This window comes from Polyodon spathula, chromosome 14, assembly GCF_017654505.1.
Source record: "Polyodon spathula isolate WHYD16114869_AA chromosome 14, ASM1765450v1, whole genome shotgun sequence".
Lineage (NCBI taxonomy): Eukaryota > Metazoa > Chordata > Actinopteri > Acipenseriformes > Polyodontidae > Polyodon > Polyodon spathula.
This window is the reverse complement of record NC_054547.1, coordinates 13,627,610-13,699,698: the sequence shown is the minus strand read 5'-3', so window position 1 is coordinate 13,699,698 and position 72,089 is coordinate 13,627,610. Positions and strand designations below refer to the sequence as shown.

At 36.8% G+C, this 72,089-nt stretch overlaps 5 protein-coding genes across 7 annotated transcripts in view; 3 read left to right on the top strand and 2 right to left on the bottom strand.

The window, feature by feature from the left end:
* The first annotated feature begins 2,741 nt into the window (after positions 1 to 2,741).
* LOC121327367 (regulator of G-protein signaling 21-like) lies at positions 2,742 to 6,930 on the top strand. Of its 2 annotated transcripts, XM_041271346.1 has the most exons (6): positions 2,742 to 2,958; positions 3,529 to 3,606; positions 3,755 to 3,816; positions 4,169 to 4,332; positions 4,889 to 5,082; positions 6,745 to 6,930. In XM_041271346.1, the coding sequence occupies exons 1-5, from the start codon at positions 2,861 to 2,863 to the stop codon at positions 5,075 to 5,077; spliced, it is 591 nt and encodes a 196-aa protein (XP_041127280.1). In that variant the 5' UTR covers positions 2,742 to 2,860; the 3' UTR covers positions 5,078 to 5,082; positions 6,745 to 6,930. The 2 variants fall into 2 exon arrangements, with proteins under 2 accessions (XP_041127280.1, XP_041127279.1); XM_041271345.1 differs by lacking the exon at positions 6,745 to 6,930 and having other exon boundaries at positions 4,889 to 5,801.
* A 7,915-nt stretch (positions 6,931 to 14,845) lies between these two features.
* On the top strand, positions 14,846 to 18,582 carry LOC121326358 (regulator of G-protein signaling 2-like). Its single transcript, XM_041269604.1, has 5 exons — positions 14,846 to 15,007; positions 15,874 to 15,972; positions 16,206 to 16,267; positions 16,538 to 16,704; positions 17,415 to 18,582. Exons 1-5 carry the CDS (start codon positions 14,898 to 14,900, stop codon positions 17,607 to 17,609), a joined length of 633 nt encoding a protein of 210 aa, XP_041125538.1. The 5' UTR covers positions 14,846 to 14,897; the 3' UTR covers positions 17,610 to 18,582.
* Positions 18,583 to 31,401: 12,819 nt separating this feature from the next.
* On the bottom strand, positions 31,402 to 39,004 carry LOC121327236 (ubiquitin carboxyl-terminal hydrolase isozyme L5-like). The gene is made up of 11 exons (XM_041271150.1): positions 38,851 to 39,004; positions 38,373 to 38,436; positions 37,932 to 38,037; positions 37,449 to 37,574; positions 36,907 to 36,968; positions 36,428 to 36,558; positions 36,266 to 36,329; positions 32,663 to 32,765; positions 32,368 to 32,481; positions 32,001 to 32,099; positions 31,402 to 31,648 (listed from the first exon to the last, which is right to left on the bottom strand). The coding sequence occupies exons 1-11, from the start codon at positions 38,924 to 38,926 to the stop codon at positions 31,604 to 31,606; spliced, it is 990 nt and encodes a 329-aa protein (XP_041127084.1). The 5' UTR covers positions 38,927 to 39,004; the 3' UTR covers positions 31,402 to 31,603.
* A 7,465-nt stretch (positions 39,005 to 46,469) lies between these two features.
* On the bottom strand, positions 46,470 to 49,999 carry glrx2 (glutaredoxin 2). 2 transcript variants are annotated; one of them, XM_041269749.1, is made up of 4 exons: positions 49,939 to 49,999; positions 48,813 to 48,876; positions 48,114 to 48,290; positions 46,470 to 47,641 (listed from the first exon to the last, which is right to left on the bottom strand). In XM_041269749.1, the coding sequence occupies exons 2-4, from the start codon at positions 48,873 to 48,875 to the stop codon at positions 47,474 to 47,476; spliced, it is 408 nt and encodes a 135-aa protein (XP_041125683.1). In that variant the 5' UTR covers position 48,876; positions 49,939 to 49,999; the 3' UTR covers positions 46,470 to 47,473. The 2 variants fall into 2 exon arrangements, with proteins under 2 accessions (XP_041125683.1, XP_041125681.1); XM_041269747.1 differs by lacking the exon at positions 49,939 to 49,999 and adding an exon at positions 49,824 to 49,930.
* Positions 50,000 to 50,640: 641 nt separating this feature from the next.
* LOC121326461 (parafibromin) overlaps positions 50,641 to 72,089 on the top strand; it is a 117,544-nt gene continuing 96,095 nt past the window's right edge. Inside the window, exons 1-7 of the mRNA XM_041269735.1 lie at positions 50,641 to 50,801; positions 51,445 to 51,550; positions 51,642 to 51,711; positions 52,019 to 52,081; positions 64,410 to 64,462; positions 66,510 to 66,598; positions 68,179 to 68,395. Coding sequence (XP_041125669.1) covers positions 50,671 to 50,801; positions 51,445 to 51,550; positions 51,642 to 51,711; positions 52,019 to 52,081; positions 64,410 to 64,462; positions 66,510 to 66,598; positions 68,179 to 68,395 — 729 coding nt within the window. The 5' untranslated portion in view covers positions 50,641 to 50,670. The remainder of the gene's footprint in view (positions 50,802 to 51,444; positions 51,551 to 51,641; positions 51,712 to 52,018; positions 52,082 to 64,409; positions 64,463 to 66,509; positions 66,599 to 68,178; positions 68,396 to 72,089) is intronic.

The window sequence follows — 72,089 nt, the reverse complement described above, 5'->3', positions numbered from 1 at the left end:
TCGTGACTTATGTCCATATTCTGCGATCACTAAATACTTCAATGCCTCTATTCATCTTGTATAACCAAGCACCAGTCACTCGTCAGTGGTTTTCTGCCCACCTGTCAAACCTACTGTCAAGAGCTCACTTGCCAGGTTCTCAGTACTGCAAAAGTTAACATTAACCAACATCTGATCAAAAAGCTTCAAAGATGGGCATTGTCTGTAGTAGAACTATACATCAGGACTTCAGTTTCAGACCTCAAAAATGCTCAAATATAGATGTCCATTATTTAAAGTATTTTTTTTTTATCAGAATCCACTTTTGGGGGGGCCGATGTTCCATCACCTAGCCTTGGTCCAGAATATGAGTTCCTCAGGTAATTAAAAAAAATACAAATTAGATATATATTATTGTGGGCTGCTATAATAGACATTAGAATCAATGGAGGCCGACATATTAGAATTGTCTATGGAAATTGAAAGCTTTCAAAGAAGTAAAATTAAAATAGAACATTGTAGTACATATTGTGTCTTTCAAGGTGAACTCTAATCGAAACCAGGCCACAAAAGAGGTTTATATTGTGTGTGGAGGTGTTGGTATCCAAAGTAATAGTTATTAATTTAATATAGCATTAACTCTAACTAGAATGTGCTTGCTTTTTAAATTGGGGTCTTACAATTTGAAAAAGTATATTTCATGAACTCAGCTACCATAAAGTTATCTTCTCATACTTTAAACCTTTAGACAAATAGTTAAATATCTTGTAACTCGATGCCTGTGTTCTCCACCCAATGCCTCTAGGTGCCAAATCCTAACCTTTAAAAATCCACTTCCCTTAATCTCACTGCACTGAACTCACTCTGGACTCTGTAACCTCTCAACAGATAGAGTTGCTGTTTATTGGGGTTTTTTTTATTTGTTTTTTTAAGCAGATCTTTTTTTTTCCACATTAAGAAATGCACAACTACATTTTTTAATTGATCTCCCTAAAAGATACAAAAACATACAAGTTAAAAAAAAAATAAGTTCATGAAATTCTTACAGTTTTTGCAACATGAAAAGGAGAGGAAATTATTATAGCATAATGAAGTTGTATTCAAAAAGAAAACCAGATATTGAAAAATAACCATAGTATAATTTTTATACTATACTTATATTTTCATTGTCTATACTTTTTTGGCTTTTTTTTCAGTATATGCAGTCAAGACCAAGCAGTGGCATTAAAAAAAAATGTAAAAAGTTCATTATAATTAAAAAATAAACTTCTGTGCTCGGATAACCAATCAGGATGTAAACATAGTTTATGGCTGTAATGCACATTTAAGTGAGAGATAATAACGTCACAACAAGTGTGCTATGAAATAAAAGGAAACAAGATGAAAACAGAAATGTAGTATAATCAGTGTTGTTAACTTTTTGCACACCCCTTAAAGCATGTTTTTTTAAAGATACCGGTAGGACAAATTACAAGATATAGTCTTATCATTTAGTCACTAAATTTCCTTTTGGAGATTGTGTTTAAACTGTTATTCCCTTAAGGTAATTGTCAGGATGGATTCAAATTTACATAACTTCCAAACACATCAGTGCATTTCCAAAAGTGCCACAGCAATATAAAACTATGCAATGAAAATTCATCAGCCCTTTGAAAAGGTTTATTTAATGTTACTATAGAACTGGGAAATATTGTGATTGTTGTCTTTTTTATTGAATCCACTTGCTGTTGTGGTATTGGTTAAAACTGAATTTTTACTGGCTAAAACAGGAAAACACATTGTTTAAAACCTAAATTGTGCATAAAGTCTCTTGCTCTCATTTGACGTTAGTGTTTGTGGTCTTAGGACTGTTCCGAATATACAGGGACTCTCTTGTTTTCTAACATTTGCATTTTTTAGTTGATGTGTTCCTTTTTAGTGAGGTTGTGTTGTGAAACCCACACACTTTAAAAACAACATATCATGTGATATTCAACTCAGAGACAAATTACAAGGAGCACTCGTGATCTCTTCCCATTTTTTATTGCAAATCTACAGTTCCATTGCACTTTGGCCATTGTATGTTGCTGCTTTCTATTCCATAACCAAACCTTATGAAAGCGTGGTCAGGCTCTAGAAATGACTACTACCTGTCCTGAATAAGTCCAGATAGGTAACATCACAGTTACTTTTTATCCTGGAAGAAATGCCACTATTTCCAGCACCTGGTCTAGCCTGTCTGAGCTGGTACTTTGTTTTTCAGCTTGCCGAGAGACTTAATGCTGGCTGAAGAGCTGGTTAAGATTGTTCAAAAGAAAGAAAAAAAAAAAAAGCCAGTTTAAAATAATTTGTCTGTATATTTCAAAAGCCAATCAATTATTTTCTACAACTAATTGCTGTAAATCTTTTTTTATATATCTGCTGGGTATTGAAATCAGAAAATGTTTGTTCTAATTAATGTTCCTGGCCAACACAGTTTACTGTTTTCAGTAGGGTGATGTTTCAACAATATTTCAAAATGTTTCCATTCGAATGATTTAGCACACTAGTGTGTCACACAAGATTTTTAAGTCTATGTTAAAAGCCACTACAAATGGGAAAGGTCACTATTTGCTTATCCTTTTTTTTATTATTTGGATGCTTTTGCACGAGTTTGCATGGTTTGCATGCCTCAATCATCATTGACGGTTTTGAATGTAAGCATATGTTCCAACGTCACCATCACCACAACAAAATAGAACACTTCCTCTTTTTTGTGGTATCTAGAGCTGGTCATGTCTCATACGAGTCATTGCAGGGTTGGTGTGTACATAAAAGGAAGCTTGATGATCGAGGTGTGTGATAGTTTTAATATGAAAAGCAGCCTGTGCTGACGCTCTGGATTAAAACCAGTATACCCAAGATGCCAGGATTAATGTTTCCTCAGACAGCACCAGCACCACTGAAGGAATCAGACTCTAACAACATGCAAATGGGGGACAAAAGAAAACCAAAGAATGTGTAAGTTTATATTAGATTAGAGGATGAATTATAAACTCTGTAGGATTCTTTTTTCCTACTGTACCAAGGCAGAATGTTAAAACGGTAAGAAACTAAATACACAGCATAAGCCAAATACTGAGTTGTATCATTGCTGGCAGATAATGACTTTTAGTTTAAGTAAACATACTAAAAAGGGATGATTTAATCCCCTTCCAGCTCCAATGTACAGCACACTCTCTCAATGCATTCATATGTATACATTTTGTCTAGTCATATGGTTATTTGGTGTACAGCATCATCTAAATTTACTAATGCAATTGATCACCATCCATTTAAATTGTATGCATTGCCTTTGTAATGACTCTTATCCCATTAAAATACCTGCATACCCATTTATCCAAGAGTTATACTCAGATTAAAGTCAGTATAAAATAAAGCAATTTTACATTTGTAATGCTACTGTACTTTATATAGTTATTTTCTTTACAGAATCATCAGGCCTAGTACATAGTAGATGTTGTATCTTTTTGGGGCATTTCATGATTGGATCCAGTATCTCATAATTGTATCTATATTTTTTTTCTTTAGGGGTAAAAATCTTATGTGCCGCCTTCAGTCCATACTTCCAAGCTCCAGTTCCAATGCTGAAGCTTCAAAACCCTCAAAGTAAGTATTTTCTATAGATGTACACAGTATGGCATATTTAGTATATGTTGTTAATATACTTGAAAAAAAAATTGCCAGTGTATATTTTGCTATTTCTTTAACTAATGGAATTTAACTTTTTTTTTTTGTTTGTTTGTTTTTTTGACAGACTTACTACAGAGGAAGCCTTGCTTTGGTCTCAGTCATTGGAAAAACTGCTAGAATGTAAATGTAAGCATTGTTTGAATGCTATCCTAATTGTAAAACATTCCTTGTTCATATAAATAATCAATATACACCAAAAATGTACAAGAATAAGAAAGAATAATTCATAAAGCATGCAAAAATATAGTAAATGGGAAGTTGTTTCTTTTAATGAAATGTATACATTGTAAATGTGTATTAAAAAACCTAATTAAAATGACTAATGTTGGTTTAACAATGATGAAGAACTTGCTATAAAATGTATATAAATATTTTTTGAGTTCCAAAATATAGGTAGATAGATAGATTGATTGATTGATTGATTGATTATTGCAAAGCACAACCTTGACCATTTTTGTATTTTTTTTATTTTTTGTAGATGGCATGGCTACATTTCGAGCTTTTCTCAGATCTGAGTTCAGTGATGAGAACATTGAATTCTGGCTGACTTGCGAGGACTTTAAGAAAGTAAAGTCTTCTCGGCTGTCTAGCAAGGCTAAGAAGATTTATGAGCATTACATACGGGCTGAGGCACCCAAGGAGGTATGTTTACACTCATTCATCAAAAGGATATGATAATACTGTTATCTGTTAAAAAAAGCTAATTTTCTGTAATGCTGGTTAATTACTAACTGTAATAATGTTCCTCTTATTGAACAATGTTAATTACAGGGTAACAGGAAGTTCAGAGTAGATCAGACAGTGCAGGAAAAATGAAACTCTAGTCATGCTTTAAATGACTTGTGAATATTTATAATCAGTGTTTGCATTAGTAATGAATACTGAAAAATGTTAAAGGACTGGCAGGTTTTAATTATTCTTAATATGTAGGAATTTAAAAGAAAAGATGAATGTTATCACCCTGTAAACTTAATTTGGTAGCACTTAGTATGACAGGGCAGGACTGTATGGCACAAGTCATTTCCATGTAAAAGCACACTTATTCCGTAGTAGTTACCATTTAGATACCCAGTTGTTACCATGTTATTAAATACTTTCAAATCTAAAATGCTTCCCCTAACTGATGCTGTTTACATCCTATAGCACATACTGGTAATACACTGTTTACAACCCTAACTTTTGTATTATTATTTTACAGATTAACATTGACCATCATACAAGAGAAACAATCAAATCCAATGTTCAAAACCCAACCATACATTGCTTTGATGAGGCCCAGAAAATAGTTTACGGGCTCATGGAAAGAGACTCTTACCCCAGGTTTCTGAGATCGGACATTTACCAAACCCTTTCAGGCAAATTGCAGTCTGGTTCAGTAAATGGCTGAAGAAGGTTAGCAGGAATGTAAATTTAACAGTATGTTTACTGACTAGAATCTAGAGATTGGGTCCCAAGAAGTCCTTTGTGCCATAACGTGCTGGAGCTTGCAAAATGGTTCTGAAGAGTTGCAGAATGCATTCGGCTGAATCATAGATAATTGGACCCTTCCTAGATCAGAGCAGGTGGATTACATGAGCAGTTATGAAGGACTTTTGCATTACATGAATTGCTCTAGAAATCTATTCAAGAGCAATGTCATAGCAGAGTTGCCACAGACAAGATGTGGACAACATACTGTTTAGGTAACATTCTTGTGAGATGTTGACATCAGAGTTAATGCAGCACTGTTTTTATTGGGGTATAACGGTAGGATTTGCTGCAAGTAATCTTGCGATCTTTTCCTTTCAGTGCTGGCTAGCTGTGCTACAGTATGTGTTCCACCTGATGTTGTTTATACCTGAATTAAATACTCACAAGTGTGGCTGGTATCAGAATCTGCTTCAGATGCATCAAAAATAAGAAACATTGGCCTATACCAAAATGTTTTACTATGTGTTAGTGAAATCTGTATGATTTTTAAAAAGAAAACCCAGTTACAAAACATGAAGGTCATTTTCAAGAGACCTTAGCTGTTATTGGTCCTTCTCACAAAAATGGTGCATATTCCATTGAATGATAATAGGGGTTCTTCATGTCCTAACATGAAAGGTGTGTAAATATGTTATTTAAGGTCCACGCACAATACATAATATATTCTATAGACACATTGTGTGTGATATATATATATATATATATATAATAATATATATATATCTATATATATATATTATATATATATATATACTATATATATATATATATAGTATTCATTGTCAGACTCAGAATGATGTTACAATAAAATTACAATTCAGTATAACTTTTCAAATATATATTTAAAAAAAACATCATTTAAATAGGTGCCCTCTTTGTTAGAAAATACTAGAATACTAGAAAAATGGGTTGAAACAAAATGGGAATGCCAGGTCTTAACAAGTCAAAGCATTTGTATCCCAATGCAACTGAAACTGCAAAATCAAAATCAAGGACCAAAAGGGATGAGCAACAATACTAAACAACTAAAGCCAACACATCCGGTGAGCAAGCTCAACAAGACGGGTGTACAAAGAGTTCTGCAGGCCAGTTTACATAAAATCACAAAATGCCTTGACTTTAAAACAGCATAGAACTGTTGACATTTTTGCTTTTTACTGTGCTTTCTTCTGCTGTAGTCTCCCTGATTGTCTAAGTAATGCAATGTTTTTTTTTAACTTAACAACAGAAATAAAAATCTGTAGCGTATTGTGATATCGCTTATGGCGACGGAGCAATCTGATTGGTTGTAAATGCCTTTAAGGTATACCTTATTAATGCTTAATTACAGAAGAATGGCAGCTAAAATGTAGTTTCTGTATTAAAATGTGTTTAGTTAATGGTCATTTTGTTTATTAGAATTTGCAATGTTTACCCTTTCCTACACTATATTTAAAAAATGGTTGCTTAATTAAAAATAAATAAATAAATAAATAAATAAATAAACAAACATTGTGTTGTTGCATATCAATACATTAAGCAAAAACTAAAGGGCACATCGAGTGTAAATTACAGTCATGTTTTTTTTGTTTTTTTTACTAACAGAGGAGACACTTGCCCTGTACTTTGCTGTGGATGGGAACTGCTGTGACATCTGGCTAATGAATTCCTCACAAAAATGTTCTGATTTAAATAAAATATCACCTTGCAAGTGTTTGAACTTTTTTGGCAGGAACTGTAAAGCGGGGAAGAGAGTCACAGGATCACTGGAAAAGTGAAACAACATGACCTGACCTTTAAATTTCATGAGCCACTTCCCTATTTTACATTAGCATGATTTCAAATATTTCTACAGATAACATCTGCGTCAGGTGATCACTATTAGGAATAATGCATTATTATAAAATGTATAACATGAATTATGTCAGTCGAGCTACACAGATCTTTATACTGGTGTGATATTCAGTCTATACACATTTGACGCAAAAGCAATATTACATGTATCTGCTCAACATCAGTATGTGTGTCCTGAGGGTCGGCTTTGTAAATGAGGTGTTACATCACTACAACCCTATCCCACTTACCAAACCTAAAAAATAAACAATATGCCACCCTGAGGAAGTCGTTATAGTCTGTAGTCAGTTTGTAACAAACAGCTTAAGTTTTTCTTGGTGTGTTAAATTTGTTTAGAGATGAGGAGGGTGTGGGCAAGTTGGTCCTGGGGGCTAATTTACTAGCCTCTGAAGCCATTTGAATCTGGAGGCCTGATCCCCCTGGACAATTGAGGGCAAATTTGAATTTGACATACAAATCATCAAAAAAGATTTAATAAAAGATTTAATAAAAACTAAACCAATGAAAAGTCTCATAGGTTTAATACAGTGTGAAATGCAGAAAATTATATCCAATTAAAGATGTTTTGCAGATAAAATTAAGTGATAGGGGCTTTTTCCACAGTAAAAATGACTAGTTCTAGGGTTCCCGAGTTGTGCATCCGGTAAAGGCGCTCTGCTTGGAGTACAGGATGCGCTCTATATCCTAGAGATCGCCAGTTTGAGTCCAGGTTATTCCACTGCCAACCGTGGATGGGAGTTCCCAGGGGGTGGCGCACAGTTGGCCGAGTGCTACCCAGTGGGTGGAGGCCTTAGGTCGGCCAGGTTGTCCTCGACTCACCACACACCAGCGACCCCTGTAGACTGGCCAGATGCCTGTGGGCTTGCCTGTAAGCTGCCCAGAGCTGTGTTGTACTATGACGCTGCATGGCTGGCTTGCAGAGTGAAAAGTAGCGGTCAGCTGACGGCACACATTTTGGAGGACAGCGTGTGTTCTTCTTCATCACTCCCGAGTCAGCGCGGGGGTGGTAGCGGTGAGCTGAACCTAAAATACAATTGGCTATTTCAAATTGGGAGAATTTTTTTTTTTTTTAAGAAAAAAATGAGTGTTGTTTTAGATTTTTCATTTTTATAATTAAAATTTAAAGAAATCTAAAACAAACAAATGGTTTATTATGCAGGTAAATATAGCAGAAATGAATTGGTGCCCTTTTCATTCATCTTCCTACTGTTTTGTAGTAGACTGTTCACTCAAACCTCATAATCTGACACATTTAAAATGAAATACCTGAAAAATGTCACAATAAAATAGATTTATTCATTCTCGTTAAATTCACAAGCATTGTATAAGTCATAATTTTATAGCATACTCTTGTAGTACAAAAATATTTTGGTGCTCTAAATTAATTGATGCAATAATGGATTAGTAACCAACAAGAGAATTGCACAGAATGTAACACCAAGACATCCTTTTTAGGAGATAGCACTCTATTTTTATTTAATAACTGTGCATAGGTTGAGGTTACATGAGGTTAAAACAGTATGTTGTAAAAAATTGGAAATCATGCCATTTACGATAAAGGCTCTTTCATCTTAAATATGCATATTCAGTCATGTTAATAAATGCTAATTCTGAGATTTAAGAGAAAAAAACAGAGCGCTAAAAACCTTTAATTTCCTGATAAACAGCTGTGGGGTTTTCTACAGGATGCAGCAGGGTGCTACAGGAAACTATAAGGTTTCCGTTTTCTTACAACACTGGTGATTGTGATGTAAGAAAAAAAGGCTGCCATCAATAAAGGTTTCTGCCAGGTGGCAATCCAGGTGGCTTTTGAACTCTTGTTAATGGTGTTTCTTAGGGATTTCACTAATACAAGTCCTTTAAATAGTTGAATACTGGTTTAAAGAAATACTCAAATTGTATTCAAGGAAATGACATTGCATAACTGATACTACCATACGTTACCTTCAGCAGTTGTTTTTATTTGTTACATTTGGTCAATAGTATATGATTGCATGATCCTCAAGTCTCAGAAAATTAAACTGTGTAATTCCCCATACACTAAACCCTAATGATCTCTTGGTGAAAACATCAGCTCTGCTTTTTCGAGCCTGAAGATAAAAATGCACCATTTGGCTCACAAAGTGAAATAGTGAGAAGCAGGTCCTCACTAGAAGTTTGTGCCCTTAGAGCTAAAAGCACTATATGGAAAGTAAACAGGTGTGCTTTGTAATAAATGTTTTGTTATTTTCATTATCTTGAACATAAATGTGGGACAGTGGTGACAGTCATCCTTCTGCCTTTAGTTAGCTTTGCCTGTCACTAATCACATTCTGTCCATATCTAGTCCCATCTTTGCTTCTCAGAATGTATATTCTATGTATGCACTTGTAATAAATCTCCGCCTCGCAGCTGATCAGTTAATAATACTGACATCAGCATGAGACCCTCATTTACCTCACAAATACAGATCTTGCGGTTTAGTTGAATGGTAAGATGTTTGCCTTTGAAATATATGGTGTGTGGTTCATATCCAGCTCTTACCTTTCTATTTCAGTGTAATGATGTCATACAGATTTACATATATACAGTGTGTAATGAATTCATTACACACTGTATATCTGTAAGTTTGTATGACATTATTCAATCAGTATAATATTTTGATGATATGCATGCATACAAGCTAACCTATTATGGATGCACTTCAAAATACAGGTGCAGAAACTACAGTTTGTTTTATTATTTAATACCTGTGTCTACAGCGAAATTATATGATTGGAAACATTATTTTGGCAAATCCGTACAATCACAGAATTGTGTGCAACTGTGAAAACTACATGCTATTAATGGACGTGTATTTTGAAATGTTTCCTGTAATGTCTTGACCTTTTAAGGTAAAGTAACAATCTGACTTGGATACATATTGCTTTAGCTTTATTATGACATTAGATGTCATAATACTTTCTACCTCATCAATGTAATGAAAACTCAACATTTTTTAACACATGAACACTATTGCAAGGACTTCAAAATTGCAGATGTCAAGAAAAACTTAATTTAAAAGAATTAACATTACACACTACTGTGACACTGCTGTGACTTTTTAAATGCTGACCTCATTTTGTCCAGGTCTAGTGTGGGATGAATAGGAAGTCTGTGTACTAAAATACATGGTTTTGTCTGCTCTGCCCACGGGGGTATATTAAACCACCCACACCAAGGTTTTGTCTTATCTACTGTCTAAAAAATTGTCTGTCTAATCTAATCCTTTTGCATTATCTGTTGCTTGATCTTCCAACTGTGGAATATTTACAGCTATACAACTGTTGACTGATAAACTAGACTGAGACCAATGATATACTGTCAGAAAACATTATTTGTCCTGATGACCTTTCAGTCTGCATTGCTTGCCTTTCTAAGGCGTTACATAAGCTGGAGGTTTTGTAAGCCAGATGGACACTTAGAAAAGGGAGCATGTTTGAACATCTGCTTTGGAATCTAATTATCTTATGCATATCTTAAATAATCATATTTAATTCAATATGATTATCCTTTCACATGTATGCCAGAGCACTCTGGCATTACAATAATGAACTCAATTAAAGGATATAAGTAGTCAGCAACATGTAGTGTACAAAGGCTAAATGATTACAAAGATTTCAAAATAGAAACAAATAAATTATCTTATTGCAGGACTCAGTGAAGAGCCTGTCTCTGTCGGGGTTCTTCTCATGACTGGTTGTGGCAAGGTGCTCACCCTTTTTATTATTGTTATTATTATTATTATTATTATTATTATTATTATTATTGTATTTGTGTGCGGATGGACAAAAGCCGTCCGACATTATTGTTTATTATTTGTGGCCTGCGATAAGCCGGCATTATTGTTATTATTTGGCCCCATCCTTAAATAAACACGGGGGAATGTGGCTGGAGCCTTTATAAGTTAATTGTTTGATCAATGGATAGTTAAGGCTCCAGCCACAGGATTTAAAAGAGACCATCTTGGCTCATTCCTGGGGAGGGTGTTAGAAGAATTAAGGAGAATAAGAGTGAATGCTACCAGCCAAAGAACAAGGTACTCGTGTGCTTAAAATAAGTAGAGTTGTTAGTGCTTGTTTTACTTTGGCCAGAGTGCCCTTTTCTTCGTTTTGTGTGTGTTTTTTTTTTGTTTGTTTTATTTTATTTATTTTTTTTGTTTAAACTGTTTGTTTTTGTTATTTATTAGATACGAGCGCAGCTGATGTCTAAAAATGTTAATTCTTATCAAAACCTATTTCTATGAAAACATGAGGAATGATGTGAACATAAAAGAAAAAGAATCATGGACTTACATAACCTGACATGTTAAATGATGTATCTGTGATTTTAATCTATGCAACTTGAAGATTACAGTAATAGAGTACACAGTGACCATTTTTGGAAGAAAGCTATTGCTGACATCAAGGCTTGTAAAAGTGGTAGACTTCCTGAGAAGCTGTGCAGCTGTGTTTGTGTGTGTGCCGCACCATAGGATCCTATTATTCCTGTTTATACTGTATTTGAATGTGTTGTGATAATAACAGAAACATTTATAAACTAATTTCAAACAGGCCAAATCTAAATAACTATTTGAAAATGTGTTACAGACAAATGCTTGCGAAAGTTGTAAGATCTTCAGGACATTAATTGAAGGTGTCTGTCTGTTTTTACTGTTATGATATTCAAACAATATTTGAAATCTGAGTAGAAAATCAATTGAACAAAAACAAGATGTAATAACAAAGCTTTTAAAATGTGTTATGACCTCCACTGAGCCTCATGCCCAATGCCTTTGTTGCATATATCAAGTAGGTAGATTTCTAATACCTGCTGCACAAGAAGTGAACTTTTTGTAGCTCAAACATGAAATTTGTTGTGATTTCAACTTTTAAGAAACTAGAAAATATATCTACAGTGAAATTACGCTGGACTTTCAATGAAATGTAAACTCTACAGTCAACAAATTAATAATACAGAATATTCTTTGTTCAAAAGAAGACAATACCAGCTGTGTTCTTATAACTAAGTGCTGTGATATGTCACATTCAAAATATACAAATACTGCACTTTAAGAAATGCTCTTATTAAAAATTAGTGTGGAATGCATCATGCATTAATGACAACTACTTACAGTATGTTTGAATTAAAATGTATCTCAATAAGAAATCTGTCTCAACATTAAGAAACAGTGAGTAGCTTCATTTTAAAAAGCAGAAATACACAATATGCCAAAATATACAGTAGAGGCAATGGTTGGAGCTTGTGCTGTCTGTTGGGTTTTGCAAATATAGTTTATAATAAACCTCTTTCAGGGCCATATTTAAATATTCCTTGTTGGTTTCATCTATACAGCATTCAGCATTCAAATGAACTGATACTGTACCCCAAATTAGAGGCTGAGATCTGCCTGTACATGTTTATTTATTCAAAACACCTTACAATAAGAGAACAGAGATGTATTGTAAAAGACAATAACTGACGGCTGTGTAAGTGGGCAAGGTGGTGAGAATACCACAGTAGCAAATGTGCAACAGTAGTTTCTGCCCCCCCCCCCCCCCCCCCCCCCCCCCAGGAAAAATATAGAAATGGATTGATGGAATGATATTTATTAACATAATTGGATATTTAACAACAAAAATGAAATATTATGAACATTTTGATGTAAAAATGATCGTCCCCATTTGGACGAATTGTTTGATTGTCAGTATCTTGCTAAAAATGTGAAATTGAAAATTGGATTTCACTTCCTTATTACACATCTAGCACTATTAATTCTATCTCTTGTTTTTTTTTTTTTTCTTATTAAGCAAACAATAGCCCAACATCTCACATTTTTTTACTTGACAACTGGTACTGGTATCCCTTGGTTTTCCTGATGTTTACAGACCCAATTAGAGCTAATCTTGTACTACCACAGAAAAGACAGCCCACTATTAGTGTTCAGGGTATGTGAAACCACTCCATAAATCATATTTGTAACTTGTATTCAAACAGTCTTTTTTTTTTTACCTCTACAGAATACCGTAATTATTTTCATATAATGATTTCAGAATAATCCTGTCTAAAAACCTAAAATAGTCAAACCTATTACCTATATACAATACAATATTTTATGGATGGTGAAAGGGAGTTAATCATTAGCAAGGTAATGGTCTCTTTGGTCTTGCTAGATATGCAACCTTACCTGTACTTGTATCACAAGCTCGGCTTGCTGAAATGCTGTACATTATGTCCTAAAAGGAACACTTTTAGAAATGGCTTAACAAAACTGAGGCTGAAACTATTAGCTTTGTGAAGCATATATCTATGTAGCACCTGAATATAAATAGTCTTTATTTTTAAATGGGTGTGACCATGTTGGGGGGGTAGTCCATTCTTTGTGTTGGTTTTTATTGGTGCAGCTGTGGCGTTTAGATGGAAAGTAACAGGAAAGCGAAATAGGCCTGTAAATGGACTTTCCTGCAAATATCAATCAATCAATCTTTATTTTATATAGCGCCTTTCATAGTGGAACACCGTCACAAAGCGCTTTACAAGATGCAATAAACACAAGAAAATCCATAATACTTCAAACAGAGAAATGCATAATACATGATATACAGTGGAAAGTACATAATACAGGTACGTGATAGTTACATAATACATTGTACACTGAATACAGTGGAAAGTGCATAATACATGAAATAGTACACTAAATACAGTGCATAGTGCATAATACATGAAATAGTACACTAAATACAGTGCATAGTGCATAATACATGAAATACAGTGGAAAGTGCAGAATACATAAAATAGTACACTAAATACAGTGGAAGTATATGGCTGCTGTATGCCGGTTTGAATAATGAATGGGAGAGAATTCATATTTTGTTCAGTGTCTCATTGCACTGATCTGCCATAGTCTGGCTACATATTAAAAATAACCCTTGGTGTCTTAAATTTTAAACTCATTTTATACTCTCCCATTCTGGGGGGTTGTTACATGTACAAACTTAGTTTTTTTATCCTACTAATAGTATTAAAAATGTATTGTATAATATCTTGATCACAATAGGGAGTGATACAGAACCCAAATTAATCATTAATCAGGCAAGACATTGAATAATACATACTCTTCTAACATACATAATCTCTAATCTCTAATCTCTAAATCAAAGACAGTATGTAAATGTGTAATATGCGAGGAGGAGTAACACTGAGGGTGCCGTGCCATCGTTTGATACCCTGCTGTAATTTTTATGATACCTTTGTGACGTGTACACATTGGTTGACTATCAAAGTCCAATATGCAGAACAGTGTTAAAGATTAGTTTGGCCAGAAAGAACATCCACATCTCTAAATGAGAAAGATTAAACCAGCACAGTGCATTTTTAATTCAGTTAGCAACAAATCTGTCCTAAACAGTTAGACATAAGAAGCATGTGTGCCTTTGTAGATAATAGGTTATACACTGTATTCTTTGAAACTGAATAATGTCTAATTGGTAATTCTTTCTCATATGGCAGGTAACTCAAGATAGTTTGGAATACAAATGTTCATTGGTTTGAGACTTCGCTAGTTGAGAACCAGTGCTGCCAAGTGGAATAAACACTGGCAACCTCCATGTTCAGCTGATAATATACAGTGTTTATCTTTTTGCATCCCTGTTCGTAAGCAATGGTTACGCCTGTTCCTTGCCTAAGGCTGCACTTTGTGTATGTACTGCAACGTCAGAGCTGTACCCAAGTCAGAAATGTTCTTACTCACGTAGCAGATTTGAACAGCTTGTCATCAAAGAGCAAATGATCTTTCAAAACAGGTAGGAGCAGGACCCGCCTCCTATAGAACTTTAAAAGAAACACAAAGCTCCAGACAGTGAGGAGAAAGATTATGATCTTTTGCTGGAAGCAGACAAGAGACCAAGATGCAGAGTACATTTTTTCTGGCTCTTCGGCACAACTCATCTCAGATGGAAATTGCTTGCTTTAGCTGTTTGGACACTGGCAAAACACCAGTAAAAAATAAGAAAAGCAGGTACATTTTTAAATAATAATAATAAATAATAATAATAATAATAATAATAATGATAATAATAATAATAATAATAATAATAATAATAATAATACCTTATTTGACTATCAGTTTCACATTGCAGTATTATTAGTTTTTGTTTATCACCATGCATATGTATGTATGCTGGGTTCAAGGTGTTCAGCATACAATATATTGATGGGTCATATTAACACTCGTTCTCAAGCAAAAGGAATGTTTTGACAGTGATTTGGAGCACAATAAACCTTTAGTTTTAGAAAACTGTAGTCTTTGAGCAATGAAAATGAGCTGTTGGAAGAGAATGTTGTGCAGAGTTTATTGAGAGATGTAGATCAGAAATTATGTTTTGACAACATGAAATGCTGGCACATGCACAGTACTAAACACTTGCAGTATTTATATCTAAGCCTGGGAAGATTCTCATGAAATGACTTGTGGAAATAATATATACTGCATCACACCAATAACACATTACAACATAAAAGGAAACATTAACAGATACAAAGTTTTTAGGGGTAAAATAATTTCTTGACACCTTCCTCAGTGTTTTATAAAACACTTATTTCTGTGTTGTCGGTTGCAATTAAACACATATACAGAACATCAAATGTCATCCTTAACAAATGTCATAGGTGTTGACTTTAACATTAAAAGCACCATTGTTCTTTACTGCATATGCAAATACAAAATACAGCAGTTGAAACAAACACTTGTGTGTAAAATGTACTGTACTAATCTAAAGCAGAGTGATATGAAAATGGTGTTCTTGGTAGAAAAATGGATGTATTGATTGTTTAACTAGTTTTCACCGTGTCATTTGTTTAACTATATAATATTTCCATTCACAGGCATAAAGACTGGAGAGCATTGTTTAACAATATTTTGCAATGTACTCCCTCACCTCACACTGCTACTGAGACCGATCCCTTAACAAACAAAGCCTACAGGTAAGCACTGATTCACCTCTTTTAGTCGTGCAAGTAACAAGACATCGAAAACTATACTCAAACTGTAACATCAATGTTGTCAGAGGTTTAGTTAGTCATATGGCTGTTGCAACAGATTGTCATTTTCTTTATCTAAATGTATTTACTCAGTGTGCAATATGCAATGGATACATTCGTCAATTGTTAGTTTGTACATTTATAAAACTCTTTAAAGAAATGTGTCTTTATTACAGACCTACTTCTGATGAGGTGAACCAATGGGCCCAGTCCTTTGATAAACTGCTTGTCCACAAATGTAAGAACTTTTACACATAACCTCACTGTCAATAAGAAATTGCATGTGGCTGTACTAAGTGATTAGCATATTCACTTGTAATAGGCTTCCCACAAGCTTACTATTTTCCAAAACCCTTTTCCTGAATTTCTACATTTTCTTTCTGTGAATATCATTATATTTCTGCATGGCTAGGAATCTGAATGTGTTAATTAGATATTATTTCTACAAGACCAAACACAAAACTCATTCTCTCAAGTAAGCAATTTTCTTTCTTTTTTTTTCTTGCAGATGGGCAAGCTGCATTCAGAATCTTCCTTAAATCTGAGTATTGTGAAGAGAACATCGAGTTCTGGCTTGCCTGTGAGGAATTCAAGAAGATCAAGTCACCTGCGAAACTAGCCTCCAAGGCAAAAAAGATCCACAAAGAATTCATCTGGAATGAGGCCCCGAAAGAGGTGAATATGAATTTTCTTTTTAAATGTGCATACAAGAAAGCGATAAGATTTTAATTCATATAAAAGCGATTTCATTTATATATATATATATATATATATATATATATATATATATATATATATATATATATCAGCGGTGAGTTTACGGCTGCTGGTTCGTTTTTGGTCAGTTTACAAATATAATATATAATATTATATATATTTATATATATGTTTGGACGACTCAGGTTCGGTAACCTGCTGAGTCCAAGCAAAACCGGGACGACTCAGGTTCGTTTTGGCCTTTTAAAATACAGTCCAAACACAGCAAAGTGATTTCAGAGCACTGACGTGCTAATTTTAATAAACAAGGAATCAAAACAGAAATAAACAAAACAAACCCCTAGCTCTACTCGAGCACTAACTACACACAAACGGGCTCAATAAACTAATACCGGACAGATAGGCTGTTTACCGGCTAACACAACACAACACAGTTTAGCACAGAACACAAAGGCTTTAGACACTACCTTTAACTATTACGACACACAGTCGGGCTCTTCACACAGCAGCCCCGAGTAGACCGACAACAATTCAACAATTAACCCAAAACGTGGATACGCACATCACTTTGGCAGGGAGGATTTTAACTCCCTCCCTGCCTGGTTACTATATATATATATATAGTAAACTGCAGTAAATCTCATTGAATTAATTTAATTTATTTTCAGATTAATTTAGATTACCACACAAAAGAAGACATCACACAGAATCTTCAGCACCCAACGGCTACCTGCTTCAGCGCTGCCCAGAAAAAGGTCTACAGCCTGATGGAGAATAACGCTTACCCACGATTCCTGCTGTCTGAAATCTACCAGGAACTATGCACTGTATCACAAGGGAAGAGCAAATATCTGAAAACATGAACTTCTAACATGAACTTCCTGGTATCCAAGGAAGTTCTGAAGGACTGCAAAACAGGGACCCTGAGAGGCTCCACTATCCAATATGTTATAGCTCCTGTTGTAAAGATCAGATGGGAGCTAGAGAACACAATGAACTGGCAAATGTGAAGAGTTGGTCAAGGAAATGTCTCTCATATGGATATTAATAACTTTCGCCATAAGAGGTGGACACAGATGTGAAAACAAAATGTTTTACTGTATGTAAAATACACAGGATAGGGTTTATTTTGAGACTAGCTATGGGGCCAAGACAATTTGATATATATATATATATATATATATATATATATATATATATATATATATATATATATATATATATATATATATACACACAGCCTTCAGTCAAGGCTTGTTTGCGCCCTTTAAAATAGGTGACCCAGACACACAACTACAAGTTGCACACTTTTATTAACATAAATAAACAAAAACTCACAAAACAAATCCAACTGCCATTGGAGTGCGAACTAAACTTTATTCACTCTTGAGTAACCCACTGGATGGCAAAGTCGTTTACCAGTTAAAAAATACTAATCTCATTAGTTTACGAATTCGCAAGGTTCACACGGTACCTTTTCTTGTCGACCAGGTTTTCCCAATCCTGGTCCTGGGGAACTACTGTGTCTGCTGGTTTTCATTTCAAATGTGTGTTTCAATTACTTAATGAAACCTTTAATTGAACTAATTTTAATTTAACCTTTAATTGAACTAATAATGTGTTTAATTAGACTTTTTTAAATTGTTCTCAGCTCCTAGAAATTTCAAGTTACTTATAACATTGTATAGTAAACTTGAAATCACCAACTGTCTGAATGAAAACCAGCAGACACAGGGGATCCTCAGGGCCAGGATTGGGAAACCCTGTTTTAGACCACACAGGTTTGCTCTGCCCATGGCTTTTCCTCCTTCAGCCCCATCTACAGGGTTTCCCCCTGGCTTACTTTAATATCATATATATATATATATATATATATATATATATATATATATAATATATATATATATATATATATATATATATATATTTTTTTTTTTTTTTTTTTTTTTTTTTTTAAATGTGCTGTTGGTGCTGGTCATCTTTTTAAGCAGCTGCTACTGCCACTGTAGAATGCACAGGCCAAGCATTGGAAAGAAGTGAAATAGTACAGAATAACACAAAAACTCATTCTAGGTGGCCATATGCACAAGTCTTATCCTCATGGGCAACCTATGATGAATAACATTTTTGTAATAACAGGGTATTTTTTTATTATTATTCTTTCAGAATAAAGAACATCAAGAGCATCAGTTATTCTGTTGAAGCTACTGTATTTTCTATAACATGTGTATGCATTGTTTTTATTGTATTGTGACAAATATAAAATTAATCTCAGAAACAATTAATGGTTCTTAAGAAATACCATACATATTGTTCATTTTTTAAACATATTTTTTTCTGACTACCATTCTGAGAATATAAGTTATGTCTCTTTAGTTTGTTATCATGTAATTGTATTACTTCTTGTGATGCTTGACTCTCTGTGCTACTGAAGGTTATATCTTTTTCCACAAAATGTTGGTGACACTAAAAAATACTTCAAGTCAAAACATTTATTATGATGTTATTGGATTTATTTTAGCATTTTACATTTAGCACTATTACATATTCAATAGTTGTGATGTTCTTGAACATTACTACATATCGTGAATGTACAGCTAGTCACACTCTCATGCTACTGACACATTGTCTGAGCTACTGAGAAGTCTGAGGTCAGCTTCTCCTCAACTCTTTCTCTTGAAAGAGTAATCCATATTAAGCAATAATCATCATAGTGGACTAATCACTGTAATATATTTATCCACACCTCCCTCTTACTTAAATAGTGACAAAAAAGAGCAAAACAGATTGACAAATTTACAGATAACATTGCGTGCAGTCATGTATCAGGGTGTCTCTGAAGATTTACAGAAGTATAGATAGTAACTAGTCTCGTATCTTGTAAAGCGCTTTGTGATGGTGGTCCACTATGAAAGGCGCTATATAACAATAAAGATAATTATTATTATTATTATTATTATTATTATTATTATTATTATTATTATTATTATTATTTTATTATTATTATTATTATTAAAGACAATATGGCTTCCTGGTGATAAACAACATGTTGGAGTTTTCATTAATAACAGCATCAAATATTTTTTTTCCTTGCCATTCGCCCCCCCTAAAAACTTTCTGTATCATGAGTTTTTAATTTTAACTGTCTGTGAGGCCTTATTGAAAATGAAACAGTTTATTTAATAACCCAGGCCCAGAATGATTTGTTTACCTACAAAAAAAGGCACATACACTGTAAACTTTTGTAAGGCTATACAAAATAAAAATAAAATTCTCTTACAGAGACACATTTAAAAAATAAATAAATAAACAGTAAAGGGGCTCTAACATTTTCTTCCCAAACTTGAATTTGTTCTTTCCAAGCGGAAAACCTGTCACATACAATATTTACAAATTGAACAAATGCTATTAGAAAAGTAATTGATGTTTGGCTAGGTTAAAGGTTGAACGTTTACCATTTTCAAGCATTGTATGAAAATACGCAAAGGCACCAGACTTGAAGTCCAATCCCCTTTTTTTCTAATTTATACTGTATATTATCTAAAGGTATGTGCTAATTCACAAGAAAAGAAGAAAGAAAAAGATGGACAATTGTGGCACAGATAACACTGTTTCTACTGTTCCAAACTGTTTGGGACTCTTTTTCCACAAATAGGCACCTGCCTTAAAAGTAAACATACACCACCTCTTCTCAGTGTGCTCAGCTGGTGTGAAACAGGTGGTTTCTTGCAAGATTTGCCTTCTAGAATGACAATCATGGGGTTTCCATGCAGGTCAATTGACACGTGAAATGGAAATGCAAAGGTTTGTGGCCAAAAAAAACGGCCAAAGCGAGGGATAGTGTAAATCTCATTTACTTGTGTAAATTACAAAACACATAGGAAAATCCAAGTCCAGTTTCGCATGGAAACCCGGTTTTCATGTGTAAATGTTAATGAGCGTGTTTACCCTTAACTATAAATATTGCAAGGGAGCAGGATATTAATTACTGTGGATTCCAAAACAGTGGAAAGTAATGGTTGAAGGGCGATTTTATGTTTAGCAGTGGTTTAGTTCACCTTAATGATAATGTGGGCAGCTTTTTTTATTATTGTTTTGCTGTTTCTGGACTGTCATGTTGTATATCTATTGTGGGTTAACAGTTCTGTATAAAACGTTAATTTACCTAACGTAAACCTGGTTCCCTGAAAGAGAAGATAGCCACCAAAACACCGTTTATGGGATATATGCCTGCCTATTGGTAGGTGTCACTGAGCAATTACTATCAAAGCTGCCAATAGGCCCCCCTTCCCTCGATGACCTCCTCTGTCCCGCCTAGGCGGGGAATAAAATCATCACGTGGGGAAGGATCTACTTCTTTCAGGGAACCAGGTTTACGGTAAGTAAACTAACATTCTCTTTCAATTCGAAGATGGCCACCAAAACATTGTTTATGGGAAAAAGAATACCAGAGCCGTCATGAGGGAGGGAAGAATGGCAGCACACGGGGGACGCCTTAGCTCTGCCTGACCAAATGTCAGCAGTGCGAGCGTGCAACCTCAAGGACCCTTGTGCCCATTGAAGGCAATGAGGGATCTATCACGTTAAGGTGATAGAACCTGGAAAAAGTATGCGGAGTAGCCCAGCTAGCCACATCACAAATCTCAGCCATGGAGGCACCTCTAAAGAGGGCCCATGACATAGCCACACCTTTCATGGAATGTGTGTCCGCAATCCAATGCGACAGTCGCTGCTTCGAAAGGGGCTGTCCCAGGATCCGTGTCCCATGGCAGACAAAGAACTGGTCAGAATGACGCAGCACACTTGTTCTATCCATGTAGCATCTCAATGCCCGGACCGGGCAGAGGAAATTCAACTTCCTATCCTCCTCCAAAGTAAACGGTGGTGGATGAAAGGACTCTAGTTCCACAGACTGATTCATGTGAAGGCTACCATCATCCCAAATATACATGCAGGAGCTATGCACAGACAGCACCTGCAGCGCACTAACCCGCTTTGTGGAGGTGATAGCCAAGAGGAAGGCTGTCTTCATAGACAGATACTTCAACTCAATGGAGTATATAGGCTCAAACGAGACCTGCATAAGAGCCTCCAGTACAACCTCAAGGCTCCATTCGGGGAGTGTAGCCCTCCTAGGAGAAACTGGGTAGCCAAAAAATGCACACTGGGACACGAGTCCATAGGGGCATGGCAAGCAGAAATCGCCGCTAGATATACCTTCAGTGTGGAAGGTGATCCACCAGCCTCAAGCAGATCTTCCAGAAGCTGCAAGATGACAGGCATGGGACAAGAAATTGGGTCATGACTGTTAGTACGGCACCAATCCTGGAAATATTTCCACTTATAGGCATGCAGTGACCTAGTGGAATGCGCCCTTGCATTCTGCAAGGTACCTACAACCACGTCCGACAGCCCTAAGGCTGATCACCGGTCCCTTTCAGGGGCCAGACCCATAGCTGAAGCCTGCCCAGCTCCGGGTGCCAAAGTGTGCCTCTCGTCTGACTGAGGAGATCCAGGTGAAGCGGGATCTGCTAGGGAGGGCCATTCAATAGCTGGCACAGGGTCGAGAACCAGATTCTCCTGGGCCATCTGGGAGCCACCAGGAGAAGCGTTCTGGGCCATACGTCGACTATGCGCAACGCCGAGTGGACCACCTAAGCTGTGGAGGGAGTACCACAGGGAGCGATGTGTCGTCTTCGCCGAGGTGAAGAGATCGACCTGAGTCTTCCCAAACCATTCCCAAATGCGCTCCACCACCTAAGGGTGGAGCCACCACTCCGACGGGTGCGGACCCTCCCTCGAGAGGAGCTCCGTCGATAGATTGTCCTCGCCCGGGACATGTGTCGCCCGGTTCCTTTGGGCGCAAGTCAAAAGCCTGAAGGCGAGGCGATGCAACCTCGGGGACTGAAGGCCACCCTAGTGGTTGACATAAGCCACCACTGATGTGTTGTCTATGTGGATCAACACATGCTTGTTGCGCACCACAGGTAGGAAGCGCTGGAGGGCAAGGAAAACAGCATGCAGCTCCAGCATATTGCTATGCAGGGATGTCCAGCGGCCCGATCAGGACCCGCTGACTTCTCTGCCTTCACAGACTGTGCCCCAACCTGAGTTGGAAGTGTCCGTCGTCACTACCTGGTGGTTGGAAACTACTCCCATTCGGACTCCTTGGCAGGGCTGTGGGAACTGGCACCGTCCTGGTGAACATCCATGTTGGAGGTGTGTTCCATCGACTCGACCTACCCCGTGCCAGAATGGAGGGAGTAAGCAACGCGGCCACCTGCCTAGATGCCTCGCGTTCTCGGAAAGACTGCTGCAGGATCTCCTCCACTGCTGGACCAAAGGTATGGCCTTGTGATATAGGCACGTCCAAAAGCGCAGCCTTATCAGCATCAGGCACCTGTGTCTGCGACAGCCACAGCTGTCTGCGCACAACCATTAGGCCAGCCAGACTCCGGCCCAGGGCCTGTCCTTGCCTGCCAGAGATCTGTAGCAACATGTGCGATAATAATCGCAACTCTGAGGCCACCGGCTCTAGGAGCGGGGTGTCATGCAAAATGCCATCCATGTGAGTGATCGTGGAGGTGTTTGTCAGACAGGTACTCTGAGCCCCCGCCACATACCCCCTATGGACATGTGTCTCTGTAACCCTGCATTGCAGGTCGGGCACATAGGGTCCTTGGGCAGACCTCCCACTGGTGGAGCCTTCACTAAGACTGCAATAGTGGAGTCTACAGGGGGAAACCCCGCCAGGCACAGCTTCTCCACCCCTTCCAGTGAAGCCAGTTGAGAACCATGCCTCAACTGAGTAGGCGCTGTGGCTGGGCGGTCTCAAGAGGAACGCACTTCCTTAATAAAATCAGAGAAAGAGGGGAAGGGCTGGGGCTGAGGAACCACATCATGCGGCCAAAAGACGGAGCAATGTGGCTCTGCCACTGTTGCCCAGGGGACCTGCAGGTACGTCGCAGCGCACCCCATGAGTGCAGACATTGACGCTGACAGCGGTGGCACACTAGTAACCGAAGACACCTCGGAGCTAGGGACAGCGTCGGTCGGGAACTCCACTGGAAAGGTGGACTCCCCCGACGAGGCCACAATGGAAAGCTCGTCCTCGTCCGAACATAATGCCTGGTCTACTTGCTCGCCCTGTTCTCCCACGGGGAGATCAGGGGGCGGTGCAGCTACTCTCAGTGGCACTGGGGGTGAGGGAGGAGACTTCTTCACCCGTTTCGCCGTAAGCGATGGGGTGCTACCATGCAGCACCGAGTACCGTGCGCACCGGGTGCACGAAGCACGGGGTAACAGGTACCATGCACAATGCGTGCACTGAGCACCGTGTGCACAGTGCTGTGCAGCACCAGGTACAATGCACACCGGGCGTATCGCTGCACCGAGTACCGTGTGCACACCTGCACCGAGTACCGTGCAGCATCGACGCACTGCCTGTATCGGGTACTGTCAATGTGTCAATGAGCACCATGCACACCGTGGTACCGAAGTAGCATGGACCGAGCATGCACCGCTGTATTAGAAAACACCGAGGGCAGCTATGCAACAGTGCTTACCCTAACCATGTGGTCACACACCTGGGCAGCGCTAGTAGCGTACAACAGGGGGACACAAGCCGCGGCGGGCGATTGACAGCTATACAGCAATACACAATAATACAGTACAATAATATAGCAGTACAGATGGGGGAGAGCACACTGTCTGTTCAATTATAAGGCCCAACACACATGGTGGTGGGCCAACACAGCTGGCAAGATATATCTCAACTCAACAATGGGGCTGGCCCCGGTGAGGAATACATGGTTGGTTCAGCTGTAAGCAGCCGCGCTGCAGCTAGTCCTCTGCGCAAGCACAGGGACGCGCAGCACAATCAAAACAACAAGGCCCCGATCGGCGGCCCGAAGGTGGTGGTGGACTAACTCGACAATGGGGACAAGGCAGTCCTAGCCCTGGTGGAGTAACAGCGCTCTCCCAAGTAAAAAAGGGTGAAAAACACACACTCAGTCTTTTAATTAATGCTGCACAGACAGTCAACTCACAGACGACAGTCAGAAAGACAAGCAGCCTGCCATGCGTAGCGAGCAGGTGCTGATGACAGTACAAGTAAGAGAAAAAAGGCTACAATTTAGGAGCTAGTGATTCCGTGAAAAGCGGCAAGCCAGCTTTCAGCACGAAGTGCAGGGGAACTAGCAGCAAGCTCAACGCAGTGCTTTTTAAGTAATAAAAAGGGCTCAATGCAACACAGATGGCTTGAGAAGCGAAAAGAGGTAGATCCTTCCGTGTGATGATTTTATTCCCTCAGTAGACGGCAGCTATTGGCAACTTTGATAGTAAGAGCTCAGTGACACCTACCAATAGGTCATCTTTGAATTGAAAGGGAACCACTTACCCTGAACTGCGTTATGCCCTTGTTATAGTATTAAAGCAGCTGTTGAGAATACACTTGCTGTAAAAACTATGGTAAAGTTAAACATGAAGAGCAAGTGAGCTGCTTAAATGTAGCTGAAATAATTCCCGTTGGCCCAAAACAGTGCAAGAAACATCCCACAAGTTGTTGATGCAATCTCAGAACTGACCAAATAAAACTGCAAATGAACGTATTGATTGTGTTTTATTTGTTTGCATCATTAACATGTAACACAATGGTAAATCCAACACAAATTAAAAGAAAGGAGAGAATCTATATATATATATATATATATATATATATATATATATATATATATATATATATATATATAAAGAATACATTTCAAATTGCTGGTGAGCCAGCTTTAATTTACTTGCTTCACCTGAGCACAGTAAGAAAGTATAACATTTCAGTTTGGCATTTTGGGGTATATTGTGCATACACTGTTCTTTACTACCAATTTTACAATGCTAGAATCAAACTTGAATGTTCCCTGAAGAAATCACTGTTATCATTTTTAAAAAATGTTATGAAAACAGTGGAGTAAAACTTTACAAAATAAAGCCAGAAGATAAATATAAGGAGTCAACCCTGTACTTTGGTTGTCTGTAACATTTCATTTTATTTTCCTTGCAGCAAACGTATTTTTAAAAAGACTATGCATTACAGGCAATAGATATACAGAACAGCACTGCCAGGGAGAATGGAAAAGCACAGGGCAGAATTGTTTTATTATTAACCAAGGATCAGTTGGTCACTGTATCCATAAGGGATAAATGAATCAAATGCTGACGTAGGTAATGTGCTTATTCATAGGGGTGAAGTGATAAACAAAAAAAAAAAAAAAAAACAGTTTTAATGCTGGTTAGGTGTCATAGTACTGTTCATCCAGTGAAACTGGTCTGGATAATACAGTACATTCTGGCAAAGTACATACAATTGACACGTACTTGTTTCATTATACAAACCTTCAGGAAATGACAAAAGAGTATTCCAAATGCTCCTGTTGGCACAGGGACTGAGTATGGACTATGTTAACTATGCTGCTACATTTCATAATACAGTGTCTACTTTTAGATAATAAGACTTTGGATCCAGGTTAATGGCTGTAAACAAAAGGTGTGGATTTCCTTTCACTTGTCATGTTTTTGAAAATGTCATCTTGAATAAGCAAAAATGTTCAAAAGAGATATATTGCTTTCAATGCCACAAGCACCTTTTTTTCCTGTTCACCTGCCAAAGAAAGTTTTCAAAATGACATAGTTAATGGTTTAGTCATACATATATACTATTTTCCATTAATACCTGTGGCAGGGCAAAAACCCTGCTTATGTAAATAAGTGTAAGGTTGGCAGGGATGGGGTTAAATCTATCCCTGCCAACAATCACAGGTATAGCCATTCTTCAGTTACGTAATTGAGTGCTAATTGAAGATGTCACCGGTATAAAAAGGGAAGAAAAGCTTTTGTTTGATGGAGTTTGATGAGTGGGGATGAAGTGTATTTTGACTACTGGTAGTGAAGGCGATTGCCCAGCCTCCATGTCTTGTTTTGTCTTGTTTTGTTTTGTATCTTTATTTTGGCCCTCATATCCTAAATGTGTGCAACAGTGCTTCACTGCAGCGTTTTAACTCTGAGACTTTAATTCCTGCTGGTAATACCTTGGGCTGTGATGCTACCCTGTCACAATACCTCTCAATATGCATGTTTTCAGGAATGATCTGGTTTGTATCTCTATGTATCAATTATGGTGTAAAAGCTTTCAGTGCCATTGACAGAATGTTGTTGGTGTCACTATGGTTACAGGGAAGTGATTCTAGAATAAAATATGGCAAAATTAATTGGTGGTTATTAAAAGGATCATGATGGGGACTGATGCCTTTGGATCAGGCCTAAAGCTTGAATGTGAATCGTTTGCTAGAGAAATCCAATGTCATTCCAGTACAGTCAGCAGATTTATGGAGGGCAGTCATTTCTAGGAATCCTAGTTATTCTAGTGGTTCCCTTTTTTAAACTGTAAGGAGGAATGAATGCATGTTTTCTGACAACAGAATTAGTAAATATGGTAAAAAAAAAAAAAAAAAGCAGAGAACAGTCAAATGCATGGGGCAGTATGACTGCAGCTGGTTCACAACTAGGAGCTACTGCAGGTTTTAAAGGCGTGAACTGTCATTTATTCTCCTGCAAGGTTAGTTCCTCTTTTGTGTTAATTTGGTTGTTTTGCTGACAAAAATGCACAATCCGAGCTGGTTTCTTTAGAACTAAAGTTTGTTTTTATATAGAGACCCATAAGAAGTAGACCGACTCTCAAAAGTGGTCACACGTAGCTCATATAGCATTTACCAATAATTCTTTCCTGGTCACTGAGCTAGCTTCTGAACTCGATTTCCTCCACCTAAACCTAACACTTCCGCCCTACCTCCTTTCTCTCCCTTAAACATATACTGTTCCCGACACTATATATTGTGTAATATTTGGTAGAAAAGTATGATCCCTAGGGATATTTCATTTAAATTTTACATAGGGCGTATCCTATTATATTTAAAATATATATATATATATATATATATATATATATATATATATATATATATATATATATATATATAAAAGGGACCAATTTCTATATATGAAAAATATAAGGATTTTACTTCTCTACCATATATTAAACATATGTTTTTTCTATAAGGGCTGTTCTATCGGTCATTTCAACTTAACTTCACTGCTTTCTTCATGCAGCACCATAAATAAGGCACACTCAGCACAATACAAATCCTTTACGAGTGTCTTTACCTCGGTCACAATGAAAGTATATCAAAAGAATAACAATACTCTATTAGTACAGTAAACTCTTTGATGTCTTGGTTCACAAAATAATCTTAAAAACCAAAGATGACATACATTTTTTCCTTACAGTACATTGTGACTAATCAAGTGACTAATAGTGGTTAACAGTATCAATGTTTTTTTGCCAGTTTGAAATATGCCACTGTAATAATTGTGAAAGCTGTAAAAGTAGGCTGGTTACATCACTGAGGTTTTCATTAACTGATGGAAGTCCACTGACAGGTGCAAAGAGGAAGTTGATGTGCTTTCATTGCTTGGCTGTGCATTAGCCGCAATAAAATAGAGAAAATTTGATATCACCCTTAAAACACTAAGGTTGGCATATTGATGACATTTTGACATTTATTTTAATTTCAAGGTTAAATCTCGTTTGATATGCATAGGCAGGTGTAGTTGTTTTTGTGGCACACCTAAAAAAAAAAAAAATCCTCTTTTTGAAAAATTGATTATTTTCTGTATGAAACAGAAATATTGATTATACTAAGCTATACTACATTCAAAATGGTCTAGTTTGACATGTAGGGACCAGTTCAGTATCTAGAACGATGGCTCATTGGGGGGGGGGGGGGGGGGGGGGGGGGGAGGCAAACATGAAAACAAAACAGACCAGGCAAACTCTGAAAACAAAACAGACCATGTTCTGCATTTGCATTGTTTCTACAAGCCTGAGCTTGATATAACATACGCACGTTGTCAGGTTTATGCAGTGCTGTTGCATCAAGGATGTAAATCTACCAGTACACTTGGAAATATTTATCAGATAATTCGAATAGCCAGACGACGTCAACTTGAATAATAAAACAGAAGAGATTGTTAACAAAACTGATAGTTGATTGTTTCACGTACAGAATGTGCTGATCTGCACACGTCACGTCCTGTAGGAAATATGCAGCACAATAAGTATTTGTTTTAACCATGATTATCCGATATATATATATATATATATATATATATATATATATATATATATATATATATATATACATACAGTTTGAAAGATTAGAAACCATAGGCCTCAGTCATCATTGTAGGTGCCACTATAGGGAAGGTGCTGATATTTTAGTTTTTTAGCACAAATGAGCCAGATGAACATGGAAAAAGATACTTAGTTTCCGGTCTATCTCATAAGATATTTTACAATCTCCGACATGCAAAGGGGAAGTTGTTGGTCATCCTGTCATTCTTCATCAAATCTGGCATAAATCTAATTGCAAACAAGATGATCCCATGAGGTAACCTCTATGTCAAGTTAAAAAATGTATATTTGTTCTGTCTTCACACAATAAAAAAAATGTTCCTATTCCTTTAGCATATTACTAAACATGCAGATGGTTTTAAAATACATTTCTCATCCTATTAAAACACCTTATTTGTGGGGAATATAGAGAAGTGATACACATGTATTGCAATGCTACAATGGGAAAGCAACCACTTCTAAAGAACATAGACACACTGGTATACACCTTTAATTAACATTGCACTTTTTTTTTTTTTTTTTTTTTATTTAAGTGTAGCAATTCAATTAGAAAGTGGATAAGGATATAATACAAAACATATTTAAAATAGCTTCCTTTTGGTGGAAACAAAGAACTAAAGTATGTTTAGCCCAGTAACACTTCAAACAGGCATCCAATAACGTTATCTTTGAAACCACGTATCAGAGGTCTCCCAAAAAAGGATCAGAAGACATTAAATGTAAGAAAGTTATAAAAGGAGGCAAGGCTGAGACAGAGCAAATCACCAGCAGACTAATAACGGTTCTTCTTAGCAGCCTTCACAAGCAACATTAACTAATTGATATTAATCTGCTTGTTTGCCCATTTAAGATTGAATTATATCACATGGTACCATATTATATTATACTTAAACAATAAAATATATATACCTTACTAAATACCCTGTGCTTTACCATCATTTATAAATAAAAGGAAAAGTTGAATTTATTGGTATAAAATATTTTATTATATAATATCATACATTTAAGCACTACTTACATTTTAAAAACACAGATCTGGGCTTGGTAGGGTACTTTTTACTGCATTAGCGCAAGGGTTAAAGAACCGTTATTTATACATAGTAAAAAATACTCAGGCTTATGATTAGTCACCATGTTTAGTAATATTTACCATACAAAAGTAAAAAGTAGAACACAGCTTTTGATTTACTGTTTCATTTAATTTCAGTTTTTTTTTTTTTTTTTTGGAATAACACCACAAGAGATTCTAGTCCTGTTTCACAAGGCATGTAGCTGGTGCTGCACTTCAAGACTACCCTTCAAAACCTAAAAAAATATATAAAATAAAAACCTCATAACTGTTAAAGTGAACAATCACCTCCAGCAGGATTTTTGCTAGATTCTACTAATGCAAAAAGTACTATTGAACAAATTCCTTATTCACAAACTCCTAGTTATTGCTGTCCTTGATACCTTGAACTCAAAATATAGTACATTGGTTTATTAACCTTAGCTATCTCGGGTTGCTACACCAAAATTAAACGCCTACTGAAGACAAGAAACATAGTGTACTCTGTGTTTAAAGCGTATGCAATCTTTATGGAAATACAGATGATAAGATGCTGTAATACTACTGTGCAATGAAAATTTAGATAAGGCGACATTTGGTTTAGAGGACAATTCATTAGGATTTTGATGTAGTTCATCCATTTTTAGGCAAGATGTTTTAGATAGATATCTGGTATTCTACTGTGCAAATTAGAAACAGTTTTATTATATACAATTTACATGCACTTGGTTTATTTTTGCAATCTTGGGTTTTATCAAAGATGTCACTGCTGATGTATACACCAGCTATAGATGCTAGGAGTGTATCACATTTAGCCACTAAGATTTGTGTTCAGGTTTTGTCTTAAACTCTTACAGAACTCCCTTAGTACAGATATAGCATATGCATTATCTGTACACAAACCAAATTACAGTAGTACACTATTTTAGAGAGTTTTTTTATGTTTTCAAAATAATCCCTGTTCACAAAATGATCCATTATATACTTCCTGTTTATAAATAGGAATAGGAAAGAGCACCATCTAGTGACAAGCTGACATATTGCATCAAATAACAAATGCCTTTATTCTTCACTGTACCTAAAGTTATAAAAACCTTTCAGGTTATAGGAGACATCCTTTTTCAGCACCAAAATAAATACATTGGGCACATTTTTAGTTTTGTTGAAACTATCAATATACTGATGCCATTATGGCATCCATATAAAATTATTATTGATAACAATGCTACCATTCCAAAGAGCCCTTGGAACTGCCAAACACCATGTAAATTCAATTTTCAGTCTTTCAAAGCATGTAAAAGAAGCTACAGTATCCTAAAAACAACAGACTTAACAAAAATCAAGAGGAACCAGCTACAAACATATATATATTTGAAAACACAAAACACGTTTATTTAAACATTTTTGCATGCATGTCAAACACTTAATTTGTAATTTAGCAACTGTGGGTATGAATCCGCTTCTAATACGCTTCCCAGTACTCTATGCACAGATTACAGATGGCATTGAAACATTTGATGTGTAGAACGAGTCTTTACAGGAAGTGGGAGGCTAACCGCCGCACATGGTTACTTGGCTTCTTGGGGCTTTTTAACATTCTGTTTTTCTTTAGCCTAAAAAACAAAACACAGTTAATTAAAATGTAGATAGCGATTTACAGCTTTTATAGAAGAGACAAGACATTAAACACACTAAGACATTAAAAAACAGATAATTAGTTAGCAAGGAAATAAAACTGAGAACTAATATAAGGAACTATCAGAATTGTGCACCTCTTCTTGGATGTTTTCTGTCACACTACAGAAAGACAGATTTCATTTTACCAACAGTGCCATCTAGTGGTAGTTCAGAAATAACAAGCTGTTCAGTGGGTCAGAATAAACAAACCACATACACAAATGCATTTTGTAAAATTGGACATTTGCAGCATTAGTAGTTTGTTAGCAATTATACGGAACAACTTACCTTTTCAACCAATGGTATTAATTGTTGGTATTCTGCCAAAGTCTTCAGTAGCTCCATAATGAAGGGAAGGTAGTTGTGCTTTCTTCTGACATTTTCAATCTTAAATAAAACAACACATCAAGATGTCTGGCAACAAAACGGTATTGACAATTTGCAAACTAATTTTATAAGCAATTTTAAGTGGTCATGTTTTTTGAATGACTGCAAGTTACACAGTAAAAGGATAAACAGATTTTTAAATAGTACATTACACAAATAAATGTAATAAATCAGTCATATTTGACTAAATATGTAATGTACATCATGCAAGCACTTTAACTTCACAGACTAAAACAAGAACATCTGGAAGTATTTTAATGACAATTACCTTGTATTGTTTTAATTTCTGAATCTCCTCCTCAATTAACAATTGGTATTTTGCAATTTCTGACTGAATGGCACTGAACAGGGTGCAACTCTGGTCTGTGTCCATTGGTTCTTCCTGTATATTAAATTGGATTTAAAAAAAACAACATAGACCAAAAGACATACAGAATGGATTGATTATGACTTAAAGGGTGCACAGCATCGACTTCAATCTGTTCTGCATATCTACTTATATAATGTTCCGTTGCAAGCACTTACTGTGTTTGATATCTGGCAATACATTTTATAAAACTTACCTCTGTGAGCTGACTCTGCAGTTCTGCAATCTTGCGTTCATAAACCAGCTTTCTATCAGACACAATTGCCATCAGGTTAAACCTTATTTCTCCTTCACTGTATCTAAAGAAAAAAAATCATATTACAGTATGCAAACACAAGGGGCAGCAAGTAATTTACACCAAAAGAAACACATTTCATAGGTAGGAAACACCCATTTTATGATTTGCATACGGTGGAATTAGTGCAGTTAAGTCAAGGACAAGATTTATTTTTTGTTAAAACTAGTGCTGTAATTGCACCCTAACTTCGTATTCAATTATTGTACAGCATTTATCAATGATAACACTATGTACCACAATTTTTGTTCCTGGGTAGTAAGTGTTATTTCCTAATTGCTTATCCCTCAAAAGTATAGAAAATGGCTATTATTCGCCACAAACTTTGCTTTTGTGACCAGGACAGTGATATTTCAAAATATCACTATTTCCAATGGGAAAACGGGCAAATGTGTCTTTTCGTTCACATAAAGTCAGAAAAAAACAACATATGAATCCAAATTAACATGTATTTATACTAAAGTAATACAAAAATGATCTAGAAAAGATTTAGAAGCGAGTAGTTTTTCGAGATTTACGATTATACTGTAAATACTGTATTTACAGTATAATCGTAAATCTCGAAAAACTACTCGCTTAATAACACTCACTACCCAGGAACAAAAAATAAATAAAAATTTGTTACACGATGTAATCAGTGAAATTACGTGCTATTTTTTTAAACAAACTTTTTTTTTTTTTTTTTTTTTTTTAACAGAACATCCAATATCTAAAAACACCACTGTGCATAATAGTTAGGGAAACTATTTAGACACTGAATTTTAGTAGATTTGCTGAAAATAAACAATTCGCAGAAAAGCAACCCAATAATCTAGCTTTAGCCACACCAACAGACACAAGAGCTTTTAAAGAGTACACCAAAACCAATAATATAACAGGGCTTGAATTTCAGCGTGGGATTGCAGGAATTGCACATTTTCCAAGTTGCTCCTGCATATCTGCAACTTTCAGTGCGTTTTGAGTCTATTTCTCTCCCAATATTCATTTCATATTGAAGTTCAATGATGTAGTGTTTTTGTTTAGTTTTTTTTAGTTATCTATGTACAATATATATAGCAGTGACATAGTCTCTTATCTACCACATACAAATTTGTTGTTTGAGTAGCCTACAGAACACTGCACCTTTAAAAATAAAATGAATTAAAAAAACAGCATTGAAAAGTCAAATCACACAGGCAGGCACCATGTCCAAGTAGTGGGGCATCACAAAGATTAGAAAAAAAGCCCATAAACAGACAAACTGCTCATTTAATCTACAGTTTGCAGGAAACAAATTAAAAAAACACCTGTCAAGTATTTAGTTTAGCAAGTTTTTTAGAGACAGCGAGTATTTATTTTCAACAGACTACATGAGTACACTAAGTTGTATGAAAAAAGTTTCAATAAAAACAAGTATTAGTATTTTTAGAAGATGCAAGCCCACTTTTGTTTCAAAAAATAAAACTAACAAGTGCTGTATATATGTGAAGATCACAACTGAGAGTTTACAGTTACATACGATCTGTTAATTTACATGCGCGCTCAGCTACAAAATAAAAAAAAAATCTAACTTGCTGACCTACAATAACTAGACATAAATGTTGCATGCATACATAACCAAACAATTTGCATATACTCGCATATTTGTATTTTCAGTACATGACACTGCATTTTTAAAGGAAATAGCCAGGACATGTTTTTACATCCACTTCCAAGATTGTTCAAATTCACGATTTCCGTGACAATCGTATCTTTACTAGTTGAACAAACACACAACTTATTCAAATTAGTACACTTCCGATTATAAAAAAAATATATATACAATGGACTTGGGTTGTTAACTGAAAAGAATATGCATGCGTCTGCATCCAATGTCCCTTTAACATTGTAACAATAATAGTACTATATTAAACAGAATAAATTTAAATCTGAGCTATGGTTGCTCATTATTGTTAACTTATAAAATGGCTTGGATAAATTAAGTGCTGCAATTGGCTGAACAAGATCACATGACCGTGCAGTAAATGTCTTACCGCACAGCTATGACATCATAGACCAACTTACTTACCTGATCTATTAATATTACTACACCTTAATAGTAACAATTATCTAAAAATGTCAACATCAAAAGCACTGAAATAGCACTTAAAATCACTCAATCTTCTCCACCCCCCCTCATCTCGTCACCGAGAATTACAGAAAAACTGGTATTTATTTAGTCAGGGAACAGAACAAAGAAAACTTAGGAGGCACCTAATAGCAGTACCACTATTCAAAAGCCATCTGAGAAATCACCACGCAATTCTCACTCAGCATGTATTATAAACGAAATATCGCCTTATAAAACCGACTAGCAAGTATGCAATTTTTTAATTCGACACAAGATACATCCCACGACTACCCTCCGATTTCAGAAACATATTTAAAATAAAATTAGAATCTCTCCTGCTCTGTCCCAACACAACAGCTGCGCTTTTAAACAAGGTCATAGAGTTCTAGCCTCAGAAATTATTAGTTAGCTTCTCTTGAAGACCGCAAAGCCTGAGTAGGCTCATTTCGTACAAATAAAAAAAAAACAAAAAAAAAACAACCACACACACACACACACACACACAACTTGGACTCCTCTCCCTTGATGTGAAGTGTAGTGTTTGGCTGTTACATGAAGATGTGGGAAATCAGTCTGCTTTCAATTTACAAATGTTATTTCATATCGAAAATATTACTATAAATGGCAATGTACAATGTAATGTTTATGGCAAAAAAAGATGTGCTAATGTTACAATCAAACAGTCTTCAGGGACTATTTTTTCTTCCTGCGGCCTCGTGCCTCACAACGCACCCAGAGCGTGTGGTAAGAATTGTATTACCGCACACCCCGTTGTGGGTTATTTCTTATATTTCTAAAAGCAAAAGCAAAGCAAAGCAAAACCTTTGAATTCAACACACAAATCCTGACTAATTTAACTACCGTACTAAATTAATCTTTTTATATAATATTGCCATATAATCTAAACACAACATGCTTTGAAACAAAATAAGGTAAAATCGGTAGATTTAAAACAAAACTTATTTCCTATTTTTTTTTTTAAATCAAGAAAACTTAAATAGGCCTACTTCTAATGTGGATGCCTAAATGTGTATCCTAGCAACGCGGTAATCTACCGTACTAGCACTAAAAGAAGAACACTCACACACTCAAGGTTGTAATGCAAACTGGCAACAGGAGACTTCAAACAGGGTTCTAATTTAATGTATTGATTCACCAACATGTAATTGATGTTTGGAAAATTTACGGACAGATGATCAATCGATGCATCAATTAATTGTTGCACCCCTACCAAAAACATTACATGCTATTTGGGCCGTTGCATAGCATTCTTTTTCATAAATATACCTCTTTGCCAATTCAAAACAATGACCTTGTTATTCACAAGGCAGATTTTCAGATATGTGACTAACAGACAAACTGGGTCAGCCTTAACAGGCATACATCCTAGTTAGATAATATTGTGGAACATTTACTTTTGTATTCTTTTCTCTATAACTGGTCGTACTGCGCTGATCCAGTCATCTTGATTACAGACACCTGAAAACAACAACAAAAAATAATTGTATGCGATAAAAATACTAAAAAAAAAAAAAAGTGAAAACTAAACCATGTATAGATAACAAAAAGATGCTTACCCAGGTCAATCGGACCCTCTCGAAGCCCATCCAGTTCATATAACCTGCCATTAACTGGAACGTAGCTCACAAAATGAAAAGCATCTTCATCTTTTGCAGTGGACTTTGTATCAAATTCAAACATCTGCTGCCTATTAAACTCAATAAAACAGAGTATTTATTAAATTAAAATTAGTTAAATTACAGAAGCCACTTGCATAGCTTGATTTTGCCCTCATCTGCAACAGTCTACAAGCCCCAGGGAAAGCAATATGTTCCAGAGGCATGAAGATAAAATGGACATTGGGATACAATTATTTATGTTCAAAATCAAACAAACAATGGATTGTACCACCCATGCATAATAGCTTAAGAATGCAATTTACAGTGCCTGACTGAATTGTTTACTGTGGCTAAAGTATGAAAGAGTGACATTTCTTCAAGTAGTTGTCTAATTCACTTTAACAATTTCACATATTACACATTTATAAATATTTTACCTTGCAAAGCTGTTGTGGACTTGTCGAATCACTTCAGAATTGCTTAGTGCCAGGCCTTTCATCTGTTATTTTTTTTTTTTTTGTTTTGTTTAAAGAAATGATATTCATTACTTTTTTGGTTGCTTTGATAAAAAAATAAACTAAAAACATTTGACAAATGAGTCGAAGTCTTGGTCAATGTCTACGTAACAAAAAACACACATTAGGTGGGAAAGCCAGAATGTACTAAATCCACAATTGCTATTCAAACTGTACTAAGATAATTTCAAACAAACAGTTTACCAGTGTATTGGGGACATTAGCATTATAACCTTGTCCTTGCATGGTTTCCGCATCTCATAATTACAGCAACTGCATATACATGCATCTGCAATGTAACCAAATGTGTATTTTTTAATCCTACTAATATCAGACTTATCTGTAATAGCAAGTGTTTTACTTCAGAGATTAAATCACTTGTAAAACAAATAAAACGTCCTACAAAATTTCTATTCAAAATTATATATATGCAAGCACAAACGTACAACATAAACTGTACTTACGGTAGCATCAAAACTTTGTGAGAATTCCTTGAATTCAGTCAATGTTTCACCAAGCTGCATGTCAGAATGATGGCAGTTCAACAACACACTCACTATAGCTTGGGTCGCACATGCATTATTAATGACCTAAAAACCAAAAAGGAAAGCATTACAAATGTACATGGTTAGCTATGGAAAATATGATGGACCGCCTGCCTTAACAATATCAACAGCCCGTTAACAGCATTCGTTCACTGTGACTTCCTCCAATTCAAAACCCAGTGGCTACAATCAGCCCCCTATGAAAGGGTGTCAGTTGTGCTGTCTTGTTCATCATGCTTAAAGAATAACTAAAGAGAGTAATCCAGTGTAGGAGATGTCATTACTTTTCCATATATCGGCGAAGTAGACCAGACTTGTGTTTCAGAGATGTGGACAAAAATCATGTTTGTTTTTATTTCACTGCAAAGTACAAAAGACTAATAAAAATGTGACTGCAAACACCTGCTTAGCAAAGAAGAGGTGATCAAGTCTTGAATCCTGTACAATGGATCCAGCAGGTTCCTCCCCTGGCTGCCATTTGAAAAGGAAAATCAATCCATGAACTGGTCTGGAAAAGAAAAAGCAGCAAAGAAATCACTCCCTACAATACATGCACTGTCACAAGAAGGGGAAATGTGATCATCAACATTCGATTCCCTCAAAGAATCAGAACTTTTTTTTTTATGGAATCCATCTTCCTTTAACACCTAATGGTTATAACACTGTGCCAATAACTCATACTGGAAATCCTATTTGCAACATTAATGCATCATTTAGGTAGACTATTTCTTAAGCATGAAACGGTAAATACATATTTACCTATATGCCTTTGTTCTAATGCTACAGAATATCAGCTAAATATAAGGTAAATGCTCACAAAATACAAAATATATCTATACCCACTTCAGTTTTTCAAAGTTCTCTGGTTCCATGCTCCATATTTCTTCAACCTGGGATCCCTTACAACCTAAAAATGGTATATTAAAAAACAATACAAAAAAAAGACGTCACAATTGCCACCACAAAAGACGACTGCAAAATAAAACCGCGTGGCAAACAAGACTGTAAAGACTGCAGTTGCAGCTTCGACTGCTATTTTTTCTCTCTCTCTTTCTCTTGGAGTGAAAACAACTACTTTGCTGCTCCTGTACGCAGGGCCCGATGACTGAATGCAGTCTCAGGAACTCGTTGAGTCTCTTTGAGGTTTACAATTACAAGCTCATAAAGAAAAGAAGAAGAAAAAAATCTACAGATTTGGATGTACTGTATTTACACAAATAACAAATGCCCAAAGCCACAAAGACAGGGCAACTACAGCACGTTATATTACAGACACCCGAAGAAGCATGCCCATGATAAACAACAATATTATAGCTCATACCAAACCCTTTAATGAGTTCGGTGAAGACTCCAGGGTCACTCTCCATTAGACACCATTCTCCCGCGCTTCCAGACATTTCTGTTTTTTGCAAATGAAGGTTAGACACAACTGAAATATGAGCAACGTATTTGCTGTCTCTAGGTTTTCACTGCAACTGACTGCAAAAAAAAAAAAAAAAAAAAAAAAAAAAAACACCGCCCCTTTCCCGACAACCTCTACAGGAAGACGCTGTAACCATAGACATATATACCATAGAGATGAGAAGTGTTACATCTATAGATAGGCTGCACTGAGAAGTCAGCTGTTGGCGGATGTAGTTATATATGTCTATAGCTGTAACACTTCCCGTTTCTATGGTAATAATATACAACATTACTTATTTAGAGGAAGATTGAATATATTCCAATGCAAATTATGTAGGACTATTTTATGTACGATTGCTCATGAATATGCATGACAGTGGCAATTTCTGACAGCACTTCGGCAATAAAGAGCTCTCGTCAGGCCAGGTGAAAACATTGACCGTAGAAATAATAACACATATGTGTTAAGGAGGTGTGCCTCTGAATAAATCTAGCCGAATTGTGTTTAAAAGTACAATTAAAAAGATAATGCTTAGAATAGGAAATAAGGCGGATTTTGCATTATATAGATAGTGGAACTCTTGATGCACTGCTTAGGCACGTACAGAAGTTCCAATGATAAATCAGCGGAACTGACCACCTTTCTTGTGTATATTCGCGGCTGGGGTTAAAATAGTGGGTATTCTTACATTACAGCCTATGGGAGTTTTGCGGATATAATGCAAATTCATAAAAATACGCTTATTCTAGCAGCAGGATTTTTTTTTCTTCGCTGTGACACAATGTACAGTTACGTGGAGAACCTGTCATGTTGCAAAAGAACGATATGCAGACCAATTATCGGCTGCAAACATCGGTAACAGCCCCTACAAACTCCCAGCCAATGTAGCTACCCCCTCATATATATATATGAGGGGGGAGAAGGCATTGTGACAGGGATTGAATGACGCTTGTGTTAGATCTCCCTCCCGACCTGTGAGGGCGCTAGGTAAAGGTAACAGAGTACCCTAGACTAAAAGGCATGGCTTTTTCCCATGGGTAGGTGGAAGTCGGCCGGCTAGAAAAGGGGTGGAGCTGCAGTACCCATACCCAATGACCCAGACGGGAAACAGCATGGCATCCGTGGATTGGAGAAGCGTATGCGCTTGTTAACCAAGGGGTCATGAGCGAGGGTATAAAATAGGGCCGTAGCAAAGTAATCTGTTCCTTTGTAAATGGTTAGATACAACCTAAAAGGAGACTGTGTTATTGCTGAAAACCATGAGTGTTCGTCTTGTGTTTGCTAGTGTTTGGTGTAACTGTTGTCTGTCTTAACCAGACTACCAGTAACACGATCCAGAGCTGTAGCGCAAGCCAGCATCAACCCGGACACCAGCATTTCACTTTTCACAGAGAACTGTCTTTTCAGCGCAAGTACTTAATTAACTCACTGTAGGAAATGTGTCTGTGTTTTGTGTGGGTGAAAGAAAAACTGGACTTTTTGGTTTCAGGTCAAACCCAAGGGATTTACAAAACAAAGTGATACATGCCACTATATCACTTCCATCATATATCATTTACAGGTGTTTGCCTTAAGGCTCTGGACATAGTAATTACTATCAATAAACACCCTTGCACCTGAAAGTAATTGTTTGTGTGATTTATATCCACTCTGCACTGCACTCACCTGTACCCACTCACTACTTTGCCACACGTGGTTGTCAGAAATGGCATGGACTATGCAGCACTATCGGCACTGCTGGAGGAGCTGGATAGCAGATGGGAGGTACACGGCGCTGATCGAGAGGGTTGGGCTGGCGACATAGCATCAGCAGTACCCATCATGGCATCCCCAAAGGCGAGGATGCATAAAATGACTGTGGAGGATGACCCGGAGGCATACTTGGTGGCGTTTGAGTGGCTGGTTACCACTTCGTCATGAACTGAGAGTTCTGGGCAAGCCAACTGGGACCCTGCCTAATTGGTGAAGCACAGGCAACGTACCAGGATATGGCTGATGGCGATGCCGCTCAATATGACCTGGTAAAGTTGGCCATTCTCTGCCATCTCAGCATTACGGAGGAAGCCCACTGGATGAGGCTCAGGGAATACAAGAGGTCCCCGAATATACGCCCCAGGGTGGTCGCACAAGAACTGTTTGACCACATGGTACACTGGCTCAAACCTGCTCAGAAAATGAGTGCCCCGGTTTGGTAAGGCCATAGTGATCGAGCAGTTTTAACATGTGGTTGGCGCTGAGACCCAAGTGTGGATATTGTACCACAACCCCGACACCTTGGGCCAGACAGTGAAACTCGCTGAGGACTTCAAGGACTCCCTGCTATCAGCCCAGACCGGGCTACTCACCACTCCAGCAGAGTGGAGCATCCGAGCACTACCTCCTTTCTCTGCTTCACCAACCCCACCACTGGGACCAGATCAACAACCTCCCAGACCACTGGCTACGATGGGCATCTTTGCCTCCCCTCAATGGACATCTAACCCCTGTTTTAGGTGCCACCAGCCGGGCTTATCAGGCCCAGTCATGCCCATCTGCAATGGAGCGTGACGTGGCCGCATGCAATCTGGCATGAGAAGCGGGTAAGCGAGGGGAAAATGGTCAGGAGGGGTTGTATTGTTAATGTGATTTTGGGAAATGTGAAAACCCATGCATTATTGGACCTTAATCAGACCTTAATTAGAACATCTCTCTTGGGCTCAAAAGTAGGGAAATACAAACATATGGGGAGTGGGAAAAACAGGGAGGAAGAAACTAACATTAATAGACCAAGGTTAGGACACACAGCATTATATTATCATTTATACTGGATTGGTGGTGATGAGAATGGGTTATGTAGTAATTGTGGTGAACAAGAAAAAGTGGAACATATATTCAGGAAATACAATACATATTCAGAAAATTAAGAGAAATAGAAATTGAAGTAACAACAGTAAGTGATATTTTGAAGGTAGAAGGGAAAGAAAAACAAATGGAGAAAGAAATGTACAATCAAATTTATAAAACAAAGTATACAGAAATGGGAGAAAATATAAGGAAAGCAATCAATGTACATATATAAAGGTAGTGGGCGCTCATCATCTCCATTTAGATGGCATGCCCCAACAACCCCTAAAAAGAAGCAGCACAGCGGCTTGGTTTATTTTAATGGGAGGCCAATAAGAAATGAGCATACATATTACCACAGTGAACATATACAACATCGATTCTGAACAATATGTAGATAAGTAACAAGGTTTTACATTTCAGTGGCACATACACTAACAGGTCGATTGAACAGGTGATGTTGGGCTATTGCATTGTCGAAGGATGGGATTTCTTTATTCGAGAGCAATGAGCAGCCTTGAGTAAATTAATATGAGGTTGATGATGAGTAACTGATTTGTTCAGAAGTAGACACCACAATTTTTGTAGGTTGTGTACGACTGGCTTTTCCTTGCTTATAAAATGTGTTGCGTTTAGCGACAGTAGTTTAACGTCACATATTAATATTTGTTTCTAGATTGTTTGGATACATATGTAAAAACAAAAAAAAAAAACCAAAAAACGGCCAAACTATTGTGTCATCAAGTTCTGCCACTCAAAAGAGTTGTAAAGAGAGCACTTTTTAAAAAGCAAATAGATTAGAAAAACACGAATATTAACTAGTTTTATTAAATGCTACACTTTCAAGTAGGCCAGTTTGTACATGTATAAGTTTGTAGCCATACATTGATTTATTAAATCCTTTTGTTTCCCTCCAAGATTATTCTCTTGTAACATCTAATTTTCTTTGTGGTACAGCAATACTGTAATGTATTGTTTTGATAGGTGGAAGAAGTTGAGCAAATGGAGGAGGCCACAGGAGAAACAGTTCCCCAGTCACTGCCCCTGAACTCTGCTGGTGTATTTACCTGGGAAGTGAATGGCATGACACGCCTGTGTCGCTTTTTGTGCATTGGCTCGAAGGTGTGACCTATTACATCAAAGAGCAGCAGCTGGCATTGGAAAATGCATTGGCTTTAATCAGACTGATAGAGGATGGCAGGGGCGTCGAAGTGGTTCAATAAATCAAAACATTTAGTTTTGAAGGGAGAGCAGCAAGAGCAAACTCTGCCCTGTTTGCTCTCAGCACTCGGATATCAAAACCAAGCAGGCCGTCTTCAAAGCTGTGGGGGAGGTTTGCCAGCTCCCCACCCACCCGTTTACTCTCATCCAGTTTAAAAAGGACCTCAAGGAAGGCATGAAGTGTGGTATGCGGGGCCGAGCGGTGGCAGACTGTGTGTGTGTGTGTGTGTGTGTGTGTGTGTGTGTGTGTGTGTGTGTGTATATTATATATATATATATATATATATATATATATATATATACACACACACACACACACACACACACACACACACACACTCTGGGTGTACAAAACATTAGAAACACCTTCCTAATACTGAGTTGCACCCCCTTCGCCTGTGTGTGTGTGTGTGTGTGTGTGTGTGTGTATATATATACACACACACACACACACACACACACACACACACTCTGGGTGTACAAAACATTAGAAATACCTTCCTAATATTGAGTTGCACCCCCTTTGCCCTCAGAACAGCCTCAATTCGTCGGGGCATGGACTCTACAAGGTGTCTAAATCATTCCACAAGGATGCTGGCCCATGTTGACTCCAATGCTTCCCACAGTTGTGTCAAGTTGGCTGGTAGTGGATCTCCACTCCCAATAGCTTGTTCCGTCTCATCCCACAGATGCTCAATTGGATTGAGATCTGGTGACTGGGCCGGCCACTGCAGTAAGCTAAATTCACTGTCATGTTTGTGGAACCATTCCTGGACAATCCTAGCCTTGTGGCATGGGGCATTATCCTGCTGAAAAAATCCATTAGCAGATGGATACACTGCTGCCATGAAAGGATGCACCTGATTGGCAGTGATGTTCAGATATCCTATGGCATTCAAACGTTACTCCACTTTTATCAAGGGGCCCAATGTGTGCCATGAAAACACAGCCCACACCATCACACCACCACCACCACCAGCCTGCATTGTTGACGCGCGGCATGATGGATGCATGTACTTGCATGTGGATGCATGTGGTTTTCTCCCTAGTCATACCATCAGCTTCAAACAGCAGGAACCGGGATTCATCAGACTAGGCAATGTTTTTCCAATCCTCCAGTGTCCAGTGTTTTCATTCTTTAGCCCACTGCAACCTCAACCCACTGCATTTGTGTCAAGGTAAAAGAGTTGTGCATTCATTTATTGGTCTTTCGGCACCAATGTTGTACTGGACTGTCGGTTGACTAACTGTAGCCCGTCTGTTGTTCTGCACAATTCGTGTCAGCCTCCTTTGGCCTCTTTCATCAATGAGCCGTTTTTGACCACTGGGCTGCCGTTGGCTGGATGTCCTTTGGGTGGTGGACCATCCTTGATACACATGGGAAACTGCTGAGCGGGAAAAACCCAGCAGCGTTCCTGACACACTCAAACCGGCGCGCCTGGCACCTACTACCATATATATACTCGACAAAATTGGACCTATTACTATTAATGAGAAATATGCAGGCTTCCATTTGACACCTTATCTTAAACCTGTACACAGCCAATAGTGCTACACCATTAAATTACCATCTGGGCACTCTCTCGCCTATGAATACACTTTAATTGATTACAGTTGTAGGAAAGTGAAAGGCCCTCTGCTTAGACTAAAAGACACACCTACCTTTATGAGCAGTTTGCTTAAATTGGTCAGAATACCATATAAACAATCTGAATGGGTGGTGAAATTGTCTCTCTTTGATTTAACAGGCACTTTTTTTTTGCTGCAGCTACAATCTGACCTCCCATAAGGTCTTGTTTGAAGTACTAGTAGAAGATAGAAGTGAATTGAGTTGCTAGCTCTTCACAAAGTTAATAAGATACTGTAGTAATAGATTTTTTTTTTTTTTAACAGGTTTTTGCACGCACAGAGAAGGACTCACAGGTTAGGGTTTTTTCACACCCCATGGTCCCTTATCCAGTCACTGCAGACATGACTCTTCCACAAGTTATGAAAGAATTTGAAAAGGTATGGACCATCTAGAGAAGTCTGTTTTATTAAAGTGGGTTATTAATAGATGTATAACATTCTTGCTAAAATAGGTTGATGTTTTTAGTTTGTTTACTTATCTACCTAATTTAGAATACTATGGGGGCCACCGACTGTGCCCTTCCTGTGCTTCAGTCTGTCTGTACTGCATGTAAAGTTTGCTGACATCACAGGATACAAGCAATGTGATAAGATAAAAACCTAAAAGTAACTTTTATTGTAACTTATTTTAAAAAGAGGCTGATTGATTAAGATCAGTATCATCCTTTAATTGCAGTTTTCCATTTGCATGTGCACCAAAACACCTTGCGCAGCACAAATCTAGCCAGTAATTTATTGTTTTAAAGCATTACTCAGTTCCTGTTTTGTTTAAACCTTTCTGTTTCTAGAAAATGGGGATTTTCTCTATGTTAATTGTCTGTGGGATGACTTCACCATCGCAGACCCTGAGGACCGAGGGATGCTGGAAATCTGTGGCTTTGACTCAGGAGCTTTGGAAGTCATCCAAAATTGTGTTATGGATATGATTTAAATGAACCACAAAAACTGATCAACAATGAAGGATAGCAAATTGCACACAGCTGCAAGATCAATGGAAAAAGGAAATACATTTTGAGGAGATTTCAGCACGTACTGATATACCAGCCCAACGCTGAACTAACCAGTAAGGTTTAACCCCTTTGCTGCATGATGTGTAAAAATCATTAGTCAGGCTATTCCATTTGTCCAGTTGTTGCATCCAACAGGCTAGACAATGCCATTGACTTAATAATATATTAAAAATGAAACCGAATAACATGAAAATAATTTAAGCACACACACTTTAGAACTTCTACTGAAACTAAATACTAATTAAAGGTTCACTGTACAAGGCAAGATGCAGCATAGGGTTAACAGAAATTGTTCTTCAGCACACTTTATTATTTTTAATTGTGGTATAAGATTATCATATTTAAGTCATGACATGGACAATTGAAACTAGCTTTGTGCATTTTGTAAATGTTTAGTTTGTTTTTAACATTTATGTTAAAATGTGGGCAACATTAATTGAATGTAACCTTTAAGACGACATTTCTATAGCATTAATGTATCTTTAAAATACACTTTTTGGTCTAAAAATATTAATGCTAATATAACAGTTAATAATGAAATACATTATGTACAACATGTGCCCCCTGGAAAGTAAAACCTTATTCACAAATATTAAAGACCAGTCAACTGTGAAGTGATTTAAACGACCTTTTTATTTTATTGTGTTACATGTTCCCATGTGTTTACGTTTATGTAAGGTGTGTGTATTGTTTTAATTCTATTTATTTATTTTTTTTACATTTTGACCACTTTTTTAAACTTACATATGTGAGCAGGAGGATGATGGGAAATGTACTTCTGAGAGGTCCATGTGGGTAAATGGGAAGCCATCTTGAGGCAGGGAATGCAATTTAAAAGTTTAAAAAAGTGGTCAAAATGTAAATAAATAATTAATTAAAACAATACACACGCCTTTCGTAAACAGTACATTCATTTTTAATTTAGCTATACTATGTTACAGACATAAGTAACAATTTGACAAAGTACTGGGGTTGACCCCAAACCCGAATTTATAATGGTCTAACGATGTGGTGCGTTGCAATCCGCCCTCTCTGCCTGGAGCTTTGTGATCCCTTCAGAGTTCTAGAAGAGGGGTGCTGCTCCATCCTGTTCTGACAGCTGATTCACTCTTGGATGACAAGATGTTCAATACTGCTACGTGAGTAAGAACATTTCTGACTTGTGTACAGCTCTGACTATTATTATTATTATTATTATTATTATTATTATTATTATTATTATTATTATTATTATTATTTCATAACCTGTTGTCAACTACATTTGCTACTTACTACTTATGAAACTGTAGGTTTGAAATTACAGTACAAATTTACAAGTTCAAAAAAAGAGGTAGTAAGGGAAATTAGTTTCTTGAAAGAAGCTGTTTTCTGCACAGGGATTTTCAATGCATGCAGGCTGCCAGGAGAACTTCAGGCATCTGTGCTGTGCATTGGAACAGAACCCCAACTTAAATACCAACCCCCCAAAAACAGTAACGCACATAACTGTATGTATATATATACACAAACACACACACACACATATACACAGAGAGAGAGCAGCTGAGCTAATTTAATAATACTGTAATCATTAGTACAGTAACTTAATCAAAGTGGTAGATGGATTATGCAATAGCCTTCAAGCTCTGCTTTAAAGATGGCTCAGGTGTCAGAACAGTAGTGAAAATCAGGCAAACCTGCAGGGGCACAATTTTTCTTGGGTTTGAATGCAGCAACTAAACCGTTTGGAAATAAGATGTCTGATGATTTAAAAAACTAAAACACAGTATGAATACCTGTAGCCTCCTTGTTCCAGTATGTGTAATACAGATGCTCTGCTCATTGCCAGTCTAAAGAGATTATATTTCCAGGGCCCATTATAAGTTATAGGAGGCAGGCTGAGCCCCACTTGAGCTGTCCATTCCACTTCCCTCACAGCACGGGGCACACTGCTGTATCAGCGGCAACAGTTTGCCTCTCTGATGAAGTTCTTTTGCTTCTGAACCTCCGCCAATACACGTACCATTTACAAACACTCTTGGAACCTAGGCAAACAAAATACACATTTAGATAAGCACATATAGAACTGTTTCTGTGTTTTCAATTGCAATTTAGTATACTATGTACCTACCTAAATGACAAACAAACCCAGTAAAAGTGTGTTTATACAGCATGGAATATTTTATAAACCCCAATAACAGTCTGAATACTGGGTATGAAATTAATATGCTTATCACCAGTGGTTGATACCTTAGATTTTAAAAAAACAAAACAAAACAAAACAAAAAAAAAAAAAACACAACATGACTGAGCCCTGTACCAAAGCACAGAGGTGATTTTTCATAGAGGAATAAAATAATGAAGTACACAGCTGCAAGCAATTACTCAGAACAATAATGTAACTTGCTTCTTGGAAATATCATTCAATTAAAGTAGTTTTATTTCTCTGAGAAAATGAGCTGTTACCTTTGAACTTGCATTATAAAAACCACCAAGTATGTGTTAAAGGAACCTCACCGTCCTCGCCCCGGTCATTTCACCCAAAGTGTCCTGAAGTTGTTTTCCTTCTTCATGCTGATCCAATTCGATTACTTTATATGGGGTGCCGATTTCGTTAAACACGTTTTTAGCCAATCGACAATAAGGGCATGTGGTTTTGGAGAATATCACAATGCAGTTATGTGACACCACTTCCTGAAAAAAAAGTAAACATTAATTTAAAATAGCACCACATGCTCACTTTCACATAAACTAGAAATTGAGGAATCTAACAAATTACAGAATACCCTTTATTTACATAGCAGCTTGCAGCACTAGGTGGTTCAAGCAGGGATATGGTGATTGAAATGAATCAATCAGTTAAGTCAGTGTCCTACCCAGGGCGTGTGAAAATAACATTAAATCACAATCGCAATTTTGTTTGAACATGTTTTTCCCACAATATGTATACCTACACCAATCCTCCTTGTTTATATATTAAAAAAGGTAACCTTTACAGCGTGGAAGTTGGAAATAACATGAAATCACCCACGCAAGTTTGTTATGAAGCTGTATTTTTTTTTTTCCTTTACGTTAAGCGTATTATACATATATATATATATAATATATATATAATATATATATATATATATATATATATATATATTATAATATAATACCCTAATAATGTCAAACAGTAATTCCAGTTGTTTCTGTTTTTGACTGCTGTAAACATACCTGAACAAAGCTGGCAGATGCTCTACTGGAGGAACCTGATGGACTGGACGAATAGTTTCCCATCCTTTAAAGAATGGAAAAGAAAATAAGTCATAAATCTCCAGATAATATGTCGCTACATTTCAATATGGACTACACTGGAACAAAATATCTATTTACAGATTCCGACAGCGTTCAATAGTTCTTATAAACCACTGCGGCTATACATTTGTAACTAAGAATGCGCTTCAGACTGAAACAATGCCTTCCCCCATGCAATGTAAATCAATGCATCACCTTTCAACAGATGACACAGCTGCTGAGAGCTGGTCTGCTAGGTGTACTGGCTTTAATACACTGAAGAGAAATAAAACCAAAACGGTCCAGCTGCAATCCATTGCTTTCAGCTTCGCCATCTCTACTGCTTACATTTCAACAAGTACTGGGGCAGTTAAGGTCATAAGAGAGTTCTACTAACTTAATCCAGTTAATTCTCTGACCAATAGGAACCAACATAGCACGAACATGATGGGATCAAGACTTAGCCCCGAATGCTCCACACCTATTCACAAACAAGCTTCTTCGAGAAACATGACTTAACGCGCTAAACTTTGTCAGGTAAACGTCAGTAAGTTAACGGAGCTTGATAAAACTAAGATAGTAAAGCACACTACGTGAAAGTCAGTTTCAGCACCTTATCTGACATCAGTTTGCACGCTTTCCAACTCTATCTTCCCAGCTCTTTTAATATATTGTTCGTATTGCTTATTTAAAAGTATCCGCTTTGGAATAGAATTCCAAGAGTTTAAGTGTACTGTACTGAATAGAAATAAATATTCCCCTAGTGACCTTCACAGCTAAATTAAAAATGAACGTACACGTTACTCGCCAGACGTAGAGTACACAAATTTAGACCGAGAAATATTAAGGGCATCTGGACACATAGTATTCAAAATACCGAATAATACAATTATTCTGCAAATGCAATTATCATTTTATTAAAAAAAAGGACAAGCCATGTTGCAACATTACCTGAATTGTTAAATTATATTACTGAACCTGTTAAACAAACCCCCCCGTATTCCTAATGCCAGATCTCCACGCAAACATTATAAAGTATCTGATGAAAACTACAAAAATTACAGACCGAACACACAAGCCGGAAACACGTCCTGAACTGCGCTGAAATGTTGTGCAATAATCTGTCGACGCCAAACATACAAACGTTGCCCCATGAACTGCCTGCAAAACAAGCCTTTCAAAACTATTGGACACATGTTCCAGTATTTCACCAGTTTACCAACTGTTGTATTTTCCAGTATTCTTTTTATTTACTGTACGAAGTATGTCAAGTTTCCACATACAGTCTCGTTTGTTGTTTATTATAAGGAAGATCATAAGTGAAGTGGTGCAAAGCTACAGTTACAGACAGTACGGCATTTGTTCCTGTTACAATAAAACAACGTGGAACGCTAAGCCTTAATTTAATAAACCATTCCATGTCGCTGAAAACTGTACAAACTACTTCTGAATGTGGCAGTGTAAATGTGGGGTTACATGAAATAGCGACACATGTCAGTCCCAAATATGGAAGAGCTGCACCAGCGTGAACATAAAAAACAAAACAAAATGAAACATACACACGTGTATTTCAGTACCACAGATTAACCAAACACTTAACCTACACCTTACAACTGTGGAGTTTATTTGATAGTTTTAGTTTCCCGCTGTATTTGAACTGCATCCTGTAATGGAAGTCTAGTTGTTTTTTGCAGTGGATTTTTGATCAGGCGCTCTGGCAGGCACGCCGTACACTAGTAATTGTTTTATTGTTTTCGTGGGGGGCCTGAAAATTTCACTCAGTGGAGAGCAAGTGAAGATGGCCGACGTGCTTAGTGTTCTGCGTCAGTACAACATCCAGAAAAAAGAAATAGTCGCCAAGGGAGATGAAGTTATCTTCGGTGAATTCTCCTGGCCCAAAAATGTCAAAACGAACTATGTCATCTGGGGGTAAGCGATTGCTTTATTCATCTTTAGCAGTAACAGAAAACTTTCCCCTCTACTGCACTGTCTGTAGTCAGAGGAGATGTTGACATACTCAATTTTAAGGGATCGGGAAAACCATTTCGGTATTTCAACCAAACGTCTTAGATGACACATTTACTAGTTGTCACTATTGATATAGTGAAAGCGTCAGTTTGTAATGCTTCTATTTCTTTCTAAATGTGTTTGATCAGGAATGGAAAGATGTATTGCTGTTGTGCTGGAGTAAGCATGGAGGTAATCATACGTATTGTTGTCACTTGAACTTTTTATAAGTACTTTAAAGTAGATAATGCAGTAAGAGCTGATGCCAGTCGTCGTTGCTTTTTTCATCTCCTTTTTATTGCAGTGATTGTAGTTAAGTTTACTGTAATTACTTAGTTGTGCCTGGAGCTGCATGGGTAACTAGCTACCTAGGCTATTTATTTGTTTGACGGTGTCTCGGTACCTAACAGTATATTCACTGTTTTTGTACGAAGTACCGTGTAATAATTTTACATATATAACGAATTTACTCATTGAGCACACGGTAAAAATGATTCCGTGCATATCATAATCTTAATTGTTTCTTTTTGTTACCTGATATATTCGTACTGTAATAATTTTGCAGGACAGGGAAGGAGGGTCAACCCAAAGAATACTACACTTTGGATTCCATCTTGTTCCTGCTGAACAATGTGCATCTCCCTCACCCTTCCTATGTGCGGAGGGCTGCAGTAAGTGTCATTAGTCTTTTTTTTGTACTGCAGTGTTATTGCACAGTTTAATTACATATTCAAATTGACAGTATGCATTCTACTTGTTTAGACAGAGAACATTCCTGTGGTGAGAAGACCTGACAGAAAAGATCTGCTGGCCTATCTAAATGGTGAAAGTTGTAAGTACGAATGATGTTTGTCTAAATCTTTAGCATTATAACATGCATACTTTACAATGTTAACAATACAGCCTATAAAGCATAACCTTACAGAGTACTATGTGCCTATAAATATGTAAGCAGACAGAACTTTTAAACATAACTTGTAGTGGCTACTCTGAGAAAGAAACCACAGACAGTGTAGGACAACATAGTTGTCTTGCTAGTAGTGATACTTATACAGCACTATTTTTAAATTCAGTCATTAAAATATTTCAGTAATTTAGCCTCTCTGTCTTGTATTAATTCCATATTTTAATTTTTTTAGCTACATCTGCAAGTATTGACCGAAGCGCGCCTATTGAGATTGGTTTGCAAAGACCAACACAAGGTATGTCTTAGTAAATTAATTCTGTTTTGTTAGAGATACTTTAGGCCAGTGGTTCCGGGAACTGGGTCGGGAATCCATGATTCTGATTAGTATTAACCTCATTTTCAGATGATATTTTAAAAAAAAAAAAAAAAAAAAAAAAAAAAGATAACTAGCAGTGGAATTGTGGCTCACCTGTATAGCACCGTGGTGACAGCCTCGTGTGTACGTGCCTAGTCTGGCTGATCACAAATACGATCACCACGACTAGTGTCTGGACCACTCACCTCACATTCATTATAGCGTTATTAACATTTTATGAAAAAATACTGAACAATTCACTTCCAAACACATACATGTTACTACACGTTTTCATAATCTGTGTAAGGTTCCTCAATGAATATAATATATATATATATATATATATAAATAGATATATAGTATATTATATATATATACTCGTAGTTATTAGCATCAATAATTTGTCGGAGTGACTACTGATTTCCACTGTTATAACAAACTTTGACTCATATGTAACGTATACATGAGCAGCTAATATGAAGTGTTGTAGTAGCTAATCCATCACATTTACCCAGTGGTTCTCAACGGGGGGGGGGGGGGGGGGGGGCGCGAGAATTTTAAAATAAAAATTTTAAATTTTACATACACTGTACTAAAAGACATCTACTGTGTCCAATTAAGATACAATCACAATTTCATCCAACTAAGATCCCGTCATATTTTGGGGGGTTTGGGGTCTTGGTTTCTACACGTTTTTACAGATTCCGAACAATATGTCGTACATACATACATACATACACATATAGTATATATATATATATATATATATATATATATATATGTATATATATATATATGTATATATATATATATATATATATATATATATATATATATATGTATAGATGTGTGTAGTATATACACATATATATTATATATAATAAGTATATATGTGTGTATATGTATATATATATATATTATATACATATATTATACCATATATATATATATACTCTATGTATATATATATATATATTGTGTGTGTGTGTGTGTGTGTGTAATATATATATGTATATATAATATGTGTGTGTGTGTGTGTGTGTGTGTATATATATATTATATATATATATATATATATATATATATATATTATATATATATTACTGTAAGGTGACATTGGTTTTATGTTGGGAAATATTTTTAAAGAAAAATAAAAAACTGAAATATCTTGCTTGCATAAGTATTCAACCCCTGTGCTGTGGAAGCTCCCAGTTTGTACCGATGAAAGAAATTGCCCTAACGAGGACACAATTACCTTACCATTGGCCTCCACCTGTGAACCATTAAAGTTGCTGTCACATTTTCTGGATAAAAACCCCACTGTGGAAGGATCATTGGTAAGGCTGTGAATCTGAAGGAAAATGAAGACCAAAGAGCATTCTACAGAAATTAGAGATAAAGTAATACAAATGCATAATTAGGGAAAGGGTACAAAATAATATCCATGAATTTGGATATCCCAGTGAGCACAGTTGGCTCAATAATCAGGAAGTGGAAGCTGCATCACACCACCCAGGCACTGCCAAGAAAAGGCCGTCCCTCAAAACTCAGAGCTCAAACAAGAAGGAGACTTGTGAGAGAGGCCAACAGTGTCTTTGAAGGAGCTACAGAGTTCAGTGGCTGAGAGTGGCGTAATGGTGCACCAGTCAACCATATCAAGAGCTCTGCATAACACTGGCCTGTATGGGAGGATGGCAAGAAAGAAGCCGTTACTCAAAAAGTACCATCTGAAAGCACATCTGGAGTTTGCCAGAAAGCATGAGAGTGACCCAGCTGCGATGTGGGAAAAGGTTTTGTGGTCAGATGAGACCAAGATAGAGATTTTTGGCCAAAACTCACAGCGCTATGTGTGGCGCAAACCTAACACTGCCCATGCCTCACGACACACCATCCCTACAGTGAAGTACGGTGGTGGCAGCATCATGCTGTGGGGATGCTTCTCATCAGCAGGGACTGGGCATCTTGTTACAATTGAAGGAAGAATGGATGGAGCAAAATACAAGAAAATCACTGCAAGAGAATCTGCTTCAGTCCGCTAAAAAACTGAAGCTTGGGAGGAAATTCACCTTTCAGCAGGACAATGATCCCAAGCACAAGGCCAAGGCAACACTGGAGTGGCTCAAGAACAAAAAGGTGAATGTCCTACAGTGGCCTAGTCAAAGTCCTGATCCCAATCCCATTGAGATTCTGTGGCTCTATTTGAAAATTGCTTTCCACAAATGTTGTCCAACCAACCTGAACAACCTGGAGCAAATCTGCCAAGAAGAATGGGCCAAAATCACTCCGACAGTGTGTACAAAGCTGGTACATACTTACCCCAAAAGACTTAAAGCTGTTATTGCAGCGAAAGGTGGCTCTACCAAATATTAATGTGTGGGGGGTTGAATACTTATGCAAGCAATATATTTCAGTTTTTTATTTTTCTTAAAAATATTTCCCAACATAAAACCAGTGTCACCTTATAATAATTGATTTTGAGTTTAAGTGTTTTAAAATAAAATATCGAAGAGAACGAAATTTCAATGTACTATTTGTAATTCAGTAATATGAGAGAATTGGTGAGGGGTCTGAATACTTTTGCAAGGCACTGTGTGCGCACGTGCGTGCGTGCGTGTGTGTTATCTGTTATCATACACATGTATATCAATATATATATATATAGTATATATATATATTATTATATATATATGTCTATATATATATATATATATATATATATTATATATATATATATATATATATATATATATATATATATATATATATATATATGGGTATACATATAATGTTATATATGTATATATATATATATATATATATATATAATATATTTATGTTGGTACAAATGCCTGTTTATGAACGTGAACATCTCTTAATATGTGTATATAAAAAACAGATGTTCGTGTTGGTTACAAATGGCAAAAATATCTTGCACTCGTTTACCGCCTCGCCAGAATTTGTGCGACCAGTTTAAAAAAAAAAAAAAAAAAAAAAAAAAAAGCAAATGAAAAAGAGCTCTGTGCGATATATATACACACACACACACACACACACACACTACCGGTCAAAAATTTTAGAACACCTCAATTTTTCCAGTTTTTATTGAAATTTACACAGTTTAATGTCTCAATCTACTCTAAAATTAAAGCATAGAATAAATAAAAAAGAAATCATGAAATCGTTTTGTTTAACAAAATTTAATCTAAATTTTTGACTCAAAGTAGCCACCTTTTGCAGATATAACAGCCGAACACACTCGTGGCGTTCTTTCTACAATGGAAATCAAATATTGTTTGGAAAGTTCTTCCCAACACCGTTGCAGAAGTTCCCACAAATAGGTTGCTTTGCTTTCACCCTTCTGTACAGTTTTTCCCAAATCAGCTCAATGGGGTTTAAGTGTGGAGACTGTGCTGGCCATTCCATGATTTGAAGCTTACTGTCTTGTTCTTTTCTTCTAAGGTTGTTCTGACATAGCCTGGAGGTATGTTTTGGGTCATTATCTTGCTGTAGGATGAACCCCTGACCAACTAGACGTATACCAGAGGGTATTGCATGGCGCTGCAAAATGCTGTGGTAGCCGTTTTGGTTCAGGGTGCCACTCACTCTGTGCAAGTCGCAGCAAAAGAGCCCCAGACCATCACGCTTCCTCCTCCATGTTTGACAGTTGGTGTCACACACCGAGGAACCATCCTTTCGCCTACTCGACGGCGTACAAAAACCCTGCGTGATGAACAGAAGATTTCAAATTTTGATTCATCGGTCCATAAGACCCGTTCTTCAGTAGTCCGCTGGTGGTGCTTCATGGCCCCGGCAAGCCTCTTTTTCTTATTTTGCCATCCTAGCAATGGCTTTCTTACTGCCACTCGACCTGTCAAACCTGCAGCTCGAAGTCTTCTCTTCACAGTTGAAACTGAGACTTGCTTACTTCGACCAGTGTTAAGCTGTGCTTGAAGCTGTTGTCCTGTGAGCCGCCTATCGCACAAGCTGTTGACTCTCAGAAACTTGTCTTCTGATTCTGTTGTGGCTTTGGGTCTGCCAGATCTCTTCCTGTCAGAGTTTCCTCCAGTTTCCAAGTGCCTTTTGATGGTGTGGGAAACTGTACTCACTGACACCTTGGCTTTCTTTGCAGTTTCTCTAAAGGAAAGGCCTACACTTTTAAGGGTTATAATGGTCTGTCTTCCTTTGTTAATTGCCTTTTTCTTGCCATTATGATAGCAATATACTACTTCCTGCAGTACAGTACTGTCCAAATAATGCTTAAGAGGGTGTAGTAACACAGTCTGTTCCAACACTGCTTTTATACAGACAGAGGGTTTGTAAGTAATCAACAAAAGTTGGGACACCTGTAGGAATTGTTAGCATCAACTTTCAAGGCTTAATTTACTTCCATTGCTGCAGAACAGCTGTAAGTTGTTAACCCATTATCTGTTCCCTGAAAAAAACCTTTTTGTATAACTCTGAAATGTACATTGTTTTTCAGTTTTTGGTAACCTAAACTTTTTTTTTTTTAACCTCTGGCAGTTTACCGCTTACCTTTGTAGCATTTCAGGTTATTTACTGGACTTGAACTGCTTAAATTTCAGTGTTCTAAATCTTTTGAGTGTGTGTGTGTGTGTGTGTGTGTTTTAAAAAAACAGGATCAACATACCAACTCTTGAATCTCTATTTAAAAGTTTTAGCTAGCAAAAAGTAAACAAACCATATTATGGGAGTGCACTCAGTGATCTCTATGGAAAGCCATCTGTGACATAAACATGTTGTGCTGTGTGAGCCAGTGTCTGATGGGACAGAAAGGCAAGCACGTCATTCTGAAATGACTCGCTTAAACAGTACCGAACTTCCTGAAAATGCTGTGCAGTGATTTTTCTTATATAGATTGTATATATTATCAAGGCTCAAAGTTAATGTATATTTGGTAGCATGTTGCTACCAAAAAATCTTAATTTGCAACTTTTTTTTTTTATTCAGCAGCATTTTTCTGATACTTTATGCTGCAGTATATGAGCGACCCAGAGTGAACGTAATTAGCGGTATTTGTTTTTTAAATTTTTTATACGTACATTAATAGTATAATTTTCATAAAGTGGGAAACCATTGTGAATAGAGCTTTCCGATAGATGACTGAGGTTTGTACCGCCCCATGTAGAGATGCGTGAGGCCCACAGTGCAAATCGTATTGGACAGTGGAGTACAAATACCTACAGTACCACAGAACAACGTGGATACAATTTAAAGGTATGGAGTTTATTTTATAGACCAAAAGTAAAATTAAGTAACTGTTAAAAACATTATGGTTTTATAAGATAACAGGCAATGACCTGTCAGGATATAAAATGCTAATTTTATCTGTCATGGAGATTATTTTGGTATAACGTTATCCTTGGTTTGGTTTTACCCATGCTAAAAATGAGCACACAATAGGGAGATCATTATTACTTTATCAAAATTCTGACTACAACAAAAAAGGAGCAAATAGCTAGCAATGATGTTACCATGATCCAAGTAACATCTTCCTTGTTTTATCAGTCTGAATAGTAGAAAAAATACAATCGTGAGGTGCATTATCTATCGCCTTCCTTTTTATAATAGGTTATCAGTACCTTTACGTGCTTCTCCTGTTTAACTAGTGAAACTTGTGCTTTAACACAAATTGTTATATACAGTTGTCAAAAGTTTACATACCCTAATGGTAATTTTTAATTTTTGAAATTTCTCAAACAAATAATCTGTTGTAGCAAGTTTTTTTTTTGTGGATGTGGAGAAAGTTACACAAAATAGATGTCTACAGTTAATTTATTTCAGCAGTTTTTTGGCAAAACTCCAAAAATACTAATTCAGAAGTGTTCATATTCTTTGATGCTATGATCGTATTGTCTACAAGGAATAGAAATGTCAATTTGATAATGCAGAGCCTATTTGATTACACAGCATACCAAAAGATATTGGCCAATCATCTGAAACCCTCCGCTACAAAACTTGGTTTAAAGCGCAAGTGGACATTCCAACACAACAATGATCCAAAGCACACATCAGCATCTACTTCAAAATGTTTAAAGAAGAATAAAATCAAGGTTCTGGAATGGCCTAGCAAAAGTCCTAATCTAAATCCAATTGAGAATCTTTGGTATGAGTTGAAGAAGGCTTTGCACAAGAGAAGTCCTTGCAATTTTGCGTATTAAGAATGGTCAAAAATCACTAAAGAATTATGCCAAAAGCTCATTGACAAATATCCCAATTGTTTTAAAAGAGGTTATTAATGCTATAGGTGCCTCAAATAGCTATTAATTTCATTTTCCTTGTCTAGGTATGAATACTTTCGAATTAGCATTTTTAGAGTTTTGCAAAAAAATAAAGAAAATAAAGAAAATGCTGAAATAAATAATTGTAGACTTGTAGATTCTTGTAACTTTTTTTTTCCTCATCCACAAAAGTAAAACTTTTGCTACAAAGGATTTTTCCTGTAATTGTTTATTTGAGAAATTTCCATTACGGTATGTAAACATTTTTCTACAACTGTATACCATCACCATCTTCAACCTTTTTCAATCCACTGTTGGTCCACTGTTGGTAGAAGATTCTTCCACAAAAGCCTGTCTGCTGCGTCCCTTGTCCACGTTGTTCCGGTGTGTTTAAAATGATCTGTTCTTGCTAAGTGTCTGACTCGCTGCCATTTCAGTTTTTGTTCTTAAAATAACATTGCATACTTTTGATTGTGTTCTTATCCATTCCTTCCTTTTTTTGCAGAGGGTCCAGGTATTGCATTTGTAAATTAGCACGGGTAGCACGCACTGGTTAAAGACTTTTCTCTCGCGGCATAAGGGTAGTTTCCATTTCAGAACCATGCAATCTTCCAAAGGCAGTCCATTTTTGCTCTTCTATTGATTTTGCACATTTTGTTCTCCATTGATGAAAGTAACTGTCCTAAGTATATGTAGTTATTGACTACTTTAAGCTTGATCCCATTGACTTCAATTGCCTGTGGAGTGGTATATTTATTGAATGTGACTTGTCATCTTCGGGTTGATTTTCAAACCCGCTTTGATGCTAGCCTTGTATAGTTCTTGTATTCTTGTTTGTAATTCTTCTGGGCACGTTGTAAATATGAGGATGTCGTCAGCAAATCGTAGGTGATTCAAGTAGGCTCCATTGATCTTCATCCCCTTATTTTCCCAATCCAGTATTTTGAAAATGTCTTCTAGGGTGGCTGTGAAGAGTTGGTGAAATTGTATCTCCGTGACAATTTTGTAGCTGCTTTTATGGAGTCTTACTGTGGATGTTGCATTCTTGTATATGGTGCTGATCAAGTCTCTGTACTTTTTCTCAGTTCCTTGTTTTTTCAAAGAGCTTAAGACAGAGCTTGTGTAAACAGAGTCAAAGGCTTTTTCATAGTCTATGAATCCCAATCAAAGTGGTAGTTCGTATTCGTTGCTAGTTTAAGTCACTTACAGTACAACTTGAAGGTAATCCGTTATGCTGAATCCACTCCTGAATCCTGCTTGCTCTTTTGATTGTGCCAAGTCAAATTTATCTTGAAGTCTGTTGGTGAGTATCTTGGTAAAAATGTTGTAGATTATAGAAAGTAAGCTAATAGGTCTGTAGTTCTTGAGGTTTTCTTTATATCCCTTATGTAAAAGTATCACTGATGCATTGCTCCAGTCTTTTTTAGCGCGTTATTTTGCTTAGTACAATCTGTAAAAATATGCGACATTTGTCAGTTCTTAACCTTCTTCTTTCACAATGTCAATCGTTATGCTGTCTGGGTGCCATTCCTGTCTTCGTTTGTTTGATAGCATGTTTAACTTCTTTTGGTAGGAACTTCTGTAACTTCTTCTTTGTGTTGCGTTTTTTCTGTCTCTTCATCATCTCCTACTTTGCTATTTTCATCTTGATATAATTTTCTGTAAAAGTCGTTGACTCAATTCAAGGTTCTTAATGACAGTCCCGTCCTCTTGTTAGACTGCTAAAATCTGTCGTTCCCTGCACCCCGATGATTAGTCTTTGTTTTTCTTTCTTCATTCTTCGGCTGTTTTCAATAGTTTTCTCTACCATCCTGCAGTTGAACGACCGTGTATCCTCAGTAATGAGCTTTCTTACCTTCTTACAGAGCTCAATGTATTCCGTCTTTGACTTCAGAGCTGCTGCTTTGTCTCTTGCGTGATCTTCTGGTCACATTTTGTAGTCTGTGTTCCAGCGATGTTTTTTTTTTACTGTTTCTACAATTACTTGCGTCACTTCCTTAATTGCTTCATCTTTTTGCAGATCTTGAAGAGCACTGACTTATTCAGTTCCAGTTGAAACACCAGAACCTTGCTTCTGGAGCATTTCTATTTTGATTGTGTTGGATTTCGTCATCACGAGTTTCGCTCTCTTCAGTGCTGTGTTTAGGTGTATTTTGCATCTTAAAAGTTTGTGGTCACTTCGTGTGTTAAAATTGTTTACTACTGAGACATCTTGTACTGTGTGCTTCTTGTTTGTGAGTATGTATTCAATTTCATTCTTCACTCTGTTGGTTCCTCTCCATGTCCATTTCTTGCTGGGTTTCTTCTGGCAGAAGGTGTTCTTGATGAATAAATTCTTCTTCTCTGCAAATTCGACTAGTCTGTTGCCCCTCTCGTTCCTGCGCCATGTCCAAATTTGCTGACCGAATTCTCATCCTCCTGCTGTGCTTCTGTTTTGGTGTTGAAGTCACCGATGATGAACTTCTAGTGGCTCCTCTCATTTCGTTCGACTTCTTTATCCGAATAGCTTGTTGTTGGTGCATATACTTGGATGACCTGAAGTTCATACTTGCTTGAAACATAAAGCACCACACTGGCCAGGCGGGTTGGTGAGTGCCCCTTCCACTTTGGCCGAGTATGTTACTCAGGCTTTCACAGCATGGTTGAACCTGCCACATCGGGATCACACTGTACTTCGTATTGAGAATCCATTATCACCCTCCTGCCACTTTTGAGGCAGTGGAAGTTGGACTTTAGGAGGGATATAGATAGATATCTCATTTGTGTTTGTGGTTGCACAAATGTATCAGTCTGTTATTGGGGATTAACGTTTGGGGACCGCTGCTTTAAGCTCAAACCGTCACTTACCTTGAACAGTTATAAAGGGTACAATATATTGTTTGCCTGAGTGTTGGCTGGTATGTAAGTAGTCAACTGATGGCAAGCACATGTTAATCACGTTCGTTTTCGATTTATTCGGACAACATGAAATAAAGTTGCTATATCTCGTTAAGTTGACATTACTTTTCATTGACACTTGATTAGCTGAGCTATTTAAGGTTTTATCTTGGGAACAAGTAGTCTGATTTTATGATTATATTTCATTCTTTAAGCTGATGATTTGTCACTGACACTATAGCAGCATAGTTTCAAAGCCTAAGAGGTCAGACACAGTTTTAGGTATCAGGTTCATATTTACAGGCTAACATGGTATATATACTAAATATATTGGTGGATTTGACATTGACTAATATGGCTGCCATAGTGAGGCCATATGACTTGGAGTTATGGTTTTAATATTTGTACACAGCTCAATGATTTCTCAGTTAAATGCTGTTAGGTTATTGTCCAAAACAAATTAACAGTTGCACTTCCACACTGTTTAACCTCTGGCCATATCAGTAATACCATTTGACCAGAGATGCTGTTCCCTGTACATTATGCCAGATGGATGTTTTTGTTAAGAAAAAAAACAAAACATTTTTGGTCAATTGCAATGTACAGTGGCTTGCGAAAGTATTGACCCCCCTTGGCATTTTTCCTATTTTGTTGCCTTACAACCTGGAATTAAAATGGATTATTTGGGGGTTTGTATCATTTGATTTACACAACATGCCTACCACTTTGAAGATGCAAAATATTTTTTATTGTGAAACAAACATTGAGCGTGCATAAGTACCCCCCCACCCCCCCCCCCCCCCCCCCCCCCCCCCAAAGTCAATACTTTGTAGAGCCACCTTTTGCAGCAATTACAGCTGCAAGTCTCTTGGGGTATGTATCTATAAGCTTGGCACATCTAGCCACTGGGATTTTTGCCCATTCTTCAAGGCAAAACTGCTCCAGCTCCTTCAAGTTGGATGGGTTCCGCTGGTGTACAGCAATCTTTAAGTCATACCACAGATTCTCAATTGGATTGAGGTCTGGGCTTTGACTAGGCCATTCCAAGACACTTAAATGTTTCCCCTTAAACCACTCAAGTGTTGCTTTAGCAGTATGCTTAGGGTCATTGTCCTGCTGGAAGGTGAACCTCCGTCCCAGTCTCAAATCTCTGGATGACTGAAACAGGTTTCCCTCAAGAGTTTCCCTGTATTTAGCGCCATCCATCATTCCTTCAATTCTGACCAGTTTCCCAGTCCCTGCCGAGGAAAAACATCCCCACAGCATGATGCTGCCACCACCATGCTTCACTGTGGGGATGGTGTTCTCGGGGTGATGAGAGGTGTTGGGTTTGCGCCAGACGTAGCGTTTTCCTTGATGGCCAAAAAGCTCAATTTTAGTCTCATCTGACCAGAGTACCTTCTTCCATATGTTTGGGGAGTCTCCCACATGCCTTTTGGCGAACACCAAACGTGTTTGCTTATTTTTTTCTTTAAGCAATGGCTTTTTTCTGGCCACTCTTCCGTAAAGCCCAGCTCTGTGGAGTGTACGGCTTAAAGTGGTCCTATGGACAGATACTCCAATCTCCGCTGTGGAGCTTTGGAGCTCCTTCAGGGTTATCTTTGGTCTCTTTGTTGCCTCTCTGATTAATGCCCTCCTTGCCTGGTCCGTGAGTTTTGGCGGGCGGCCCTCTCTTCCTAGGTTTGTTGTGGTGCCATATTCTTTCCATTTTTTAATAATGGCTTTAATGGTGCTCCGTGGGATGTTCAAAGTTTCAGATATTTTTTTATAACCCAACCCTGATCTGTACTTCTCCACAACTTTGCCCACATGGTGCCGCTTGCTTGGTGGTGCCCCTTGCTTAGTGGTGTTGCAGACTCTGGGGCCTTTCAGAACAGGTGTATATATATATGCTGAGATCATGTGACAGCTCATGTGACACTTAGATTGCACACAGGTGGACTTTATTTAACTAATTATGTGACTTCTGAAGGTAATTGGTTGCACCAGATCTTATTTAGAGGCTTAATAGCAAAGGGGGTGAATACATATGCATGCACCACTTTTCCGTTATTTATTTTTTAGAATTTTTTGAGACAAGTTATATTTTTCATTTCACTTCACCAATTTGGACTATTTTGTGTATGTCCATTACATGAAATCCAAATAAAAATCAATTTTAATTCCAGGTTGTAAGGCAACAAAATAGGAAAAATGCCAAAGGGGGTCAATACTTTCGCAAGCCACTGTACCACTTAAACTGGCTTAATTGAGTTTTAAACCTTAAAGGAGTTAAAAACCAGCCTGTAAGTATAAGGTAAATTGCAACACACCAATTTAGACCACAAGGTGTCAAGGCTTTTTCAACTTCAATGTACCAGCAGCAGCTTAAAGAGTAAGTTTCAGGGTTCTGAAAAATACAGCGTTATACGTCCCCTCATGTTGCTTCAACTGTTTAGAGTGCACCTGTAATTTCTCTTTTCATTGTAACATCTGGACAACTTTTTACACTTCACTTTAATGTCTGTTTCAAAGTGCTTCTTAAAATGGCAGCTGTAATCCCTAAATCGCTGGCTTTTCTGTTCCATTCCACGTCATGGATCGTTATTGCTGTGTTACCTGTTTGACAATGCAGGGAATATCCCTTACGCTATCGGTGCACTAGTAGCTGTGAAACCGGCTTTAAAGTTGTCAGGATGTTACCTGAAATTTCTCTTTTCATTATGTTATTTAAACAGCTGTAGTAACACCTAGGGACGTGTAATGCTATATTTTTCGGAACCCTGCTCCTTACTTGGGTATTTCCATTTAGAAAGACACTCGCCAATTTTATATAAATAGATTACAAATTAAGGTAAGATGTTCATAAAACATATTTATTTTATATTAAAACAATTCAGTTAAATTGTTGGTATAAATAATTGTTGTTTTAAGTGCTTCTGCAAAGTTTAATAAGTTAACATTCAGTGTGTGAGAGTAAATATTAAATGTATATTTGTATACTTTTGTTTCCTGGGTTCTTCTTGAAAACAAGCTAGCTATGTAAACTCAATGAACTCAGTGTGTATTTAAAATAAAAACACACTGAAATTCTGATCTTGGTATATTTAAGTTGGTTTACCAAGAATGTGTATTATAGAAGTGTTTATGTATGTCTTATTTTTTTTATGCAGTTAAAAGAGCAGCAGACGATGCATCATCAGAGGCAAAAAAGCCAAGGATAGAGGTAAAAACAAGTAGATGTCTATTTTTTGATAAAATATCTTGTTTTTTGCTATGTTGTGTAGGATGCATCTTCATAAAGAAGTTAATTTACATAGGGTTGTCCATTTGGTTGAAAAAAACAAAACAAAACAAAAAAATGTTTTTATAAAAAGTCTCTCCATGTAGGGGTCAAGTCGGTGCTTAATTTATGCCGCGGCTTTGCGTGACACAGCCCCAGAGCCTCTTAAGTTATGAAAGTTTAAAAATGTCATACAGATATTTGCTGCGACTGTCGTCTTTTTTTTTTTTTTATTCACAAATAAGCTTAGTTGATTTGAAAAACGTCTTCTACACTACTTGGTTTGATTAAATGAGTACACAAGAATATATGAAAGCGGAACATCAATTTCAACAAAGAACAACAACAAAATATTGTAGCCTACTTCAATATTAACATTAAGATCATTGCTGCAATATTGCCACTTGCACGGTTTAAGTGAACAGATTAAAACTGCTGAAAATACAACACCTGTCTGTCTATCCACCAACACGTAAGTGCACCACGTGTGTGAATCTGAAAATCGCGCAAGAGTGAGGAGACGTGCGAGAGCAGTACTGGGTTTGAAAGTGAAATTTGTTGGACTGGTGAAAAGAGAGCTTTGCATTAGATGCAATCTCAGTTCTTCCTGTAGAATTCTATAATGTCTCTGTTAAAAATAATAAATAGTTGGAAGCGTCAAAATATACTCAAAGGATATTATGTAGGCTACAACATTCTGAAACATCGCTTCACATTCAAGTTCTCTGTGCTGTTGAAGCCAAAACAAATCTCTGAATAAATGTTGCTGAAAACACAACCAAGGTAAGAAAAATGTAAAATCTTATCTACCGGTATCTGTTTGTCTCTAATACTTGTGTGTGTTACTGTAAGTCACTGTTATAGTATATATAATTGGAATAATAAGTAAATGTTATTAACATACATATCTGAAATGTAGTCCTGTAATTCACTGTGGTGGGTGGGGCAGTTGCGTTGTTCGTGGCAGTTTTGTTTGCATTTCGAAGGTGGCAACCCTACCATTTCTGCAGGCTTTTACTTATTTATTTTTTAGTTTTTGTCCTGCAGTTACCATGAATTAATTTTTCTGCACATGCTACTACTTTTTATATATGAGTGACGTAGAATACATGGTTGTAAACATCTAACACTAGGACACATAATAATAAATAAATTGTGCGGTTCTTAAGACTGGTATTATTGTCATTATTTGTGCCCTCGCACCTCTTCACAAATTAAGCACTGAGTCAAGTGTCAACTAGTTCTGATTAACGTATTGCTTTGAATTTTCAGACTTTTTTAAACCAATTTTTTCTTCTAAAAAAAAATGGCCTGCTTTTTAAATTTCAGTATAGTGATGTGTGTAAAATAGGCAACAAAAGATGTGAATTCCCGAGTGCACAAACAGCAACGTGACTGGCTGTCGAGAAAAGAGGAATGATCTCGAGTCATCCAAGACATACAGGCAGCCATTTTCAAAAAAGCATCCTCAGCTTCCTGAGGAACTGGAAGACAAGCTTTTACAATTTCAGGGCTTTGTTATTAGGCTCCGTTCTAACAAACAGTACCAGTTTGGACAGATCGGAAGTGCTGATCAGACCCCTGTATTTTGACATGCCAAGCAGTACAACAGTTCACAAAAAGGGAGAAAAACAGGTGTGAGTAATACCGACTGGAAATGAGAAGCAACACGTAACTGTAATGCTGTGTGACAACAGACGGCCGCAAACTGCCATCATACGTGGTTTTCTTAAACCTGTAATTGAGGTTGTGTCTTTGTAAATGCAGCTTTATTTGATTTATTTTTTCCTCAAATTGAGGATTGGAAATTTGGGCTGTGTCTTGCTTTCGAAGGCGTCTTTTAAATTTGAAAGAATACGGTAGTCTCCTGTACTTAGAAAAAGGAATATTATTTACTTTAAGACAGGGGACTAGATTAATTCTCACAGAACAAGCCCTTGGTTTGGATGCTTCCAGGAATATTCATTGTAACCATTTTCTTTTTCTTAAGGATGAAGAACGAGTGCGTCTTGACAAGGAGCGGTTGGCGGCCCGTTTGGAAGGGCACAAGGAAGGCATTGTGCAAACGGATCAGATTAGGTAAGAGCTGATTTTGAACATGTATGTTTAACCTTAGAGATTGTTTAATAGTTATGGATAATGTCCTAACTTACAGCTGTTACCCTATGATGTCAACAGGATGGTTGATAAGGAGCAAATGGAGCAAGATTTGCCTGCTGTTGTAATGGAAGGAGCACAGTAGACCTAGAATGTTGATTGCTTCTTTTAATTTGACCATATCCTTGAACATGACTTCCACAATCAAGCCTCATTGGTTTAGACCCTGGAAGTGCAACTGTGGTACAATAATAAAGTTAAGTTGGTTTGGAATCACTTTTTATGAAAACTACATATGGTTCAGTATTTCAATGTTTAACATTGATGAATAAAATCATTGATTCTTAGCTCAGACTTCTACAGTTCTGAATGCATTGTAGGGTTGCAAAATGTCCTTCAATCAATCAATCAGTCTTTATTTTGTGTAGCACCTTTCACAGTGGACCACCATCACAAAGTGATTTATAAGATGCAGTAACGAAGAAAATCCATAATACTTTATGTACAGTAAAAAAACAGTCAATGCATAATACATTGAATACAGTGGAAAGGGCACGATCCATGATAATAGCATAATACATGAAATAGTAACAGCAACACAGCAGCTAATAGCAGTAGTTTTCTCTTTTTTGTGCTATAAAAACAGTGAGCAGTATTGATGGGTTGAAAATAAGTTGTTAAGGTTACTGAAATGCAACCGCTTAAAACACAACTTTTAGAGATTGTAGTTCATTTCACTTATATACCAGAGAGCCTACTGGTGCTAAACCATCAAACCCCACCTTAATCAAGCCCCCCTCGCAACTTCACACAAGACACAAACCTTCTCTTCTGTATATGTGGAGGAGTGTGGGTGGCTCATATGTGTCGTCCAGACCCAGTGGGGAGAACGATCATCATGTAAGATTGCTAAGGAATAAAGTACATTTAAAAATATTAAACATGTCCTGAATCTGGTGCCATTGCAACAGATTTGCACCCCTGAGTTAATTCCAAACTTTATGGTATAATATCAATTATTTTTTAAAACTGTGTCAAGTAAGTCTTAAATCTTCTATAGTGACAAAAACTTACATTGAGTCCAATAATTCCTATTAACTCTTTTGTAAGTGATGAGCTAGTTAGAGTAATAACAATACAAAAGGTTACATCCAAATTATGTGGTTAAAAAAACACGCTAATGTCATGGTAAATGTTTTCTTTTAGAAGAAGCCTGTTCTTTTGTTTTGCCCACAGATGGCACAACTTGCTTTTTAATGTTTGTAACTGCAAACCAGTACAGAATAACAAGTGCATGATGGGTGAAATCACTCTTCCGTTGGCAACTAAAGGACAATTAATCACTGGCTGTTGAGTCTTAATTAAATCGTAATTCCCAAAAAATGTATTTTTGCTAAAAAAAAAACTTGACTGTAAAATATTAATCAATATTAATTTCCAAATTGAAATATGCATTTTCACAGCAGGGGATGTCTCTGGAAATGTGTGGTCTTTTGATTTTTTTACACTCCCTGTTACAGAATCAAATTATTATTATTTTTTTTAATCTTTGTTTTTAAAAGATCTTTGTCAGAAGCCATGTCTGTTGAAAAGATTGCTGCCATCAAAGCCAAGATTATGGCCAAGAAAAGGTCAACAATCAAAACTGACTTGGACGATGACATTACTGCACTGAAACAGAGAAGTTTTGTGGATGCCGAGGTGGACACGACTCGAGACATTGTCAGCAGGGAGAGAGTATGGCGAACGAGGACAACTATTTTACAAAGCAGTGGAAAGGTAATTCAGAGAGAACATTTCCGATTCATTAAAGAGGAGCTGGGAGTAATGTTAACTGTCCATCCCTAGTTGGGATTTTGAACTCAGAATCCTTTGCCTTTGCTGTAACCAATAGATTGCAATGCTGAGCATGGTTTTAGTATGATCGCAGAGTTCAATACATTTATTTTGGTGTTGTCAGATCTTTTACTATGACTCTGTTCAATTAAATTGTCTCTTTGCACCCCAATCAGCACTGTCAGTACAGTGGAGTTACTTTAGGTAAGGCATTCAAAAGATAAATGCTAATTGGTGTCTGTGAAGCCAGCCGAATGCCAGGTTGTGTGTTTTGCTGATTTGTGAAATGTCTGACCGTGAATTATTTAAATCAGAAAGTACTTATTGAAACCACTTTGTGCTTAACTAAGTAGTGGAACTAATGCAATTCCTTATCAAAATGCATTTTGTTTTATCCTTAAGTTCTACAAGAATGCAACCATATCTCTCTTCTAAGCATTTGATATGCCATCAATACGGTTAACCATCGGTGCTAATTAAGTGGTATGAAATTATACTTTTGACTGAGATTTCAGTAACTAACAAATCATTCACACCTATAAAGACAGCAATTTAAAAAAAAAAAGTGTGCTACATTATCATTGATTCCTGCATTGCATGACCTTATAAATTTATAATGTTACACTCACAACCAAGCTGTTTTGAAAGTAAAAGCTAATTCCATCACGGTACCACTACATTTAAAAGATTAATGCAACTGGTTTGTTCATAAATGTCAGCTCGCACCCTGCCTTTTCACTGGATTTTTAAATGCTATACAATTTTGAAGCAATTAATTAATTAATAACATAATAAGGGGTATCAACCAAATAAAACCAAATGCCGGGTTTGTTTTATTACAGTGACATTAGTTAGCTCTGTAAATGTTCCGCATTGTGTGCTTCACAGATAGTGAAGGTTAGGTGGTACAGTATTAACAAGATACCATGCGTGATGCTTTCGATGAATAAAAAAATGTTTTTCATGAACTTGTCTAGTTTATATAGATTGCATTCCAAAGTACTGTAATCTGTTTATAATAAATATTTTAGTGACATCCCTGTAATATGTTTAGGCTTCTTGTGAATATTGTGTTTTTTTTTTTTTTTTTGTTTTGTTTTTTTTTTGTTTTGACACTACCAAGGCGTAATTACCCTTCACATTCACAAGCTTTTACTTAACTGCAACGATATTAAAATAATCACATCGGGGGGAGAGGAATGGAGCGAAATGTTTGTGGGTGGTACAATCGTTGATGTTTACACTAGTGATTGTATTTTGTGTGCCCAATTAATCGATTACTATTTTGAGGCTTAACTGGTTGACCTAATAGACACTGATAAGCATAATATCCTGTTGGGTCAAATGCCTGTTCTCTTATAAAATCATAATGTTTTTAGCAGTTATTTAATTTTACTTTTGGTCTATAAAATAAACTTCATACCTACTTTTAAATTGTGTCCTCATTTTTATGTAGTACTGTAGGTGTTTGTACTCAACTGTCCAATACAATTTGCACTGTGGGCCTCCTGTGTGACTACATAGGGCGGTTCAAACCTCAGTCCTCAGGAAGCTCTACTCGCGATGGTTTCCCATTTTATGAAAGATTACTAATAATGTAAGTGTTTAAAAAAAAAAAAAATAAAAAAAAAATAATAATAATTAATACTACTATTTGCTCAGGGTCGGTCATATAAACTGCAGCGTAAGGTATCAGAAAAATGTTCTATTAAAAAAAATATTAGTAATAAATTGAGTTTAGGTTAGCAAAATGCTACCAAATATAGATTAACTTCCAGCCTTGCAGATTTACCGGTCCAGCCTCTAAAGCAGGGGTAGGCAAGCTTGGCTCTTCCAATCCATTCCAGAGCAGGACTTTGTTCCCACCAGACCTTTAATTTTTTTAATTGACCCTGTTGGAGGTTAATTAAATGTCTGGTTGGAACAAAGTCCTGCAGTGGAATGGATTGGAAGAGCCAAGGTTGCATATCCCTGCTCTAAAGGATTGGTTTAAACCAGTATGCTGTCAGCCATATCGGTAGAAAACAATATGAATATAAGGTGACTTAAAAAAAAAAAAGCAAAACAAACAAAAAAAACAGTAATGTAGGTTATACAGTTTATTGAAAGATAAAGTGCAGCCGGAGTAAGATGTACTTTATTTCCAGGGTCAGATATTACCTGGGTACCCTCAAGCAGTCCCATTGGAATCTATTACCTGCTGAACTACACTTTTAATTTTGCTGAGAGTGTAGGCCTCTCACTCAGAATGTTGATGACAGGCTTTCTATGTTTAGAAGTGTACAGAGGCGCATTCTCTCGCACTCACTTTGTTGAATTTTTATTAATAAGGTAATTAGTTATTTTCTGTAATTATTATTCCATTACGACGTGTGTTTATTCAAATTTATATGCAACTCATAGTACAACTAAAAGTATGGTAAACAGTAATTCAGCATTTATCAAATTATATCCTGCCACAACATCCGATTAGTTGTGACATTGAGACAATTAATATTAAACAATATTTCTGTATGAAAAAGAAAACAGACCATCACACAGTGTAATTAGTTGTTGGTCTTTTAACCAACAATTAATTGCAGTCTAAATTGCATGATTGATATAATATTTGTATTTTTTATTTGTATTTTTTTTTTTTGAGACCACTTATAAACATATTAGTTTAACCTTTAGGCGCATTAGGAGATTACTTTCGGTTGTAAAGAAATGCAGTTAACTCATCTCTAATTCTAGCTTTATATATGCGGTGTTTCAGCTTGCTGTAATGCTGTTTGGGTGTGGTTGTCATCAGGGACTGACATTCCTGTTCTTTTCTACAGCCTTTTTGACCGATTAAACCTTATGTGAACAATGCATATCTTAATGTAAAGGGGCTTATGCATTGTTCCTACTGATAACACTGAAGAATGTAAACAAACTGGACTGTCAACACTTTTTATAAAGTAAAGTACATAAAAGCTAAACTATTGGGGACATTTATTTTTGTAAATTTTTAATGTGGTTGTTCACTGCCGCTTTAAACTGCATATTTATTTTATTTTGATTCCACTGCTGGAAACCGTGAAGGATGTTGTATGCAATGGAAATTTTAAATAGTGGAATATCTTCAAAGTGAATATTTATAGGTGTGGAAGTTTAACAAAACAGTTTACCTTAATTTTATTTAATTGACCCGTTTTATTTTTAATTAATTTACATTTGTATATACGGTTTTAGCATGACAATTATTTTAAGCATCTCTCCTCAAAATTGTAAACAAACTATCCCCATCAAACATGGCTGTGCAGTGTTTCTTACTCTGACATCATGTTTTCCTGACCCCACGCAAAGCTCCAGTGGTCACATGCAAGTTGCATATATGAGCCTAGAGAAATGAATCGATTAGAAATGTTAAACAAAATGAAGGCTAGCTTTGTTTTGTTAAATGTCCACACCTATACATGTTTACTTTGTTCTAAAGCTATATTAAGCTAGTTGGAGTATTTCACCAGTAGATACCACATTTTATAATTTCTTGTACTTGTTTACATTAGAATTTATTTTGCAAGTTCACAATAACAAAGACACTGTTCTTTATGTGTTTTATTTTTGGTATCTTGATACGTATCGCGTCGCAACCGATGTATCGTGGTATGTG

Coding starts and splice junctions, on each gene's coding strand:
- LOC121326358 (XM_041269604.1), top strand. CDS start 14,898: ATGCAGAGTACATTTTTTCTGGCTCTTCGGCACAACTCATCTCAGATG. Junction 15,973..16,205: donor TTAACAAACAAAGCCTACAG/GTAAGCACTGAT, acceptor TCTTTATTACAG/ACCTACTTCTGATGAGGTGA. Junction 16,268..16,537: donor TAAACTGCTTGTCCACAAAT/GTAAGAACTTTT, acceptor TTTTTCTTGCAG/ATGGGCAAGCTGCATTCAGA.
- LOC121327367 (XM_041271346.1), top strand. CDS start 2,861: ATGCCAGGATTAATGTTTCCTCAGACAGCACCAGCACCACTGAAGGAA. Junction 2,959..3,528: donor AAAAGAAAACCAAAGAATGT/GTAAGTTTATAT, acceptor TTTTTTCTTTAG/GGGTAAAAATCTTATGTGCC. Junction 4,333..4,888: donor GGGCTGAGGCACCCAAGGAG/GTATGTTTACAC, acceptor ATTATTTTACAG/ATTAACATTGACCATCATAC.
- LOC121327236 (XM_041271150.1), bottom strand. CDS start 38,926: ATGTCTGGAAGCGCGGGAGAATGGTGTCTAATGGAGAGTGACCCTGGA. Junction 38,437..38,850: donor CGAACTCATTAAAGGGTTTG/GTATGAGCTATA, acceptor TACCATTTTTAG/GTTGTAAGGGATCCCAGGTT. Junction 32,766..36,265: donor ATAGAGAAAAGAATACAAAA/GTAAATGTTCCA, acceptor TTTTTTCTTTAG/ATACAGTGAAGGAGAAATAA.
- glrx2 (XM_041269749.1), bottom strand. CDS start 48,875: ATGGGAAACTATTCGTCCAGTCCATCAGGTTCCTCCAGTAGAGCATCT. Junction 48,291..48,812: donor CATCTGCCAGCTTTGTTCAG/GTATGTTTACAG, acceptor CTTTTTTTTCAG/GAAGTGGTGTCACATAACTG. Junction 47,642..48,113: donor AAATGACCGGGGCGAGGACG/GTGAGGTTCCTT, acceptor TTGTTTGCCTAG/GTTCCAAGAGTGTTTGTAAA.